At 44.8% G+C, this 71,830-nt stretch overlaps 4 protein-coding genes across 5 annotated transcripts; 3 read left to right on the top strand and 1 right to left on the bottom strand.

Annotated features, from left to right (window-relative positions):
* Window positions 1-17,673: 17,673 nt before the first annotated feature.
* Window positions 17,674-23,947, top strand: LOC140201565 (histone H2A). The gene is made up of 2 exons (XM_072265852.1): window positions 17,674-18,174; window positions 23,901-23,947. The coding sequence occupies exon 1, from the start codon at window positions 17,701-17,703 to the stop codon at window positions 18,088-18,090; it is 390 nt and encodes a 129-aa protein (XP_072121953.1). The 5' UTR covers window positions 17,674-17,700; the 3' UTR covers window positions 18,091-18,174; window positions 23,901-23,947.
* Window positions 23,948-25,526: 1,579 nt separating this feature from the next.
* LOC140201558 (histone H2A-like) lies at window positions 25,527-35,482 on the top strand. Its single transcript, XM_072265844.1, has 2 exons — window positions 25,527-26,429; window positions 33,559-35,482. The coding sequence occupies exon 1, from the start codon at window positions 25,534-25,536 to the stop codon at window positions 25,921-25,923; it is 390 nt and encodes a 129-aa protein (XP_072121945.1). The 5' UTR covers window positions 25,527-25,533; the 3' UTR covers window positions 25,924-26,429; window positions 33,559-35,482.
* A 406-nt stretch (window positions 35,483-35,888) lies between these two features.
* LOC140201563 (histone H2A) lies at window positions 35,889-36,960 on the top strand. Its single transcript, XM_072265850.1, has one exon. The coding sequence runs from the start codon at window positions 35,898-35,900 to the stop codon at window positions 36,285-36,287; it is 390 nt and encodes a 129-aa protein (XP_072121951.1). The 5' UTR covers window positions 35,889-35,897; the 3' UTR covers window positions 36,288-36,960.
* Window positions 36,961-54,069: 17,109 nt separating this feature from the next.
* LOC140201552 (uncharacterized) lies at window positions 54,070-69,616 on the bottom strand. 2 transcript variants are annotated; one of them, XR_011886898.1, is made up of 3 exons: window positions 69,569-69,616; window positions 65,835-68,429; window positions 54,070-54,332 (listed from the first exon to the last, which is right to left on the bottom strand). XR_011886898.1 is itself a non-coding variant. In XM_072265839.1 (2 exons), the coding sequence occupies exon 2, from the start codon at window positions 68,045-68,047 to the stop codon at window positions 66,611-66,613; it is 1,437 nt and encodes a 478-aa protein (XP_072121940.1). In that variant the 5' UTR covers window positions 68,048-68,429; window positions 69,569-69,616; the 3' UTR covers window positions 64,524-66,610. The 2 variants fall into 2 exon arrangements, 1 of the variants encoding a protein (XP_072121940.1); XM_072265839.1 differs by lacking the exon at window positions 54,070-54,332 and having other exon boundaries at window positions 64,524-68,429.
* Between the last annotated feature and the right edge of the window lie 2,214 nt (window positions 69,617-71,830).

Raw genomic sequence — 71,830 nt, 5'->3', positions numbered from 1 at the left:
CCTTCTCCCAATTCCACATTCTGATTAGCTGACTCAACATTCCCAAGTTGTACATCACAGCCCCTTTAACTGAAACCCAAACTCTCTCAGCAGAACACACTGCTTCTACAGAAACTGAAACAAAATACCCTACAGCATTTACAGCATTAAAAATCTTAACCAGGCCTCTACTTTCTCCCCTCACCAAAAATAATCATGTCCTCATGACTTTGAAATTTATCAACCCATCATTAATACACAGTTCTCAAAGGAATTTTGTGCTGCTTGTATCTCCAATCCATTTGTAAATGGTAGTGACATATCTCACTACAGGGAAGACAGAATACTCTCTTCTCTTGCTGCTTTTATGCAAGCCTGTCTGGGGTTTCCTGACCCTTTGAGACCTCCTTATCCCATCTTCAGGCTCAAACACTGAAGATGGTGTTTACTTGGAGATGCATCTCCCTGTCCACGACCGTGTCTTCCGGCAACTTGGGTCCCCAACACCTGACTGAGCTTAGCTTCATCCCCAATTACATTGCAGCCCAGCTTCCCTTCATTTTCTCACTTCAAGTCAACTGCTGTTCCCTGCCCCCCACCCCACTAAATCTGAGTCCGGGTGGGGAGGTTCAGGAATCTTTTCATCAATTCTTGGGTATTTTGCAGAAGTTGACATATATCCCACCCCAAATTCCTCATCCTCTGAGTCTGTACAGCATTCAGTGGTTAAGTTCCTTCCAGGTCTTTCAGTTGATTGTCCTTCTGTTCTCCCCCTTCTGAGCAGAACTCTCCTGCTCTATGTAGGCTCCACGTCAGGCTCATTGATTGGAGTTCTGCGCAGAAGCAATGGAAGCATAAACGCCCAGGTCTGACAAAGATTATCGATGTGAAACCCACTCTCTAGAAAAGAAGGTACCATCTAGCAGAGCGGTCATTGTGGGAGCAGTTGTCATCGGAGTAGTCTGAGGCAGAGTAATAAGGCTCTGGCTCAACAGGGCTTCAGTGAGAACAGGCAGAGGCAACGTAAGTAGGCAAGTTCATTCCTTACTTCTTTAAATCTTGAGAGAATATGGGGTATGTCTACAAAGCCAGTGTTCTCCTCTAGATTAGATTAGATTCAACTTTATTGTCATTGTGCCGAGTACAGATACAAAGCCAATGAAATACATTTAGCATCTGACCAGAAATGCAAAGAATAGTGTTATTTACAAAATAACTGCCAATGAAAAAAGTGCTACAGCACACAAATATAAAAGTACTGAGACAGTACAATACGGATGCAATACTGCTTAGCGCTGTGATGAGAGGTTCAGCAGTGTCACAGCCTCAGGGAAGAAGCTCTTCCTGTGCCTGCTGGTGTGGGAGCAGAGGCTCCTGTAGCGCCTACTGGATGGGAGGAGAGTAAAACGTCCATGGTTAGGGTGAGGTGCATCCCTGATAATGTTTTTCGCCCTGCCCAGGCAGCGCTTATGGTAGATATTCTCAATGGTGGGCAATTGGGTGCCGATAATCCACTGGACAGTTTCCACCACACGCTGGAGTGCTTTGCGGTCAGATATGGGGTCACATCTAGGTGTCAGATGTGGGATTTCCAGGAGACTTCCAGCCTCCCCAGTGACCACATCTGCGCCAGGTGGATCGAGATGCAGCTCATAGAAACATAGAAACATAAAAAACCTACAGCACAATACAAGACCTTCGGCCCACAAGGCTGTGCCGAACATGTCCCTACCTTAGAACTACCTAGGCTTATCCATAGCCCTCTATTTTTCTAAGCTCCATGTAGCCATCAAGGAGTCTCTTAAAAGGCCCTATCATTTCTGCCTCCACTGCTGCCATTGGCAGCCCATTCCACACACTCACCACTCTCTGCATAAAAAATTTACCTCTGACATCTCTGTACCTACTTCCAAGCACCTTAAAACAATGCCCTCTTGTGATAGCCATTTCAGCCCTGGGGAAAAGCCTCTGACTATCCACATGATCAATGCCTCTCATTATCTTGTACACCACTATCAGGTCACCTCTCATCCACCGTCACTCCAAGGAGAAAGGGCAGAGTTCACTCAACCTATTCTCATAAGGCATGCTCCCCAATCCAGGCAACATCCTTGTAAATCTCCTCTTTATCATTTCTATGGTTTCCATGTCCTTCCTGTACTGAGACAACCAGAACTGAGCACAGTTCTCCAAGTTTGGTCTGACCAGGGTCCCATATAGCTGCAACATTTTATCTCTCAGCTCTTAAACTCAATCCCACGATGGATGAAAGCCAAACCACTGTATGCCTTCTTAACCACAGAGTCAACCTGCGTAGCAGCTTTGAGTGTCCTATGGACTCGGACCTCAAGATCACTCTGATCCTCCACTCTGCCAAGAGTCTTACCATTAAAGCTATATTCTGCCATTATATTTGACCTACCAAAATGAACCACCTCACACTTACCTGGGTTGAACTCCATCCGCCACTTCTCAGCCCAGTTTTGCATCCTATCAATGTCCCGTTGTAACCTCTGACAGCCCTCCACACTATCCACAATACCCCCAACTTTTGTGTCATCAGCAAATTTACTAACCTATCCCTCCACTTCCTCATCCAGGTCATTTATAAAAATCTCAAAGAGTAGGCGTCCCAGAACAAATCCCTGAGGCACACCACTGGTCACCGGCCTCCATGCAGAATATGACCCATCTACAACCACTCTTTGCCTTCTGTGAGCAAGCCAGTTCTGGATCCACAAAGCAATGTCCCCTTGGATCCCATGCCCTATTACTTTCTCAATAAGTCTTGCATGGGGTACCTTATCAAATGCCTTGCAAAAATCCATATACACCACATTTACAGCTCTACCTTCATCAGTGTGTTTAGTCACATCCTGAAAAAATTCAATCAGGCTTGTAAGGAACAACCTCCCTTTGACAAAGCCATGTTGACTATTCCTAATCATATTATGCCTCTCCAAATGTTCATAAATCCTGCCTCTCAGGATCTTCTCCATCAACTTACCAACCACTGAAGTAAGACTCATTGGCCTATAATTTCCTGGGCTATCTCTACTCCCTTTCTTGAATAAGGGAACAAGATCCGCAACCTCCAATACTCCAGAACCTCTCCCGTCCCCACTGATGATGCAAAGATCATTGCCAGAGGCTCAGCAATCTCCTCGCTCGCTTCCCACAGTAACCTGGGGTACATCTCATCCAGTCCCAGTGCTTTATACAACTTGATACTTTCCAAAAGCTTCAGCACATCCTCTTTCTTAATGTCTATGTGCTCAAGTTTTTCAGTCCACTGAAAGTCATCCCTACAATCGCAAATATCCTTTTCCGTAGTGAATACTGAAGCAAATTATTCATAAAGTACTTCTGCTATTTCCTCTGGTTCCATAAACACTTTTCCACTGTCACATTTGATTGGTCCTGTTCTCTCACACCTTATCCTCTTGCTCTACACGTACTTGTAGAATGCCTTGCAGCTTTCCTTAATCCTGTTCCCCAAAGGCTTTCTCATGGCCCCTTCTGGCTCTCCTAATTTTATTCTTAAACTCCTTCCTACTGGCCTTATTATCTTCTAGATTCCTATCATTACCTAGTTTTTTCAACCTTTCATAAGGTCTTCTTTTCTTCTTGACTAGATTTACAATAGCCTTTGTACACTGCGGATCTTGTACCCTACCATCCTTTCCCTGTCTCATTGGAACGTACTTACTCAGAACCCCACACGAATATCCCCAAAACATTTGCCACATTTCTTCTGTACGTTTCCCTGAGAACATCTGTTTCCAATTTATGCTTCCAAGTTCCTGCCTGATAGCCTCATAGTTCCCCTTACTCCAATTAAAAGTTTCCCTAACTTGTCTGTTCCTATCCCTCTACAATGCTGTAGTAAAGAGATAGAATTGTGATCACTGTCTCCAAAATGCTCTCCCACTGGGAGACCTGACCATGATCATTTCCCAACACCTAATCAAGTACAGCCTCTTCTCTTGTAGGCATATCTACATATTGTGTCAAGAAACCTTCCCAAACACACCTAACAAACTCCACCCCATCTAAACCCCTCACTCTAGGGAGCTGCCAATCAATATTTGGGAAATTAAAAACTCTCACCACAACAACCCTGTTATTATTACTCCATTCCAGAAGCTGTCTCCATATCTGCTCCTCGATGTCCCTGTTACTATTGGGTGGTCTATAAAAACACCCAGTAGAGTTATTGACCCCTTCCTGTTCCTAACGTCCACCCACAGAGACTCCGTAGACAACACCTCCATGATTTCCTCCTTTTCTGCAGCCGTGACACTATCTCTGATTAACAGTGCATGCCCCCAGCTCTTCTGCCTCCCTCCCTGTCCATTCTGAAACGTCTAAAGCCTGGCATTTGAAGTAGCCATTCCTGCTCCTGACCCATCCAAGTCTCTGTAATGGCCTTCGAGACCGTGTTCGGAAACTGGAGCTGCAGCTCGATGACCTTCTGCTTGTTAGGGAAAGTGAAGCAGTAATAGATGTGAGCTACAGGAGACGGATAAATGGCTGACTGTCAGGAGAAGGAAGGGGGAACATTAGATAGTGGAGAGAACCCCTGTTGTTGTCCCCCTCAACAATTAGTACTCTGTTTTGAGTACTTTTGCTGGGGACGGCCTACCTGGGGGAAGCAACAGTGGCCATGCCTCTGGCACTGAGTGTGGCCCTGTGGCTCAGAAGGGTAGGGAACTGACGAGGATGGCAGCAGTAATAGGGGACTCTATAGTCGGGAACACATAGGCTGTTCTGTGGATGCTAAGTGGAAAGGCAGATGATAGTTTTCCTCCCAGGTGCCAGTGTTCAAGTTGTTTCTGGATGTGTCCACAGTATCCTGAAAAGGGAGGGTGAGCAGCCAGAAGTTGTGGTACATATTGGTAGAAAAAGAGAGAAACTCCTTAATAAAAGGATATAGGGAATTGGGAAGGAAACTGAGAAGCAGGACATCAAGGGTAGAAATCTCAGGATTGCTGCCTATGCCACGCGACAGTGAGTATAGGAATACAATAAGGTGGCAGATAAATGCATAGCTGACGAATTGGAACAAGGTGGACGAACTCATGGCGCAATTAGAGATTGGTTGGTATGATGCTCTGGGCATCACTAAGTCATGGTTGAAAGAAGGCCACAGTTGGGAGCCGAACGTCAAAGGATATACTTTGTATAGAAAGGATAGGCAGGAAGGCAAAGGCGGTGGTGTGGCTCTGTTGGTAACTGATGGAATTACATCTTTAGAAAGGGGTGACAGAGTCAGGGATTGTTGAACTTTGTGGGTGGAGTTAAGAAATTGCAAGGGTAAAGAAACCATGATGGGAATTATATAGTAGCTAATAGTGGGGTTAAGATTGCAAAGTGAGCTGGGAAAGGCATGTAATAAGGGTATTAGCGCAATTGTAATGGGAGAGTTCAATATACAAGGAGATTGGAAAAGTTAGGTTGGTGTCGGATCCCAAGAGAAGGAATTTGTTGAATGCCTACAAGATGGCTTTTTAGAGTAGCTTGTGCTCGAGCCTCCTTGGGGAAGAGCTATCTTAGATTGAGGGTTATTCAATAGCCCAGATCTTTTTGGGGAGCTTAAAGTAAAGGAACCCTTCAGAGGCAGTGATCATAATATGATTGAATTCATACTGCAATTTGAAGTATAACTCACGTGTGTCAGTATCACAATGGAATAAAGGGAATTATAGAGGCATGAGAGAGGAGATTGCCCAGGTGGATTGGAGGAGGATACTGGTGGGGATGGCAGCAGAGCAGAGTTGGTTGAAGTTTCTGAGAACAGTTTACAAGGTGCAGGATAGATATGTCCCACAGAGAATGGCAGGGGTAGGCAACTGTGGCTGACAAAGGAAGTTAAGGACTGCATAAAAGCCAAAAAAAGGGCATATAATATAGCAAAAGTGAGTGGAATGTTGGATGATTGGGAAGCTTTAAAATCCAACAAAAGCTATAAGAAGAGAAAAGATGAAATATGAGGGTAGACTAGCCAATAATATAAAGCAGGATACCAGAACTTTTCTTTCAGTTATATAGTGAGTAAAAGGAAAGTTAGAGTTGATATTGGACCACTGGAAAATTATGCTGGTGAGGTAGTAATCAGGGACAAAGAAATGGCAGATGAATGTAATAGGTACTTTACATCTGTCTTGACTGTAGAAGACCCTAGCAGTGTGCCAGAGGTCTATAGGTGTCAGAGAGCAGGAGTGAGTACCAATGCTATTACAAAGGAAGAAGTGCTAGGCAAACTCAAAGGTCGAAGGGTGGATAAGTCATCTGGACCAGATGGACTACATCCCAGAGTCCTGAGAGAGGTTGCTGAAGAGATAACGGATGCATTGGTCATGATTGTTCAAGAATCACTTGATTCTGGCATGGTCCCAGGGGACTGGAAAATTGCAAATGTCACTCCACTCTTTAAAAAGAGAAGAAGGTAAAAGAAAGGAAATTATAGGCAAATAAGCCTAACCTCATTGGTTGGGAAAGTGTTGGAGTCTATTATTGACAGTGAGATTTTGAGGTACTTGGAGAGTAATGTTAAAATGTCAAAATCAGCATGGTTTCTGTAAAGGGAAATCTTACCTGTCAAATCTGTTAGAGTTCTTTGAGGAAGTAACAAGCAGGGTTGACAAAGGAGATACAGTGGGTGGCATTTACTTGGATTTTCGGAAGGCGTTTGATAAGGTGCCAGACATGAGGTTACTTAACAAGGTGAAATCCTGTGGCATTACAGGAAAGACACTGGCATGGATAGCAGAATAGCTGACAGGCAGGAGGCAGCCAGAAAGTTGTAAATCTGTGAAATGCCCTGCCACAGACTGCGATGGAGGCCAAATCTGTGCATATGTTTATCTAAGGAAAAGTTACCCCCAGGGGTGCCCGAGAGGGGGGGGGAGGATGAGCACCCCAGTCGGATGGACACAACGACATCAGACCCAGGCAATGAACAAATGACGATGAGGAAGCAGTGTGCATGTGGCAAAATCTGCAAGAACGATCGCGGCTTGAAGATCCACCAAGCGAGGATGAAGTGTTTGGCGGGAGCAGGAGCAGCACAACGCGCAGGCGTCCAACCTGGTGAGACGAAGGAGGAGCCAGGCCCGGAGTCACCCCATAGTGCCCGGAACCTCCAAGTGTTGCAAACTAATCCCTCGAACATGAAGTCTAACAGGAGGCAGATCAAATGGCCTGCAGCTAACATGACTTCACTGTGGAAGCAGTTTGATGAAGATGTTAACCAAATTCTGGAGGCAACGGCGAAGGGAGGGGTTGATAGGAAGCTGCAAGTCATGACAACAATTATTGTCACTATCGCAGCTGAACGGTTTGGAGAGGAGGAGAAGGAAGGCTCCAAAACACCTTACTCGAAGAACCAAAGAGCATTGAGGATCCACAACATCAGGCAGGAGATGAAAGCGCTGAAGTCCCAATACAAGGAGGCAGGAGAAGAGGAGCGCATTGGCTTGGCCCAGCTGATGTGCATACTACAAAAGAAGATCAGGGTCCTCCGCCGGGCAGGGTGGCATTGGAGGCGGCGTCGTGAAAGGGCTTGAAAACGTGCTGCCTTTATCGCCAACCCCTTCAAGTTCACCAAGGAGTTGCTGGGGGAGAAGCGCAGTGGGAAACAGGCCTGTTCGCAGGAAGACATAGACCAACATCTGAAGAAGATATATAATGATTCTGAAAGAGAGCAGGAGTTGGGAGAGTGCGACATCCTAATAGACCCACCTGAACCGGATGTGCAGTTCGACATGTCAGAGCTGCAGCTAAAGGAAGTCAGAGAGGTCGTCCGCAAAGCAAGGGCAAGCTCAGCTCCAGGACCAAGCAACACCTCGTACAAAGTGTACAAGAATTACCCCAAACTCCTGCTGCGTCTGTGGAAGATCCTGAGAACCTTCTGGAGAAGGGGGCAGATCCCAGAACAGTGGAGAGTGGCTGAAGGGGTGTGGATCCCGAAGGAGGAAAATGCCACCCAGATAGATCAGTTTCGCATCATCTCCCTGCTGTGTGTCGAGGCGAAGATCTTCTTCAGTGCAGTTTCTAACCGGTTGTGCACCTACCTAGCAAAGAACACCTATATTGATACATCAGTCCAGAAGGGTGGCATTTCAGGGATGCCGGGCTGTCTGGAGCACATCGGTGTGGTGACACAGCTCATCAGGGAGGCCAGAGAGAACAAGGGCAACCTGTCAGTGTTGTGGCTCGACCTGGCAAGTGTATATGGCTCCATTCCGCACAAGCTGGTGCAGCTCACACTGACCAAATATCATGTCCCCAGCAGAATCAGAGGCCTTATTGCTGATTATTACAGCAACTTCAGGATGAGGGTCTCTTCAGGAGCAATTACATCAACCTGGCACAAGGTGGAGGTCGGCATCATCACAGGGTGCACTATCTCAGTGACACTGTTCTCCCTAGCCGTGAACATGCTCACTAAGTCTGCTGAACCAGAGTGCAGAGGGCCCAGAATGAATTCCGCTCAACGGCAACCACCTATCAGGGCATTCATGGATGACCTCACAGTCACCACAGAATCAGTCCCAGGCTGCCGGAGGATTCTGCAAGGGCTCGAAAAGCTGGTGGAGTGGGCCCGGATGCGTTTCAAACCTGCCAAATCAAGATCGATGGTGCTGAGGAAAGGGAAGGTGGAGAACAAGTTCCGGTTCAGCATCGCAGGTACAGCCATCCCAACCATCACAGAAAAGCCAGTCAAGAGCTTAGGCGAAGTCTTTGACAGCTCTTTAAGGGACACAACATCCATTCAGGCAACCTGCACCCAGTCGGATGGCTGGCTGAAATCTGTGGACAAGTCTGGCCTACCTGGGAAGTTTAAAGCCTGGGTGTATCAGCATGGCTTTCTTCCCAGAATCCTGTGGCCCCTCCTCGTCTATGCAGTTCTGATCTCAACAGTCGAAACCTTAGAGAGGAGGGTTAGCAACCACCTCAGGAGATGGCTGGGGCTGCCAAAGAGCCTGAGCAGCATCGCACTCTATGGACACCACAACAAACTGCAACTGCCCTTCAAATCCTTGGAGGAAGAATTCAAGGTAACAAGATCCAGAGAAGTGCTACAGTATAGGGACTCAAGTGACCCGAAGGTGGCTAGAGCAGGGATCCAAGTAAGTACTGGCAGGAAGTGGAGGGCAGAGGAAGCTGTTCAGGAGGCAGAGGCGAGGCTGCATCAGAGGAGGCTGGTGGGAGTGGTCACACAAGGCCGAGCTGGGCTAGGATCCTTTCCAACTCCCCAAATGGACACCAGAGGGAAGGAAAGGCGTCGTCTAGTTCAGGAGGAGGTGAGGGCAGTAGCGGAGGAGATGAGAGCCTGCAAGGCGGTGGGAATGAAGCAACAGGGAGCTTGGACAAGATGGGAGAATGCGGTTGAGAGGAAAGTGACCTGGGCTGATCTTTGGAAAGCCGAATCACACCGTATCCAATTTCTCATCCAGGCAGTGTACGATGTGCTTCCAAGCCCATCAAACCTGCACACATGGGGCAAGGCAGAGTCATCTGCATGTCCACTGTGCTCCAAGCAAGGAACCCTGGAGCACATCCTCAGCAGCTGTGCAAGGGCACTTGGTGAGGGACGGTACAGGTGGAGGCATGATCAGGTCCTGAAGACCATCGCTGAAGCTATCAGCGCAGGAGTTGAGTGGGCGAAGCGGTCCCAACCCTCCAAGTAGACCATTGCCTTTGTCAGAGCTGGGGAGCAGCCAATACCTGCCAAAAGAACATCTGCAGGCATTCTGACCTCTGCAAGGGACTGGCAGCTGTAGGTGGACCTCGAAGGGCAGCTGAAGTTCCCCAACCATATCGCAGCCACCACCCTGCGACCAGACATTGTCCTAGTGTCTGAGTCTACTAAGCAAGTGGTGCTGCTGGAGCTGACAGTCCCATGGGAAGATGGCTTGGAGGAGGCCTTTGAAAGGAAGCTTTCCAAGTACGCAGGACTGGTCAGCAACTGTCAGCAGGCTGGATGGAGAGCGAGGTGTCTCCCAGTGGAGGTTGGTTGTAGGGGATTCGTAGCCCGTTCTTTAGTTAGAGCGTTCAGCATTTTGGGCATTGAGGGAGAGAGGAAGAGGAGAGCCATCCGCAGTACTACCGATGCGGCAGAGAGGGCCTCAAGATGGCTGTGGCTCAAAAGAGGGGAGCCATGGAGTCATAAGTAGCTAGCCATCTGGACACAAGCTGGGGTCTGATCAGCCCCGGCTGGGTCACCTGGAGGAGGTTGTATGATGATGAAAGATCCGAAACACCCGATGATTCCAGGAACATCACTGAAGATGTGTCCAGAAGCATCAATAGATGTATGTGCACAATAAGGCGAAAGTTGATCATTTTCTGATCAGTCAGGGCATCAAAGGATATGGCGAGAAGGCAGGTCTACGGGGTTGAGTGGGATCTGGGATCAGCCATGATGGAATGCAGGAGCAGGCTCGATGAGTTGAATGGCCTAATTCTACTCCTGTGTCTTATGAGTCAACTAGTCCCTCCTGTCCTAGAGGTAAAAGGTGATTCTGATGGAGAATTCTGACAGGACCATTCCCATCTTCTGGCTTCACCCAAAAAACCAGCACATTTGGCATCTGGTTCTCCACCACATAAGGAGTAGACACCCAGCAGTCAGCCAACTTATGCTCCCCTCGTAGCCCCACGTTCCTAATTGAAACTCCGTTTCCAGGCAGCATTTGAGAGGATCTAATTTTTTGATCATATCTCTTTTGTTTTCTTGATTTTACTTGTCAGCAGAGAACATGGCTAGCTCTTTCCTCATATTAGACAAATATTCAAGATACATCTTCTGTGGCAAGTCTTCACTGCTAGTCCCAAAACAGAGATCTACAGGCAATCTCGAATACACGCCTGATCTCCAAGTGGTATGGTGAGTATCCAGTAGCTTCATTCTGTGTACAGTTGTAGCAGTGGACCTAATGCCCAATATGCTGATTCCATTTGTTCTTCTTGCTGATATCCAGGGTTCCCAGCATGCCTAGCAATGTCCAGTTGAACTGGGATCACCCTGAGGATGACAGGGTGTGGTTCTCGACTTCACCACTCCAAGCATGCCCAGTAACTGATGTATCTGCCTACTATCAAAATTCCTTCCCTGATCACTGTGTATCCATCTTGGCAGGTCATAATGAACAAAATACTTTTCTCATAACACTTTGGCTACTGTGGACATCCCCTGGCCCTTTGTGGGAAAGCTGGAGCATATCTGGTGTAGTGATCAGTACTGACTAAGACATTGGCAGTGTTTCTGGAATCAGGCTTGATGGAGAGCAAATCCATTCACACTGAATCAAGTGGCCCTGGACTCAGTAAGTGGGATAATGGAGCAATCTTGTCGGTAGTGTCTTCCCCCAAATACATTGAATACACAACTTACAGTACCCTCAACCTCAGGATTCATTCGGGGCCAATGGAACGGATCTCAAACCAATCCATAGATCTTGTCAAACCTCAAGTGACCTGAATCATCATGAAGTGACTTCAACACAATTCTCCGATGCTTCTCAGGCAAAACCAACAACGAACACCGAGGCCTGTCTAGAGGAGATGTGACCCTGTATAAAAACTGTTTCCTCAACTCCAGTTTATTCCATTCTCTCATCAGTAGGGGTATAGGGTGTGTTTCATCTTTTCAACTTGGGCCATGTCACCTTCTGCAACACATGTCCAAATATCACCTATAGAAGGGTTCAGGTCACTAGGTGTCTGCCAATTCCACTGGGCTCAAGGCAGGCAACTGCTTTGTGCTCGGACAGTCAAATTGCAATAAGCTTGTGGAATGGAGCAACCGGAAGCTTCCAAATGATCCACAGCTCTATCCTACCACAGCCTTGCTGCTGGTTTCTCCGTGGCGGAAAACCGGAAGATTGCTTGAACAACAGAGGCAGGAAGACTCTCCCACTCTCTGTCGATTTTCAGCATCTCGTGAATGCCAAGACAACACATCCGAATCAATGTTCTGGCTCCCCGGCCTCTGTTACAGGCTGAACTTATAAGCTGATAACGCTGCCAATCAATGGTGACCTGCAGCATCCAATTTGCTGAGGTCAAAAAATAAGTGAGTGGATTGTTGTCAGTCCTCACCTCAAACTTGACACCATCAAAATAGTCATTTAACTTGTCCACCACAACCCATTTCAATGCCAGAAACTCCAATTTGTACATAGGGTAGTTATGTTCAGAGGGTGACAGATTCTGACTGATGAAAGAAACTGCTGTTAACCCTTTACCTTGGTCCTGATATAGAACACTGCCTAATCCCTCATGGCTAAGAGGAACATTATCTTCTTCCCCTTTTATTCTCCTTCTTCTCTTCTTCAAGGTGGGTACCCACACAGAAGCTGATTCAAAGGGTGGTTTAATTTGGAGTAGTCCTTCATGAATCTCCAGTAGTACCCACAGAACCCAAGGAATGAGTGTAGAGTGCTCACTTTCTTGGGCCTTGGTCATGTGGTCACCACCTCTACTTTTGACGAATCCTTGATTACCCCATCCCGTGAGACTATGTACCCAATGTGGTTGAGTGACGTCTTGCAGAGCTGCTCTTGTCCAGTGACAGTTTTAACCTTTCAGGTTTCAGGGGGCCAAGCACCTTCAGTAGCCCTCTCTCGTGCTCTTCCAGGGTGGACCCGAACGCTATGAGATCATCCAAGTACACCAGTACCTCAAGTAAATTCATGCCCCAACAGTCTACTCCATGACATGTTGAAAAATTGCCAGGGATCCTGGTATGTCCTGGGGCATTCTTTCAAATTGAAAGAATCCAAGTGGACATATGAATGCAGTCTTCTCTTTGTCAGCTTCACTCATGGGTATCTGATAATACCCATTCCTTAGGTCCAGGACACTGAACCATTTTGCACCATTCAGGCAGGCCAGTGAATCCTTCATCTGTGGAACAGTGCATTGGTCAGGGACCGTACATTGATTCAGTGTCCGTTAGTCAACACACATTCGTCCCTTTCATTTCTTCCTCCCTATGGATGACTCATAGGGACTCCTTGATTCAGTGATAATTCCAGCTTCCTTCTATTTCAGCAGATGCTGCCGAACATCTTCCACCTGCGCTGGTGCTAACCATTGAGACTTTTCTCTGAAAAGGGTGTCCTTGATCACTCGGATGGAGTGGCGGGTACTCTGGAAGCAACCCACCTCAAACTCGTTTCAGAGGTTCAGCTCTCACAGCACCCCAGAAAGTAAGCGTAACTCTTCCTCGCGATCCTCCAGAGTATCCACCAGGACTGCCTCCGCATCAGACATTCCAGGGAACTTGGGGTGTCCTGTCACGCCAGCTACTTCCCCAGGATGTAACATTACGGGCTTGGGCTAAAGATACTACACAGTTCCTCGTTTGTGCTCATCATCCAGATTAGGAGGAACTTGTGCATCCTCTGATATGGCTCTGAACGCTGGGTGAATGGATGAGGTTTTCCAGAAATTCTTTCCATTTTTCTCCTTGCAGTCTCCCACTAGCCGTCTCACTGGGGGAGTATTTGTTCCCACAATAATGGAAGCTTCATCGTTCTCAAATGGGTCCGGACAGACCAACATTAAAGTATCAACCAGTCCACCCAGCTTTCTTGAGAACTCTCTCCCAATGCCACCAACCTGAAAGGCTGAGCCGAAATTCCTAAATTGAACATCACAGCCCCTTATCTTTAACTGCAACCCAAACATTATCAGCAGAACACACCGCTTCTTCAGAACTATTAAACAAATAACCTACAGTATTCCCAGTAAAAATCGTAACCAGTGTGTCACGCAAAAATGCAATAACATTTAGATTAGATTAGATTATGAGAACACTCAGTCCTCTTTTATTGTCATTTAGAAATGCATACATGCATTAAGAAATGATACAATGTTTCTCCGGAGTGATATCACAGAAAACAGGACATACCAAGGACTGACACTGACAGAACCACATAATTATAATAATACTTAAAGAGAAGTTATAAGGGGATTGTCAGGAAAAACACAACTATTATATGAGAGCAAATGTTATAAATTACATATATTACACAATATGGAATGATGGAAGGGCTGCCTGACACAAGCAGAACTTACTTTGAATTCTCAGACACTGTTTTAGCTTTCCTGTAGTGAAACCAGAGGGTGTGGACTGAAATGGATAGTTCTCTGCTGTATTCACTGAAGAGAAAGGCATTGTGGGGTGGACTTAGTCTCCACAGTACCTGTATAAATGAATTCCACAGATTCACCACCCTCGAGCTGCAGAAATTCTTTGTCATCTCTGTTCTAAATGGACGCCCCTCTATTCTGAGACTGGGCCAGTGTATACTTTCTTAGATAAGAAGACCAGAACTGCTCTTATTATTTAAAATATGCTCTGACCAATGCCTTATTACGTCTTAGCACTGCACCTTTGCTTTTATATTCTAGTCCTCTCAAAATGAATGCTAGCAACTCATTTGCCTTCCTCACCAACGACTCAATCTGCAGGTTAACACTTAAGGACTTTAAATGAGAACCACCAAGAGCCTTTGTACCTCTGATTTCTGAATTTCTTTCCCATTTAGAAAATAGTTATGCCTTTGTTTTTCTTTTAATAATGTGTATGACCATACACTTCCCTATACTGTATTCCATCAGACACTTGTTCCAATCTCCCAATCCGTGTAAGGCAGTCCGCAGCCTCCTTGCTTCCTCAACACCATCTGCCCCTCCACCTACCTCTGTATCATCAACATCCTTCTCCACAGAGCCATCAATTCCATCATCCAAATCGTTAACATATAACGTGAAAAGCAGTGTTCCCAACAGCAACCCCTGCAGACACCACTAGTCATGGATAGCCAACCAGAAAAGACCCCCTTTATTCTCATTCTTTGCCTCCTGCCAGTCAGGTAATCCTCTATCCATGCTTGAATCTTTCCCGTAGTACCATGGGCTTTTATCTTGTTAAGCAGCCTCATGTGCAGCACCTTGTCAAAGGCCATCCAAAAATCTGAGTAAACAACATCCATAGATTCTCCTTTGTCTATCCTGCCTGTTAACTCTTAAAAAGTTCCAACAGATTTGTCAGACAAGATTTTCCCTTGAGGAAACCACACTCACTGCAGCCTATTTTATCATGTGCCTCCACGTATCCTGAGACCTCTCCCTTAATAATTGACTCCAACATCTTCCCAACCAGACTAACTGGCCTATAGTTTCCTTTCTTCTGTCTCCATCCTTTCTGAAAGTGTGGAGTGACATTTACAATTTTCCACTCCTACGGAACCATTCCAGAATCTAGTGTTTTTTGAAATATTTATACAAATGCCTCCACAATCTTTTCAGGCTCTTCTTCAGAGCCCTGGGTGTAGTCCATCTGGTTCAGGTGACTTCTCCACATTCAGACTTTTTAGCCTCCCAAGCACCAAGTTTCACAAAGAAGGACACAATCCCAACGGCAGTTATGGGAGAATTAATTCACTTTCTCTGTGGACAGTAACCAGGATTATGTGACTCACTATGTTCACACAGAAATTTCTAATTGCTTTCTGTTGGTCTGTTGTGTAATTTTATATTTCCTTTGGTGGTGCAGGGCCCAAGAGTATACCAAAGCAGCAGACCCCGAGTCCGAGAACCAGGAGTGAGCCAAAGTTTGGCCGATTTAAGCACAAGGCCAGATTGAAAAGGTCAGTCTGTCAGGGCCAGGGTGAGGGAGGTGCTAGGCGAGGTTTACACATCTCTGTGCAGATCTGAGGCTGTGGCCTGACACTAACAGGCTCCTGGACCAGCTATGACTGGCTTCATGAATGTGAACACACTTTCTTGAACTTCAGTTCTGAGTATTATTTGCTTATTTTTTATTGTTTGCACTTTTTGTTCATTTTTGCACATTGGGTCATGGTCCAGTCCATGAAGTCTGCATTCTGGTTCACGGTCCGGTCCATCGATCGTTATTCCAGGTTTTTCCTTGTTCTGTTGGGATGCCTCAATTGAGGCACCTGATTCTTATTTTGGGCTAGCTACATAAATAGCTACTGGGTTCAGCTTCATTTGCTGGACTGTTTCCTTCCCATCTCCATCTGAATCCCTGGCAGTTACTTTGGCACTAACCTTCATCTTTTATCTTCATCTGTGATCTTCATCTGTTCCCTTCGCCTGCTACCTTGCCTGTATTGCCATCTAGTTTAACCGCTGGTGTGAGACCGGAGCCTTGCCACACCAAGATAAGGAACTATCTATCGTTGAGTTTGGAACTGTTTCTTTGTGTCCCCATGTTTAGTGTCTGTGTTCTGTGTACAAGTCCCGGCCCTATGTCATGTTCCTAAGGAGAGATCCTGACTGTGTTCCCTGTTCCTGTGCTCAAGTCCAAGGCTCTGTCTTCCTGTGTTCCAAGACCGAGTCCAGGTGCCCGTGTTCCGGTGCTGGAGATTCCTCGCCTGGCACTGGATCGTTCCCATCCGAATCCTCGGCAGTTTGCCTCAGCAGTCATCCCGGCCCTGCGTCCTAGAAAGGGTCCCGGACCTGCGCTCCAAAGATGAGTCCAGGCTCCGTACTCAAGGCCCTAACCAAGCTGAGTCCAAGAGCTGAGCCTAGCCAAGTCCTGCCCAGGGGTACCTTGCCCAGCCCGGTGCTGGAGATTCCCAATCCTGTGCTGGACTGTTCCCTTCCCTTCCCCTTCCTACTGAAGCCTTGCCCGAAGCCTCGCCTGCATCCCCATCAAGTTCAACTGCCGGAGTGAGACCGGAGCCTTGCCACGGTAAGATAAGGAATCATCTATCGTTGAGTTTGGAACTGTCTCTTTGTGCCCCCGTGTTTAGTGTCGGTGTCTAAGATGAGACCCGGCCCTACATCCTGTTCCCAAGGAGGGGTCCTGGCTCTATGTTCTGTGTTACTGTGTTCAAGTCCAAGGTTCTGTGTTCCTGTGCTCCAAGAACAAGTTATGGAGTTCCAGCCCTGTCCAAGTCTGAACTTTGTGTCCTCACCCAGCCCTGTGTTGGAGTTCCCTTGTCCAGTGCTGCAGTTCCCTTGTCCTGTCCAGCAGTCTCCTGTCGCCAAGCCATGACCTGTAGCCACATCTTGTCCTAGCCTGAACCCGGATTCCGGTTTTCAGTGAAGACCCAGGCTCCTAGTCCCAACCAAGACCCAAGTACCGGGTCCTTGTCCAGGCTTTAGTTCCAGAGTCCCTTGTTCCTAGTTCCTTGTCTGGGTTCCATGTTTCTTGTCCATGTCCCAGCCCTAGCCCTGCATCCTAGTCTCATCCAGGGCCTGTGTCAATGTCCAGTGTCCTTTCGTCCCCACTTCCCTTACTTCCTTGACACACCGAGACCCATTCCTAGTACTTCAGTGTCTGTGTCTTGCATTTGGGTCTGCCAACAGAACCACCCTTATGACTCATTGGGTGGTTTGAGTATTTTTAATGAGTTCTATTGAGTTTCTTTTGTTTTGTGACTGCCTCTGAGGTGATGAGTGTATGTAGTATACATACTTTGATAGTAAATATACTTTGAAGTTTTTCAATTCTCATTTCCTTTTGGGGAGTGACAGTTATTTTTCGCGCTTCTTTTGCTGCCGTCTGATCATTGGAGAATCGGACAGCTCACTGATTGGGTTATTCCCACATCACCAATCGGAGAAAGCATTGCACCACCAATCGTAAGTGTCATTTCGCAATCCTCTAGAAGCTATAAAATTGGTGAATGCGGAAACATTTCCTCATTCTCTGCGAAGGAGTTTGCTGAAATGAGTGGACGAGGGAAAACCGGAAAGGCCAAGAGCAAGCCGAAGTCTCGCTCGTCCCGGGCCGGACTGCAGTTCCCGGTGGGCCGTGTTCACAGGCTCCTGAGAAAGGGTAACTATGCTGAGCGGGTGGGTGCCGGAGCCCCGGTCTATCTGGCTGCTGTGCTCGAGTATCTGACGGCTGAAATCCTCGAGTTGGCTGGTAACGCGGCCCGGGACAACAAGAAGACCCGCATCATCCCCAGACACCTGCAGCTGGCCGTCCGCAACGACGAGGAACTCAACAAGCTGCTGGGAGGGGTGACCATCGCTCAGGGCGGGGTGCTGCCCAATATCCAGGCCGTGTTGTTGCCCAAGAAAACCGGCGGGTCCACCAACCCCAAGGCCAAGTAAAGACATAAAACGACAATTTAAAAAACCAAAGGCTCTTTTCAGAGCCACTCAGATTGTCTGTGGAAGGGCTGAGCACCGGCTGGGGTGAGTCCGGGGGATTTCCGTTCAGAGTGTCTGTCGTAGACAAGCGACTTCGACTCTTGATCTAAATCGCTTTTCCTCCCCTAAAATAATCTACATTTGTCGCTGCAACGAGCGGACTCTCTCTCATTCCCGGATAGTTTCATTTTATCGAAAATTAAGATCTTTTTTCCGCCGTCGTCTCGACTTGACTTAATGCAGAGTGGCGCAGCAAATCGCCTATTCTGATTAGTAAATGTGAAATCCCGATCAGAGAACGGCCTCATTCACCAAAGAACAGGAGTCAAGGGGAAAAGCGCCAGGTGACTTATCCAGCCTTCCACCTTTGAGATTGCCTTGCACTTTCTCCTTTGTAATAGCACTGGCACTCACTCCTGCTCCCTGACACTTACAGAACTATGGCACACTGCTAGCGTCTTCCACAGTCAAGACCTATTACATTCATCTGCCGTTTCTTTGTCCCCCATTACAACCTCACCAGCATCATTTTCCATTGGTCTAATATCAACTCTAACTTTCCTTTTACTCTCTGTATAACTGAAAAAAAATTCTGGTATCCTGCTTTATATTATTGGCTAGTCTACCCTCATAGATCTAGGCTATTAAATAACACCCAGTCTGAGATAGCTCTTCCCCAAGGAGGCTCAGGCACAAGCTGCTCTAAAAAGCCATCTCACTGGCATTCAACAAATTCCCTCTCTTGGGACCCGACATCAACCTGAATTTCCCAATCCCCTTGCATACTGAACTCCCCCATTACAATTGTGTCGATACTCTTATTACCTTCCTTTTCCAGCTCACTTTGCTATCTTAACTCCGCTATTAGTTACTATATAATTCCCATCATGGTTTCTTTACCCTTTCAACTTCTTACTCCACCCACAAAATTCAGCATTCTCTGACTCTGTCACCTCTTTCTAAAGATGTAATTCCATCAGTATATCATTTGAGGTTCATGCCTTCTTTCAACCATGACTCAGTGATGCCCAGAATGTTATACCAACCAGTCTCTAATCGGTGCCATGAGTTCATTCACCTTGTTCTAATTCGACAGCTATGCATTTATCTGCCATCTTATCTATTCCTATACTCAGTGTCGCATGGCACAGGCAGCAATCCTGAGATTTCTACCCTTGATGTCCTGCTTCTCAGTTTCTTTTCTAACTCCCTATATCCTTCTATTGAGGAGTTTCTCCCTTTTTCTATCGGAATGTACCACGACTTCTGGCTGCTCACCCTCCTTTTTCAGCATACTGTGGACACATCCAGAAACAACTTGAACACTGGCTCCTGGGAGGAAAACTGTCCTCTGCATTTCCACTTAGCATCCACAGAACAGCCTATGTGTCCCCGACTCTAGAGTCCCCTATTACTGCTGCCATCCTCGTCAGTTCCCTACCCTTCTGAGCCACAGAGCCACACTTGGTGCCAGAGGCACGGCTACTGTTCTTTCCCCCAGGTAGGCCGTCCCCAACAAAAGTACTCAAAATGGAGTACTAATTCTTGAGTCGGATGACCACAGGTGTACTCTCTACTATCTGACATTCCCCCTTCCCTCTCCTGAGAGTCACCCATTTTCCTGTCTCCTGTAGCTCACATCTATCACTGCTTCAATTTCCTGAACAAGCCGGAGGTCATAGACCTGCAGCTCCAGTTCCCAAACACTGTTTCGAAGGCCATTACAGAGACTTGGATGGCTCAGGGGCAGAAATGGTTACTTCAAGTGCCAGGCTTTAGATGTTTCAGAACAGACGGGGGGAGGCAAAAGAGCTGGGGGCATGCACTGTTGATCAGAGATAGTGTCATGGCTGCAGAAAAGGGGGAAGTCATGGGGGTGTTGTCTATGGAGTCTCTGTGGGTGGAGGTTAGGAATAGGAAGGGGTCAGTAACTCTACTGTCTGTTTTTTTTTTAGACCACCCAATAGTAACAGGGACATCGAGGAGCAGATATGGAGACAGATTCTGGAAAGGAGTAATAATAACAGGGTTGTTGTGGTGGGAGATTTTAATTTCCCAAATATTGATTTGCGTCTCCCTAGAGTGAGGGGTTTAGACAGGGTGGAGTTTGTTAGGTGTGTTCAGAAAGGTTTCTTGACACAATATGTAGATAAGCCTACAAGAGGAGAGGCTGTACTTGATCAGGTTTTGGAAAATGAACCTGGTCAGGTGTCCGGTCTCTCAGTGGGAGAGAATTTTGGAGATAGCGATCACAATTCTATCACTTTACCACAGCATTGGAGAGGGATAGGAACAGACAAGTTAGGGAAACTTTTAGTTGGAGTAAGGGGAAATATCAGGCCATCAGGCAGGAACTTGGAAGCATAAATTGGAAACAGATGTTCTCAGGGAAATGTACGGAAGAAATGTGGCAAATGTTCAGAGGATATTTGCATGGAGTTCTGAAGAGGTACGTTGCAACGAGACATTGAAAGGATGGTAGGGTACAAGATCTGTGGTGTACAAAGGCTGTTGTAAATCTAGTCAAGACAAAAGAAAAGCTTATGAAAGGTTCAAAAAACAAGGTAATGAGAGGAATCTAGAAGATTATAAGGTGAGCAGGAAGGAGCTTAAGAATGAAATCAGGAGAACCAGAAGAGGCCATGAGAAGGCCTTGGCACACACGATTAAGGAAAACCCCAAGGCATTCTACAAGTATGTGAAGAGCAAGAGGATAAGATTTGAGAGAATAGGACCAACCGACTGTGACAGTGGAAGCGTGTGTATGGAACCAGAGGAAATTGCAGAGGTACTTAATGACTTTGCTTCAGTATTCACTACGGAAAAGGATCTTGGCAATTGTAGGGATGACTTACAGCGGACTGAAAAGCTTGAGCATATAGACATTAAGGAAAAGGATGTGCTGGAGCTTTTGGAAAGCATCAAGTTGGTTAAATCACTGGGACCGGATGGGATGTACCACCGATTACTATTGGAAGTGAGGGAGGAGATTGCTGAGCTCTGGTGATGATCTTTGCAGCATCAGTGAAGGAGAGGTTCCGGAGGGTTGGAGGGTTGCGGATGTTGTTTCCTTATTCAACAAAGGGAGTAGAGATAGCCCAGGAAATTATAGACCAGTGAATCTTACTTCTGTGATTGGTAAGTTGAGGGAGAAGATCCTGAGAGACAGGATTTATGAACATTTGGAGAGGCATAATATGATTAGGAATAGTCAGCATGGCTTTGTCAAAGGCAGGTTGTGCCTTACGAGCCTGATTGAATTTTTTCAGGATGTGACTAAACACATTGATGAAGGTAGAGCTGTAGATGTAGTGTATATGGTTCTTAGCAAGGCGTTTGATAAGATACCCAATGCAACGCTTATTGAGAAAGTACAGAGGCATGGGATCCTAGGGAACATTGAGAAAGTACGGAGGCATGGGATCCAAGGAGACATTGCTTTGTGGATCCAGAACTGGCTTGCCTACAGAAGGCAAAGAGTGGTTGTAGTTGGGTCATATTCTGCATGGAGGCTGGTGACCAGTCGTGTGCATCAGGGATCTGTTCTGGGACCCCTACTCTGTGTGATTTTTATAAATAACCTGGATGAGGACATGGACGGATGGGTTGGTAAATTGCTGATGACACAAAGGTTGGGGGTGTTGTGGATAGTGTGGAGGACTGTCAGAGGTTACAATGGGACATTGATAGGATGCAAAACTGGGCTGAGAAGTGGCAGATGGAGTTCAACCCAGATAAGTGTGAGGTGGTTCATTTTGGTAGGTCAAATATGATGGCAGAATATAGCATTAATGGTAAGACTCTTGGCAGTGTGGAGGATCAGAGGGATTTTGAGGTCTGAGTCCATAGGTCACTCAAAGTTGCTACGCAGGTTGACTCTGTGGTTTAGAAGGCATACGGTGTAGTGGCCTTCACAATTGTGGGATTGAGTTGAAGGGTCAAGAGGTAATATTACAGCTATCTAGGACCCTGGTCAGTCCCCACTTGGAGTACATTATCAGCAGAGCACACTGCTCCTTCAGAACTATTAAACAACATACCTACAGCATTCACATCAAAAATCTTAACTAGTGTGTTTCGCAAAATTTCAATAACATTTAACTATTCGTAATTTCAAGACCCTGAATTTAGCTGCCTCTGGCTAATTAACAATGCTTAAAGATAAGTTATAAGGGGATTGTGAGGAAAAATACAACTATTATATGAGAGAAAATGTAATAAATTACATATATTATGCAATATGGAATGATGGAAGGGCTGCCTGACACACAAGCAGAACTTTTGAATTCTCAGACACTGTTTTAACTTTCCTGCAGTGAAACCAGAGGGTGTGGACTGAAATGGATAGTTCTCTGCTGTATTCACTGAAGAGAAAGGCATTGTGGTCTCCACAGTACCTGTATAAATGAATTCCACAGATTCACCACCCTCGAGCTGCAGAAATTCTTTGTCATTCTTTGTCAAATTCTTTGTCTCTGTTGTAAATGGACACCCCTCTATTCTGAGACTGGGCCAGTGTATACTCTCTTAGATAAGAAGACCAAAACTGCTCTATTATTTAAAATATGCTCTGACCAATGCCTTATTACGTCTTAGCACTGCACCTTTGCTTTTATATTCTAGTCCTCTCAAAATGAATGCTAACATCCCATTTGCCTTCCTCACCAATGACTCAATCTGCAGGTTAACATTTAGGGACTTTAAGTGAGAACCACCAAGAGCCTTTGTACCTCTGATTTCTGAATTTCCTTCCCATTTAGAAAATAGTTATGCCTTTGTTTTTCTTCTAATAATGTGTATGACCATACACTTCCCTATACTGTATTCCATCAGGCACTTGTTCCAATCTCCCAATCCATGTAAGGACGTCCGCAGCCTCCTTGCTTCCTCAACACCATCTGCCCCTCCACCTACCTTTGTATCATCAACATCCTTCTCCACAGAGCCATCAATTCCATCATCCAAATCGTTAACATATAACGTGAAAAGCAGTGTTCCCAACAGCAACCCCTGCAGACACCACTAGTCATGGGTAGCCAACCAGAAAAGACCCCCTTTATTCTCATTCTTTGCCTCCTGCCAGTCAGGTAATCCTCTATCCATGCTTGAATCTTTCCCGTAGTACCATGGGCTTTTATGTTGTTAAGCAGCCTCATGTGCAGCACCTTGTCAAAGGCCATCCAAAAATCTGAGTAAACAACATCCATAGATTCTCCTTTGTCTATCCTACCTGTTAACTCTTAAAAAGTTCCAACAGATTTGTCAGACAAGATTTTCCCTTGAGGAAACCACACTCACTGCAGCCTATTTTATCATGTGCTTCCACGTATCCTGAGACCTCTCCCTTAATAATTGACTCCAACATCTTCCCAACCAGACTAACTGGCCTATAGTTTCCTTTCTTCTGTCTCCATCCTTTCTGAAAGTGTGGAGAGACATTTGCAATTTTCCAGTCCTACGGAACCATTCCAGAATCTAGTAGTTTTTGAAATATTTATAAAAATGCCTCCACAATCTTTTCAGGCTCTTCTTTCAGAGCTGTGGCTGTAGTCCATCTGGTTCAGGTGACTTCTCCACATTCAGACTTTTTAGCCTCCCAAGCACCAAGTTTCACAAAGAAGGACACAATCCCAATGGCACTTATGGTAGAATTAATTCACTTTCTCTGTGGACAGTAACCAGGATTACATGACTGACCATGTTCACACAGAAATTTCTAATTGCTTTCTGTTGGTCTGTTGTGTAATTTTATATTTCCTTTGGTGGTGCAGGGCCCAAGAGTATACCAAAGCAGCAGGGCCCAGGTCCGAGAACGAGGAATGGGCTGATGTTTGGCCGATTTAAGCACGAGGCCAGATTGAAAAGGTCAGTCTGTCAGGGCCAGGGTGAGGGAGGTGCTTGGTGAGGTTTACACATCTCTGTGCAGATCTGAGGCTGTGGCCTGACACTAACAGGCTCATGGACCAGCTATGACTGGCTTCATGAATGTGAACACACTTTCTTGAACTTCAGTTCTGAGTATTATTTGCTTACTTTTTACTGTTTACACCTTTTATTCATTTTTGCACATTGGGTCATGGTCGAGTCCATGAAGTCCACATTCCGGTCCATCATCCATATTCCAGGTTTTCCCTTGTTCTGTTGGGATGCCTTAATTGAGGCACCAGATTCTCATTTTGGGCTGACTACATAAGTAACTCCTGGGTTCAGCTTCATTTGCTGGACTGTTTCCTTCCCTTCTCCATCTGATTCCCTGGCAGTTACTTTGGCACTAACCTTCGTCTTTTATCTTCGTCTGTAATCTTCACCTGTTCCCTTCACCTGCTACCTTGCCTGTATCGCCATCTAGTTTAACAGCTGGTGTGAGACCGGAGCCTTGCCACACCAAGATAAGGAAACATCTATCGTTGAGTTTGGAACTGTCCCTTTGTGCCCCCATGTTTAGTGTCGGTGTCTAAGATGAGACCCGGCCCTACATCCTGTTCCCAAGGAGGGGTCCTGGCTCTATGTTCTGTGTTACTGTGTTCAAGTCCAAGGTTCTGTGTTCCTGTGCTCCAAGAACAAGTTATGGAGCCGTGTTCCAGTCCTGTCCACGTCTGAACTTCGTGTCCTCACCCAGCCCAGGAGTGCCTCGCCCAGCCCTGTGTTGGAGTTCCCTTATCCAGTGCTGCAGTTCCCTTGTCCTGTCCAAGAGTCTCACGTCCAGTCCTATCGCCTAGTCATGGCCTGTAGCCACATCTTGTCCTAGCCTAAACCCGGATTCCGGTTTTCAGTCAAGACCCAGGTTCCTAGTCCCAACCAAGAACCAGGTTCTGGGTCCTTGTCCAGGCTTTAGTTCCGGAGTCCCTTGTTCCTAGTTCCTTGTCTGGGTTCCGTGTTTCTTGTCCATATCCCAGCCCTGGCCCTGCATCCTAGTCTCATCCAGGGCCTGTGTCAATGTCCAGTGCCCTTTCGTTCCCACTTCTCTTGCTTTCTTTTGACACATCGAGACCTGTTCCTGGTACTACAGTGTCTGTGTCTTGCATTTGGGTCTGCCAACAGCACCACCCTTATGACTCATTGGGTGGTTTGAGTATTTTTAGTGAGTTCTATTGGGTTTCTTTTGTTTCGTGACTGCCTCTGAGGTGATGAGTGTATGTAGTATACATACTTTGATAGTAAATATATTTTGAAGTTTTTCAAATTTCATTTCCTTCTGGGGAGTGACAGTTATTTTTCGCGCTTCTTTTGCTGCCGTCTGATCATTGGAGAAGCAGACAGCTCTCTGATTGGGTTATTCCCACATCACCAATCGAAGAAAGCATTGCACAACCAATCGTAAGTGTCCTTCCGCAATCCTCCAGAAGCTATAAAATTGGTGAATGCGGAAACATTTCCTCATTCTCTGCGAAGGAGTTTGCTGGAATGAGTGGACGAGGGAAAACCGGAAAGGCCAAGAGCAAGCCGAAGTCTCGCTCGTCCCGGGCCGGACTGCAGTTCCCGGTGGGCCGTGTTCACAGGCTCCTGAGAAGGGGTAACTATGCTGAGCGGGTGGGTGCCGGAGCCCCGGTCTATCTGGCTGCTGTGCTCGAGTATCTGACGGCTGAAATCCTCGAGTTGGCTGGTAACGCAGCCCGGGACAACAAGAAGACCCGCATCATCCCCAGACACCTGCAGCTGGCCGTCCGCAACGACGAGGAGCTCAACAAGCTGCTGGGAGGGGTGACCATCGCTCAGGGCGGGGTGCTGCCCAATATCCAGGCCGTGTTGTTGCCCAAGAAAACCGGCGGGTCCACCAACCCCAAGGCCAAGTAAAGAGATAAAAGCGACAATTAAAAAACCCAAAGGCTCTTTTCAGAGCCACTCAGATTGTCTGTGGAAGGGCTGAGCACCGGCTGGGGGATTTGCTTTCAAAGTGTCTGTCGGAGACAAGCGTCTTCGACTCTTGGTCTAAATCGCTTTTCCTCCCCTAAAATAATCTACATTTATCGCTGCAACGAGCGGACTCTCTCCCATTCCCGGATAGTTTCATTTTATCGAAAATTAAGATTTTTTTCCGCCGTCGTCTCGACTTGACTTAATGCAGAGTGGCGCAGTAAATCGCCTATTCTGATTAGTAAATGTGAAATCCCGATCAGAGAACGGCCTCATTCACCAAAGAACAGGAGTCAAGGGGAAAAGCGCCAGGTGACTTATCCAGCCTTCCACCTTTGAGATTGCCTTGCACTTTTTCCTTTGTAATAGCACTGGCACTCACTCCTGCTCCCTGACACTTACAGAACTATGGCACACTGCTAGCGTCTTCCACAGTCAAGACAGATGTAAAGTACCAATTATATTCATCTACGTTGCTGGTGAACGCAGCAGGCCAGGCATTATCTGTAGGAAGAGGTACAGTCGACGTTTCAGGCCGAGACCCTTCATCAGGACTAACTGAAGGAAGAGTGAGTAAGGGATTTGAAAGTGGGAGGGGGAGGGGGAGATCCAAGATGATAGGAGAAGACAGGAGGGGGAGGGATGGAGCCAAGAGCTGGACAGGTGATAGGCAAAACGGATACGAGAGGATCATGGGACAGGAGGTCCGGGAAGAAAGACAAGGGGGGGAGGAACCCAGAGGATGGGCAAGGGGTATAGTCAGAGGGACAAAAAGGAGAGTGAGATAAAGAATGTGTGTATAAAAATAAGTAACAGATGAGGTGCGAGGGGGAGGTGGGGCATTAGCGGAAGTTAGAGAAGTCAATGTTCATGCCATCAGGTTGGGGGCTACCCAGACGGAATATAAGGTGTTGTTCCTCCAACCTGAGTGTGGCTTCATCTTTACAGTAGAGGAGGCCGTGGATAGACATGTCAGAATGGGAATGGGATGTGGAATTAAAATGTGTGGCCACTGGGAGATCCTGCTTTCCCTGGCGGACAGAGCGTAGATGTTCAGCAAAGCGGTCTCCCAGTCTGCGTCGGGTCTCGCCAATATATAAAAGGCCACATCAGGAGCACCAGACACAGTGTATCACCCCAGCTAACTCACAGGTGAAGTGTCGCCTCACCTGGAAGGACTGTTTGGGGCCCTGAATGGTGGTAAGGGAGGAAGTGTAAGGGCACGTGTAGCACTTGTTCCGCTTACACGGATAAGTGCCAGGAGGGAGATCAGTGGGGAGGGATGGGGAGGACCTCTTCCTAGAGATGCTGCCTGGCCTGCTGCGTTCACCAGCAACTTTGATGTGTGTTACTTGAATTTCCAGCATCTGCAGAATTCCTGCTGTTTGCGTTTATTACATTCATCTGCCATTTCTTTGTCCCCCATTACTACCTCACCAGCATCATTTTCCATTGGTCTAATATCAACTCTAACTTTCCTTTTACTCTCTATATAACTGAAAAAAAATTCTGGTATCCTGCTTTATATTATTGGCTAGTCTACCCTCCTAGATCTAGGCTATTAAATAACACCCAGTCTGAGATAGCTCTTCCCCAAGGAGGCTCAGGCACAAGCTGCTCTAAAAAGCCATCTCACTGGCATTCAACAAATTCCCTCTCTTGGGACCCAACATCAACCTGAATTTCCCAATCCCCTTGCATACTGAACTCCCCCATTACAATTGTGTCGATAATCTTATTACATGCCTTTTCCAGCTCACTTTGCAATCTTAACCCCGCTATTAGTTACTATATAATTCCCATCATGGTTTCTTTACCCTTTCAACTTCTTAACTCCACCCACAAAATTCAGCATTCTCTGACTCTGTCACCTCTTTCTAAAGATGTAATTCCATCAGTATATCCTTTGAGGTTCATGCTTTCTTTCAACCATGACTCAGTGATGCCCAGAATGTTATACCAACCAGTCTCTAATCGGTGCCATGAGTTCATTCACCTTGTTCTAATTCAACAGCTATGCATTTATCTGCCATCTTATTCTATTCCTATACTCAGTGTCGCATGGCACAGGCAGCAATCCTGAGATTTCTACCCTTGATGTCCTGCTTCTCAGTTTCTTTTCTAACTCCCTATATCCTTCTATTGAGGAGTTTCTCCCTTTTTCTATCGGAATGTACCACGACTTCTGGCTGCTCACCCTCCTTTTTCAGCATACTGTGGACACATCCAGAAACAACTTGAACACTGGCTCCTGGGAGGAAAACTATCCTCTGCATTTCCACTTAGTGTCCACAGAACAGCCTATGTGTCCCCGACTATAGAGTCCCCTATTACTGCTGCCATCCTCTTCAGTTCCCTACCCTTCTGAGCCACAGGGCCACACTTGGTGCCAGAAGCACGGCTACTGTTCTTTCCCCCAGGTAGGCCGTCCCCAACAAAAGTACTCAAAATGGAGTACTAATTCTTGAGTCGGATGACCACAGGTGTACTCTCTACTATCTGACATTCCCCCTTCCCTCTCCTGAGAGTCACCCATTTTCCTGTCTCCTGTAGCTCATATCTATCACTGCTTCAATTTCCTGAACAAGCCAGAGGTCATAGACCTGCAGCTCCAGTTCCCAAACACTGTTTCGAAGGCCATTACAGAGACTTGGATGGCTCAGGGGCAGAAATGGTTACTTCAAGTGCCAGGCTTTAGATGTTTCAGAACAGACGGGGGGAGGCAGAAGAGCTGGGGGCATGCACTGTTGATCAGAGATAGTGTCATGGCTGCAGAAAAGGAGGAAGTCATGGAGGTGTTGTCTATGGAGTCTCTGTGGGTGGAAGTTAGGAATAGGAGGGGGTCAATAACTCTACTGGATTTTTTATAGACCACCCTATAGTAACAGGTACATCGAGGAGCAGATATGGAGACAGATTCTGGAAAGGAGTAATAATAACAGGGTTGTTGTGATGAGAGATTTTAATTTCCCAAATATTGATTTGCGTCTCCCTAGAGTGAGGGGTTTAGACAGGGTGGAGTTTGTTAGGTGCGTTCAGAAAGGTTTCTTGACACAATATGTAGATAAGCCTACAAGAGGAGAGGCTGTACTTGATCAGGTTTTAGAAAATGAACCTGGTCAGGTGTCCGGTCTCTCAGTAGGAGAGCATTTTGGAGATAGCGATCACAATTCTATCACTTTACCATAGCATTGGAGAGGGATAGGAACAGACAAGTTAGGGAAACTTTTAATTGGAGTAAGGGGAAATATAAGGCTATCAGGCAGGAACTTGGAAGCATAAATTGGAAACAGATGTTCTCAGGGAAATGTATGGAAGAGATATGGCAAATGTTCAGAGGATATTTGCATGGAGTTCTGAAGAGGTACGTTGCAATGAGACTTGGAAAGGATGGTAGGGTACAAGATCTGTGATGTACAAAGGCTGTTGTAAATCTAGTCAAGAGAAAAGAGCTTATGAAAGGTTCAAAAAACAAGGTAATGAGAGGAATCTAGAAGATTAAAAGGCTAGCAGGAAGGAGCTTAAGAATGAAATTAGGAGCGCCAGAAGAGGCCATGAGAAGGCCTTGGCAGACATGCTTAAGGAAAACCCAAAGGCATTCTACAAGTATGTGAAGAGCAAGAGGATAAGATGTGAGAGAATAGGACCAATCAAGTGTAACAGTGTAAAAGTGTGTATGGAACCAGAGGAAATTGCAGAGGTACTTAATGACTTCTTTGTTTCAGTATTCACTATGGAAGAGGATCTTGGCAATTGTAGGGATGACTTACAGCGGACTGAAAAGCTTGAGCATACAGACATTAAGGAAGAGGATGTGCTGAAGCTTTTGGAAAGCATCAAGTTGGATAAATCACTGGGACCGGATGGGATGTACCCCAGGCTACTATGGGAAGTGAGGGAGGAGATTGCTGAGCCTCTGGCAATGATCTTTGCATCATCAGTGAGGACGGGAGAGGTTCCGGAGTGTTGGAGGGTTGTGGATGTTTCTTTATTCAAGAAAGGGAATAGGGATAGCCCAGGAAATTATAGACCAGTGAATCTTACTTCAGTGATTGGTAAGTGGAGGGAGAAGATCCTGAGAGGCAGGATTTATGAACATTTGGAGAGGCATAATATGATTAGAAATAGTCAGCATGGCTTTGTCAAAGGTAGGTCGTGCCTTACGAGCCTGATTGAATTTTTTCAGGATGTGATTAAACACATTAATGAAGGAAGAGCGGTAGATGTTGTGTATATGGATTTCAGCAGGGCATTTGATAAGGTACCCCATGCAAGGCTTATTGAGAAAGTACGGAGGCATGGGGTCCTAGGGGACATTTCTTTGTGGATCCAGGACTGGCTTGCCCACAGAAGGCAAAGAGTGGTTGTAGATGGGTCATATTCTGCATGGTGTCTGGTGACCAGTGGTGTGCCTCAGGGATCTGTTCTGGGACCCCTGCTCTTCAAGATTTTTATAAATGACCTGGATGAGTAAATGGAAGAATGGGTAAGTAAATTTGGCTGAATACACAAAGGTTGGGGGTCTTGTGGATTGTGTGGAGGGCTGTCAGGGGTTACAGTGGGACATTGATAGGATGCAAAACTGGGCTGAGAAGTGGCAGATGGAGTTCAACCCAGATAAGTGTGAGGTGGTTCATTTTGGTAGGTCAAATATGATGGCAGAAGATAGCATTAATGGTAAGACTCTTGGCAGTGTGGAGGATCAGAGGGATCTTGGGGTCTGAGTCCATAGGACACTCAAAGCTGCTATGCAGGTTGACTCTGTGGTTTAGAAGGCATACGGTGTAGCAGCCTTCACAATTGTGGGATTGAGTTGAAAGGTCAAGAGGTAATATTGCAGCTATCTAGGAACCTGGTCAGACCCCACTTGGAGTACATTATCAGCAGAGCACACTGCTCCTTCAGAACTATTAAACAACATACCTACAGCATTCACATCAAAAATCTTAATAGCATGTTTCACAAAAATGCAATAACATTTAACTATTCATAATTTCAAGACCCTGAATTTAGCTGCCTCTGGCTAATTAACAATGCTTAAAGATAAGCTATAAGGGGATTGTAAGGAAAAATACAACTATTATATGAGAGAAAATGTAATAAATTTCATATATTACGCAATATGGAATGATGGAAGGGCTGCCTGACACACAAGCAGAACTTTGAATTCTCAGACACTGTTTTAACTTTCCTGTAGTGAAACCAGAGGGTGTGGACTGAAATGGATAGTTCTCTGCTGTATTCACTGAAGAGAAAGGCATTGTGGTGTGGACTTAGTCACCACCCTCGAGCTGCAGAAATTCTTTGTCATTCTTTCTCAAATTCTTTACCTCTGTTCTAAATGGACACCCCTCTATTCTGAGACTGTGCCAGCGTATACTCTCTTAAATAATAAGACCAGAACTGCTCTATTATTTAAAGTATGCTCTGACCAATGCCTTATTACGTCTTAGCATTGCATCTTTGCTTTTATATTCTAGTTCTCTCAAAATGAATGCTAACATCCCATTTGCCTTCCTTACCAATGACTCATTCTGCAGGTTAACATTTAGGGACTTTAAGTGAGAACTACCAAGAGCCTTTGTACCTCTGATTTCTGAATTTCCTTCCATTTAGAAAATAGTTATGCCTTTATTCCTTCTAGTAATGTGTATGACCATACACTTCCCTATACTGTATTCCATCAGGCACTTCTTTTCCCAATCTTCCAATCCATGTAAGGCCGTCCGCAGCCTCCCTGCTTCCTCAACACCATCTGCCCCTCCACCTACCTCTGTATCATCAACATCCTTCTCCACAGAGCCATCAATTCCATCATCCAAATCGTTAACATATAACGTGAAAAGCAGTGTTCTCAACAGCAACCCCTGCAGACACCACTAGTCATGGGTAGCCAACCAGAAAAGACCCCCTTTATTCTCATTCTTTGCCTCCTGCCAGTCAGGTAATCCTCTATCCATGCTTGAATCTTTCCCGTAGTACCATGGGCTTTTATGTTGTTAAGCAGCCTCATGTGCAGCACCTTGTCAAAGGCCATCCAAAAATCTGAGTAAACAACATCCATAGATTCTCCTTTGTCTATCCTGCCTGTTAACTCTTAAAAAGTTCCAACAGATTTGTCAGACAAGATTTTCCCTTGAGGAAACCACACTCACTGCAGCCTATTTTATCATGTGCCTCCACGTATCCTGAGACCTCTCCCTTAATAATTGATTCCAACATCTTCCCAACCAGACTAACTGGCCTATAGTTTCCTTTCTTCTGTCTCCATCCTTTCTGAAAGTGTGGAGTGACATTTGCAGTTTTCCAGTCCTACGGAACCATTCCAGAATCTAGTAGTTTTTGAAATATTTATACAAATGCCTCCACAATCTTTTCAGGCTCTTCTTTCAGAGCTGTGGCTGTAGTCCATCTGGTTCAGGTGACTTCTCCACATTCAGACTTTTTAGCCTCCCAAGCACCAAGTTTCACAAAGAAGGACACAATCCCAATGGCACTTATGGTAGAATTAATTCACTTTCTCTGTGGACAGTAACCAGGATTACATGACTGACCATGTTCACACAGAAATTTCTAATTGCTTTCTGTTGGTCTGTTGTGCAATTTTATATTTCCTTTGGTGGTGCAGGGCCGAAGAGTTGTACTGAAGCAGCAGGGCCCAGGTCCGAGAATGAGGAATGGGCCGAATTTGGTTGATTTAAGCACGAGGCCAGATTGAAAAGGTCAGTCTGTCAGGACCAGGGTGAGGGAGGTGCTCGGTGAGGTTTACACATCTCTGTGCAGATCTGAGGCTGTGGCCTGACACTAACAGGCTCCTGGACCAGCTATGACTGGCTTCATGAATGTGAACACACTTTCTTGAACTTTTGTTCTGAGTATTTTTTGCTTACTTTCAATTGTTTGCACTATTTGTTCATTTATACACATTGTGTGTTTAGAGTATTTTTAATGAGTCTGTTGGGTTTCTTTTGTTTTGTGACTGCTTCTGAGGAGATGAATCTTAAGACTGTGTAGGGAGGCTAGACGTCCAGCTTTAGGCCAGGCAGTCCGGCTTTTGAACACTCTGTCCTCCGTCCGGCGCCACCTCGAGCCGGACGTTCACTTGTCCTCCTTTTTTGGGTCTGACTAAAAGACTTATATAAATTACCTCAGATATACTAAAACAGTGGGAACTGAAAGCTGTAACAAGCGTTAACATATTTTTATTAGATGTAGTTGCTGTTGTCAACACTGCTGATGAGCCGCAGCGTACGCGTCACGTGACGTCAACACGTCTGAGGGGTCAGTCCGCCCAAGGCTGCAGTGGAGAGTGGTTGACTTTTTTGTTCTTGTTTCAAGCCCCTAAAGAAAGGCTGAAAAAAAGGACTATATTTAACCATGAATGGGCCAAAGAATTTGGATTTATTGCTAAAAGCAGAAAAGATGTCCTTCATGTTTTTTGTACACTATGCCGTTGTGATGTGGAGATTGACAGTAAGGGAAGAAGTGCAGTTGAACGACATGCTACCACAGATAAACATAAAGTTAACGCTCGTACTGCTGGTACATCATCACTGTTATCATTTTTCTCCCCAGCTCGATCAACTCAGGATGACACAGTCTTGGCTGCAGAACTGTGTGAAGTTTATCATGCTGTGAAGCATCATCAGTCATACAGAAGTGTTGATTGTGGAGTAAAAGTTGACAAAGAAATATACCTGTACAGTGACTCATTGATAGTGAAAGGTGTAACATGTGGTAAAACTAAAGCAAAAGCATTGTGAAAATATTCTAGCACTGTATTCTGTACAAAACCATGTGGAGTATATCAAAGAACATGGCTTGCCTTTTTCAGTAGCAAATGATACTTCAAACAAAGGTGCAACAAAGTGTTTCCCAATACTTCTGAGATACTTTCACCCTGAGAAGGGAGTGCAACATGTGTTACTTGAGTTTTACAGCGATACAGTACCAATGAATCATCAGGGGGACATAACAAATCAGCCACTGGTTAAACCAGAGACGTCAGGTCTGGATCTGAATAAAGTGTCTGCATACACTGCTCACAATGCAAGTGTAAACCATGGAAAACACAACAGTGTTTATCAAAAACTGAAAATGGCTCAAAAGAACATTATTGCTGCAAATTGTCTGGTCCATATTTTATACAATGCAACAAGATTTGCTACAGGAAAACTGGAAATTGATGTTGAAAATATTGTGCTCAAAGTGTATAACCATTTCAGCATCTCAGCTAAAAGAACAGCACAGTTAAAGGAATTCTGTGGATTCGTGGATGTTGATAATTGTAATCTGTTACAGCATGTTGTAACTAGATTGCTTTCTCCTTTGCCATCTATTAACAGAATATTTAAGAGCTGGGAAGTCCTACGAAGTTATTTTCAGAGTCTAGGTGAGGAGGATTGCCTCAAGGTACTGTGGAAGTGCTTTGAAGATGAAGGAAATGCCTGTGAATTGTCAGAGATCTGTTTCTTCCTCAGTCATGCTCTTAAATTGTTCTCAGACACTATTGAAACACTAGAAGCCAAGTCATTCAGCATAATTTCAGTACTTAAGCTAATGGCTGAACTGAAATGCAAACTTGAGAGAAGAGTAAAGGACTGTTTTTTTTTTGGCTTTTCAGTGAACACCAAGCTTAGCCAGCTTATCCTTGATGTGTCTAAGAAATGTGAAGTAGACTTCATTGTTTTCTATGAAGGAGTCATAAAGTACTTAAGTGACAGGTATGACTTCTCTGAAAACAGCTTTCATAACAAAGTGTCAAAATTGAGCCTAACACATGCAATACCTTTTGGAGAATTCTGTGATGCAGTGAAGGCCTGTAACCTTCAAGATATTAATATGGATGAATTATATGAAGAGTATGGGATTGTGGAGGCAATTATCAATACTCCTGAGATGGTAGATAGCCACAGTGAAGAACGTTATCTCAAGCTGTTCAGTAAATCTGAGGTCTCCTTTACAAACCTGAAGAAGGTGAGTGTTTATATCTTCTCTTTTCCATGCAGCAATGCTCACACAGAATGAGTTTTTTCAATGATGACCTCAGCTTGGAGAAACGAGAGAAAACGTTTGCAAGTGGACTCAATCAAAGCAGAGCTCCAAATATAACTTCTCAGAAGAGTGCCCAGGCATGTACAAAAAACTCCTGGCCAACAGAGAACTCCTGGAGATAGCAAGTAAAGGGCAAAAATACAAAAAATAGACATCCATACCTGGCAGTCCAGGGTAGGCCTAAGTAGGCTACTTCCTTTAGTTTGTGAAGTAAGTTAATTTGGTTAGCATATCTGCTTCAGCAGGAGTAAAAATGAATATTCATTTCTTTCAGTTCTTTATTTATACTGTATGTAATATGCAGAATGATGAATCATTGAATAGGAAAAAGGGATCTGGCAGAAAATCACTGATTAATCATGAAATAGCTAAGTTTTGCTGGATTTATATAGGCAAAAAAAGTATCATGTTAGAATTTTTATTTAATAAAATAACTAAAGTTATCTGTTTGCATTTGTTTTTGCAGTATGGTTTAAATTTTTTATAAGAAATAAATGTTTTTTAAATGCACTGTATATATTTGGTAACCTATGACCACGTATGCAATGTCCTCCTTTTTGGAAATTTGGAAGTGGCCACCCCTAAGGCTGTATGTAGTATACATACTTTGATAATAAATATACTTTGAAGTTTGTTCAACTTTCATGTCTTTTTGAGGAGTGACAGTTATTTTTCGCGCTTCTTTTGCTGCGGTCTGATCATTGGAGAAGCAGACAGCTCTCTGATTGGGTTATTCCACATCACCAATCGAAGAAAGCATTGCACCACCAATCGTAAGTGTCCTTCCGCAATCCTCTAGAAGCTATAAAATTGGTGAATGCGGAACCATTTCCTCATTCTCTGCGAAGGAGTTTGCTGAAATGAGTGGACGAGGGAAAACCGGAAAGGCCAAGAGCAAGCCCAAGTCTCGCTCGTCCCGGGCCGGACTGCAGTTCCCGGTGGGCCGTGTTCACAGGCTCCTAAGAAAGGGTAACTATGCTGAGCGGGTGGGTGCCGGAGCCCCGGTCTATCTGGCTGCTGTGCTCGAGTATCTGACGGCTGAAATCCTCGAGTTGGCCGGTAACGCGGCCCGGGACAACAAGAAGACCCGCATCATCCCCAGACACCTGCAGCTGGCCGTCCGCAACGACGAGGAGCTCAACAAGCTGCTGGGAGGGGTGACCATCGCTCAGGGCGGGGTGCTGCCCAATATCCAGGCCGTGTTGTTGCCCAAGAAAACCGGCGGGTCCACCAACCCCAAGGCCAAGTAAAGACATAAAACGACAATTTAAAAACCCAAAGGCTCTTTTCAGAGCCACTCAGATTGTCTGTGAAAGGGCTGAGCACCGACTGGGTGAGTCCGGGGCATTTCCGTTCAAAGTGTCTGTGGTAGACAAGCGACTTCGACTCTTGGTCTAAATCGCATTTCCTCCCCTAAAATAATCTACATTTATCTGTGCACAGAGCGGACTCCCTCCCGTTCCCGGATAGTTTCATTTTACCGAAAATTAATATCCCGCCGACGTCTGTACTTCCTGACCCAATGCCGAGTGGCGCTTGATTGGCAGCAAATCGCCTATTCTGATTGGTAAATGAGAAATCCTGACAGAGACCAGCCTCATTCACCAATGAACAGGTGTCAAGGGGAAAAGCGCCAGACCGCCGAGATCGTGACATTTGAAAAGTCCTCCAGGAGGAAAATAATTTCATAGAACAGAAAGTAAATAATTCAATGTGAGTGAGTAGAAGCCGTCACGTGATCCTGATCCAGTTATCGTACAGACGGTATGAATTAAGTTTAATGGTGAAGGTAAATATCAAAATCTGTACACCAGATATAATCTTAAAGTTCATCTTATCGGCACCCACAAAGTAAACAATAGAATCTATGAAGAACCATACACAACAAAGGCAGACAAACAACCAACATGCAAAAAGAACAGATCGTGCAAATAATTTTAAAAAAATAAAATATGGAGCAGGACCAACAGAATCCCCGAAGTTCTTTGAGCTTTAGAAAAGTGTGGGGTGAGCTTCATGAATCACGCAGGGTCCTTTGGGGTGTTGGGGTTTTGGAATGTTTCCACTGTGTGTCAAGGCCAGGGAGCTCATATAACATGACCCACAGGGTTACTGAAATTTAGTTCTTCGATATTAGAAATACTCATATTGAGTCACCGATCACTATGAACACTGTTTCACTGAACATGACTGTTTCTTTTATTATTTAAAATCCATCAGGTTATGGGTGGTGCATCAGGCTCTACTTTGCCCATTCTCCTAATCTGTCTAAGGCCTTCTGCAGAGTCCCTGCTTCCTGAACACCACCTGCCTCTCCACCTATCTTTAAGTCATCCACAGCCTTGCTCACATAGCTATCAATTCCATCATCCATATCGTAACATGAAAATCTCAACACCAAAACTTGCAGACAGCACTAGTTGCTGATAGTCAACTAGATAAGACCCCCTTTATTCCCACTCTTTGCCTCCTGCCAATCAGCTGATCTTCTCTCCATGTTAAAATCTTTCCTGTAAAACCATGGGGTCTTGTTAAGCTGCCTCATGTACAGCACCTTCTCAAAAGCCTCCCAAAAATCTAAATGAACAACATCCATTGATTCTCCTTTGTCTATCCTGTCTGTTATTTCTTAAAGAATTCCAACAGATTTGTCAGGCGAAGCTTCTCCTTAAGGAAACCATGCTGACTTTGGCCTATTCCTTTCTTCTGTTCTTCTATTCCACCCTTTCCCTTCTGAAAGGGTGGAGTGACATTTACAACCTTCAGAACCTTTGGGTCCATTCCAGAATGTAGTGATTCTTGAAATATCACTACCAATGCCTCCACAATCTCTTCAGTGCCTCTTTCAGCCTTCCAAACATCTTCTCCATAGTAATAGCATCTACACTTTATTCTGATCCCTGACGTCACTCTCAAATTTCCGACATACTGCTAGTATTTTCCTTAGTAAGGATGATGCAAAATACTTACTAAGTTCAATTGCCGTTTCTATACCCCCATTACTACCACTCTAGGGTCATTGTCCAGAGGTCTGATATCCACTTTCTCCTCTCTTTTACTCTTTACAAATCTGAAAAAAATTTTGTATCCTCTTTTATTTGAATGGCTAGACTAACTTTATATTTCATCTCTTCTTTCCTTATGGCTTATTCAGTTACCTTCTGTTGGTTTTTAAAAGCTTTCAAATCCTCTAACTTAGCTCTAATTTTTACTATTTTATATGCTCTTCCTTAGTTCTTTGCTGTCTTTGACTCGCTTGTCACCGACAGTTGTGCCTTCTGAATTGTTCCCAGAAACTCCAGCCATGGCTGTTCTGCCTTCATCCCTGCTAGTGTCCCTTTCTAATCAACTTTGGCCAGCTCCTCTCTCATGCCTCTGTAATTCCATTACTCCACTATAATGCTGAGAGGTTTCAATGAGACCCCCCAGTCTTCTAAATTCCAGTGAGTATGTGCCCAGAGCTATCAAACACTCCTGATACATTAACCTTTCACTCCCCAGATCATTCTCATGAACCCCTCCAATGCCAGCACATCCTTTCTTACATGATTATGTTCCATGTCGTATGATGCAGGTGATTGTGGTCTTTTCATCACCATGATTGTTCATGGCAAATTCTTCTACAGAAGTGGTTTGCCATTGTCTTCATCTGGGCAGTGTCTTTACAAGACAGGTGACCCCAGCCATTATCAATACTCTTCAGAGATTGTCTGCCTGGTGTCAGTGGTCACATAACCAGGACTTGTGATATGCAGCAGCTGCCATAGGACCGTGGTCTATGTGCTCCATGTGGTTTTATGTGACCCTGATTGGTGAGGGTGGGGGATAATTCAGCAGGTACTACACCTTGCTCAAGGGTGACCTGCAGGCTAATAGAGGGAAGGAGCACTTTGCTTTTGGTAGGGGAGTATCTCCACCCATTGTTCTTATATTTTGGACAAGGGCCCCAAAACTGCTCACAATACTTCGTCTCTCTGACCAATGTCTTGTATATCCTCAGCATTACATCCTTGTTTTTATATTCAAATCCTCTCAAAATAAATGCTAGCATTGCATTTGCCTCACAAACATGAGGAATTCTGCAGATGCTGGAAATTCAAGCAACACACATCAAAGTTGTTAGAGATTCAAAGTTCCTAGAGATTGCATTTTCCTACCTTAATATTGACTCAACCTACAAGTTAACATTTTAAAGATACTAACCCTCTTCACCGCATATCTTCCAAAGAGGACTGGCTCAGAGACATCTGGTTTCCTTCTGAATTCTATAGTCAATTCTTTGGTCTTGCTGACATTGAGTGAGAGGTTGTTGTTATGACGCCACTCAGCCGGATTTTCAATCTCCTTCCTATATGCTGATTCATCACCATCTTTGATTTAGCCTCCGACAGTGGTGTCATCAGCAAACTTTAGCGGAGTGGTATGAATGGACAAAGGAACTGCAGAGGGAGAAATCCCTGTGGAATGGGGCAGGGATGAGGTAAAGATATGTTTAGTGGTAGGATTGTTTTGGAAGTGGTGGAAGTATTTTTTCTAAAATACCTTCTAAATAGTTTTGTTATTGTAACCATCTACTGTCTGAATATTGATGTGCAACCAGGTCTGCGAGGTTTTCACAACTATCTAGCTGTGAAAACATCTCACTGCTCTCAGGTTGTGAAAAAAAAACATTTGCTGATTCATTTGAAAGTCACCATGTATATAAATTATAGTGGGATTTAAAGAACCGAGGAGAGCTACTGGGTACAGCGTTCCAAGAAACTATTATACAAACCACCTGGAGCATGCATGCCAGACGTTTGCCACCCCTGAGATAGGGGTTTTTCCCTTGGAGCACAGGAGACTAAGGGGTGACCTTATGGAGGTACAGTATATCAAATCATAGGGAGCACCAGAGAGCTGAATGGTAACAGTCACCTTGCCAGGGCGGAGGAGCAGACAACTAGAATGCATAGGCTTAAGGAGAGAGGATCAATTTTTTTCACAAAGAAGGTGGTGGCTCTGTGGAATAAGTTGCCAGAGGAAGTGGCAGAGGCGGGTTTAAATTTAAAAGTCATCTGGACAGGTCTATGCATAGGAAAGATTCAGAGGGATAAGGGCAAAGTGCAGTTAATTAGGACTAGTTCAGGTAGACCTCCGGAAACATAGAAACATAGAAAATAGGTGCAGGAGTAGGCCATTCGGCCCTTCGAGCCTGCACCACCATTTATTATGATCATGGCTGATCATCCAACTCAGAACCCTGCACCAGCCTTCCCTCCATACCTCCTGTTCCCCGTAGCCACAAGGGCCATATCTAACTCCCTCTTAAATATAGCCAATGTACTGGCCTCAACTGTTTCCTGTGGCAGAGAATTCCACAGATTCACCACTCTCTGTGTGAAGAAGTTTTTCCTAATCTCAGTCCTAAAAGGCTTCCCCTTTATCCTCAAACTGTGACCCCTCGTTCTGGACTTCCTCAACATCGGGAACAATCTTCCTGCATCTAGCCTGTCCAATCCCTTTAGGATTTTATACGTTTCAATAAGATCGCCCCTCAATCTTCTAAATTTCAGCGAGTATAAGCCTAGTCGATCCAGTCTTTCATCATATGAAAGGCCTGCCATCCCAGGAATCAATCTGGTGAACCTTCTTTGTAGGCAAAGGGTCTGTTTCCATGTTGTATAACTCCATGGCTCTAGGCAAAGGTATCTAACAACAGGGCAGCACAGGTTTACAGAGAGGAGTCATGGGATCTGAGGAAGAATTTCTTCATTCACCCGGAGGGAGGTTACAGTCAGGAACACTCTGCCCGAGGGAAGGTGCAGGTAGGTATTTAAAGACCATCTGGATGAGCATCTTGAATCACCGAGGACAGAAATTGATAAATGAAGTGCTAATATCGGTGGAGACAGATCCTCAGTGGTCAGTATAGACATGAAGGGCCGAAGACCCTGTTACTCTGCTGCAGAAACCTCTGACTGTGAAAGTGCAGTGGGAACCTGAGACACAGCACTTCAGGCCGGACTCACCTGAAGCATTCAGAACCCAAGGGGATGGATTTCTGTTGGACTAAGATCAAATAATGAACCCCGCCCCCACTGTGTGGCAGCAAAATCTCCCCATGCCCCATCAGCGAGTGGGTTATATCCAGATGCATCAATAACGTTCCTTCTATGCAGAAAATTGGTGAGCTACTGGGGGTGTGAACTTGAAATGACAGTGGGATCAGTGAGACAAGCTCAGAGCTGAGGGCCTAGACAGGCCGTGGTGGAGTATCAGAGTCACAGAGTGGTGACAGTACAGAAACAGGCTCGTCAGCAGGGGATGGTCCACAGGAAAGGAGAAAGGAAAATCTTAGTGATTTTCTTCCAGACTTCATGTTTCTCCTCTGATAATATCCTGGTGTTTTTGCTGACACCCAGCCTCTTCTGCTTTCCTGTGGACTATCTACTGAAAAGGCAGCACAGCAACTCAGCAGATGGAGCTGCTGTCTCACACCTCCAACCACCTGCGCTTAATCCTGAACTCTTGTGCTGTGTGCAGTTTGCATGGTCACCCTGTGACAGCAGAAGTTTCATTTCACGTTTTCAAAATATAAGCCATAAGACAAAGGAGCAGAACTTGGCCCATCAACTCTGCTCAACTATTCAATCTTGACTGATCGTTTCTCCCCTCCTTCGCCCCACACCCTGGTCTTCTTCCCGTAACCTTTGATGCTGCATCCAATCAAGAACCTATCAAGTTCTGCCTCAGATGCACCCAATGACCTGGCCTCCGGTAACAAATTCCACAAATTCTGCTAAAGAAATTTCTCCATATCTCCATTTTAAATAGATGCCCCTCTATCCTGAGGCTGTGCCCTCTTGTTCTAGACTCTCCCACCATGGGAAGCATCCTTTCCACATCTACTCTGTCTAGGACTTTCAACCTTCGAAAGGTTTTAATGAGATCCCCCCTCATTCTTCTAAATTCTGGCGAGTACAGACGCACAACCATCACGTGTTCCTTGTATGATAACCCTTTCATTCCTGGAATCATCCTTGTGAACCTCCTCTGAATCCTCTCCAATGCCAGCACATCTTTTCTAAGATGAGGAGCCCAAACTGCTCACAATACTCAAGGTGAGGCCTCGCCAGTTCCTTATAAACCTCAGCATCACATCCTTGCTCTTGTATTCTGGACCTCTTGAAATGAATGCTAACATGGCATTTGCCTTCCTCACCAAAGCTACAGAGATCAGGACAATGAAGAGGTGGTCGCTGGAAGCAGAAGGGCATCTACAGAATTGTTCTGAATGGGTGGACTGGGTCATGTTCAAGTACTCATCTGTGAATCCGAATGAATATACCAGAGTTGTTCCAGACTTTATTAAAATAGTTGTCGATGAATGTGTTCCCACAAAATCATTCAGAGACTTCCAACAATTAGAAGCCCTGAATGAACCATAAAATCTGTAATCTGACAGGATACACAGTCTGAAGAGTCTGTGTATAATCTGACAAGACACAGAGTCTGAAGATTCCATGTATAATCTGATAGAATACACAGTCTGAAGGGTCAGTGTGTAATCCCACAGGATACGCAGTCTGAAGAGTCCATGTATAATCTAACAGGACACAGAGTCTGAAGAGTCCATGTATAATCCGACAGGATACACAATCTGAAGGGTCCATGTATAATCTGACAAGATACATAGCCTGAAGTGTATGTTTGTGTGTTTGTGGGGGGGGGGGGGGGGAGCGGTGAGGGGCGCCTGCAAGACAGGGTTAGGTCAAGGCTACTGGCCTGAATCATACTGGGAGAGTTTGATAAATAGTTTATTATTGTCAGATACATTGAAAAAGCTTTTGTTTGTATATTAACAAAACATGTGGCGGCGGAAACAATATGGTTTTTTAAGAGACTCCTGGATGGCTACATGGAGCTTAGAAAAATAGAGGGCTATGGGTAAGCCTAGGTAGTTCAAAGGTAGGGACATGTTCGGCACAGCTTTGTGGGCCGAAAAGCCTGTATTGTGCTGTATGTTTTCTATGTTTTCTGTGTATCAGTATCTTCAATCTGTCAGATAAAGATCTATCTGATGCATTTTCAAGAAACAAACCATTTGAACCTATGTGCTTTGACGTGATACTAGGTTTTTGAAAATAAAATGGCATGAGGCATTTTATGTTTAAGAAAAACTATTAACAAATCATTTACTGCACTCCAGACACTGAACACAAAGCACGGTAACTGATCTTCACGTAATTAATCAACATGTCAGACCAGCCTCTTAAAGTGAACCCCCAACTCAATATTTCCACTAATTACCTTACCCTACACAGACCACCCTCCCCCCCCCCCCCCCCCCCCCCCCAGAATTCACTAAAACCTTAAGCGTGAGCCTGTCCAGAGATCAGAACAGCTGCCCTGCTTGGGTCCTTTGTTCTATGGGTGGAAAAACAGCAGGTGTATTTGGCTCATCCAGAGATGTGTTGACGTGCTCATGGCCGGGGTACGGTAGCGGCATCCTCCAAATCTTGGTCGGACAGTTTTAGGCGGTATAACAAAATATATTCAGGTTCACTCCATCTATGATAAAAGTCTTTTCTCTCCTTTCCAAAACGCAGAACGACCACTATAAGGGGCCTAAGGGGATGCTGGTGTGTGTCATGTCAGCCAAAAACAAATAAGATGGAATGTAGGTTAACAGGAAACCAACAGTGTTGTACAAAATGATGGGAAGTAGGAATATGTACAAAGGAATTGAATTTACTGAGGAGGGTGGAATGCTGTTGAGGTCGACCAGGCGGCTGTGGCATCAGGAATAAAATCACCTGGCATTCGTCATGGCTGCCCATATACCAACTCAGTCGTGGACAACTGTAAGTCCTCTTTTGGAGCTGTTCTGAACCCCAACGTTCATCTTTAAGGGAAGCCCTCAGAGTTGCCTTTAAGGAGCAGTGAAACCACTCACATTGGCATTGGACTGTAGGAGAAATAACCCGCAGTGTGATTTAGCCTAACGCCAAGTTTCTGGCCCATCGCAGCCCAGAGGTCTGATGTGAGTTGGGGACCACAGTCAGAGGAAATATCAGATGGGGTGCCAAACCAAGCAATCAAGATGTTGTTGAACAACCAAGCTGCATCTGTGGCCATCATGGATGCTAGAGGGACAACCTCTGGCCACCTGGTGGTACGATCCACCGTGGCAAGGAGGTGCATGAAGCCATGGGAGGGAGGAAGAGGACCAACAAGGTCCACACTGACAAGAACAAACCATCTCACAGGGACCTCAAAAGATGCCAATGGTGCCTGAATATGATGATTAATTTTTGCCAGCTGGCACTCCATACAAGCTGCAGTCCAATCACCCATGTGCTTTCAAAGGACATGCCACACAAACTTTAGTGCAACCAGTTTCTCTGAAGCCTTCTGGCCCGGATATGACAGGTCACATTTGGAGTCCAAAACTCTCTGCCTCCAGTTTGTGAACACTAGGGGGTGAGGGAAACTAGTTGAAACACCGCACAGGAGAGAAACTCCAAATTCTCAGAGCTTAATGTGAGCCAACTACAGGCCCATGACTGATGTTTGGGAAGCCTGGACTTCTGGGTCAGTAACTTGGTTGGCCGCCACATTGGCATAGTCACCAGTATGGAGTTAGATGCACTGGCGACAAGTATATCATTCAGGTAAACAAAAGTTTTTTAATACAGAGCCCATCAGCTATTGGGAAGTCTGTGCAGCATTTTTCAGCCCAAATGGCATGTGCAGAAACTCAAAGAGGCCAAATGGGTTTATCACAGCCATTTTGGGAATGTCCTGATAGTAGCACCTAACTAGGTCAACTTTTTGGAAAAAAATAACTTCGCGGCTAAGCATCCTGAAACATCTTGGAAATGTGGGACCCAGTAACAACCAGGGTTGGTGACCTCATTAATTTGCTGGTAATTGCCACATGGGCAGAAAACTGCCACCGGACTTAGGAACCATATGGAAGGGTGGAGCCCAGGGGTGATTTGACCAGCATATAATGCCAAGTCTTTCCATGTTGGCAAACTCCGCCTTTTCGGATGCTAGTCTATGCATGGTCCAGACCGTGCATTGGTATGGACAGGTGGGCCAGTTGTGGAAATGTGGTGTTTGAGCCCATGTTCTGTGATTGTAGTGGTGAATGTGGGCTTGGCGGGGTTTGGGAATTTGCCCAGCAGTTGAATGAACTCACATGCGGTGGTGCATGGGCTTGACAGAGCTGTTGTGGGGAACTTACTGGGTAAGTTCCCCCAAAGGGTAACAACCAAAAGTCCTTGACATCCACAAGCCTACAGTTCTTAAGATCAACTGACAGTCCTTGGGCACACCAGAAATCGGCACCAAGCAGAGGTCTAGCCACTTTAGCCAGAATGAAGTCCCATTTGTAACATCGCCCACTGAAGTAAGCGTCACTCGGTTTGTCCCATAACTCTGGATCCTGCTGCCATTGGTGGCCTCCTGCAAGGTTTCATCGCTCTTTGCCTTCTCATCAAAATGCTGGAAGTACACTCATTTGAGCACCCATGTAACACCAGAAGCATTGCCCTGAAAGGGTGTCCATAATGAACAGTAGACACCCCGGCAGCTGGAACCCACAGTGATCATAGATCTCTGATGTCCTGACGTGCTGGCACTGTCAAAGCTGCAAGGTCGTTGGAACTGCCTAACATTTGTTCCAAAGTGAGCAGGATAAACACACATTGTCATGGTCAGCGTTGCCTGTTTCACAGCTGCTGGCATACTTATGTTGGAGGCCTTGCTAACTGGGCTTATTAAGGCAGGGAAAGGGGGAGGAATGATGCACCTCTGCCTGACTGAGTGTAGGCTCTCAGCTATTCTAGCAAGTTACCTATATTCCTTCATAGGTTCATTAACAAGTGTAAACTTGATTAGGCATTTGCTGCATGAAGAATAGTTTAAAAATAAAACAAGGATGGAGATTTTCCAGGAGAGACAGCATGTGATCCATTAGCTCTGACAGCCTAGCATGCCCTAGGCCAGGCAAGGACAGCAACTGTTTGGCACACTCAGATTTCGATAGTCCAAAAGTCCATAAAAGGTGACTTTCCAGTAATTGGTATTTATTGTGTTCAGGCAGGTGTTCTCATAGACTCAACATTTTCACACCCACGGAGTTGCTCAGCGACACTACCACGTAGTAATAATTGGTGTCAGCAGCAGAGATCTCTCGCAGCGCAAATTAGGCCTTGGCTTGTACAAACTAAGCAAATCCCAAATCTCTGGAAGTTTCAAAGTGACTGCATTGGCCGACATGTTCAATAACTCCGGAATTGTCCTAGAGCATTGGGTCACCAATGTAAGTTTTTGTAAATATAGCGTGAGCCATTTTGTGTTTAAGCTGCAACAAATCCTCTGTTGTACTCCATAGACTGAACAACAAGCATGGTAACTGAACCACATAAATATATCAACACATCAGACCAGCCTCTTTTTAAATCCCAACTCAATGATGGTGGTTGGAAAATATGTACCTTTGCACCAATTACATTACCCTACAAATATAACAACATAAAAGATTTCTGCTTTTCCCCCTCATTATTATTATTCCATTCCTCTTACTTGTGACATTCTGCTTTGTGATTATAGGTGTGGGGAATGATGATATTTGCTGAAACCGCCTTCATTGCATCGCAATTCACCCCTTAAATGAAGGCTCGACTGGGAGTTGAACACTAGATGTCGCTTTAACCAGTTAAGCCACAGAGCCCTCGCACCTTTCAGCATCAGTAATAATAAGATTTTATTTGTATTAACTTCCCTTGTTCAACTGCTAGTGAGAGAAATGCTTTGCGGCAGACTGTGTGGAAGAAGTAAAACAAAATAGACTGTATTGAGAGACTTATTCCTGTATCGCCTGCATGCCTCACTGTTCATCATTACACAGAACCGTGGTATGCCTTATATCATCTCTGAAGGTTGAACTGAGAAGCTTAGGGGAATGTTTATCAGAAGATCAGGATGAGCGTTATTCTTAGAACCGCAGCCGCAGTTTTTGATGCAATATTTTATTTTCAACTTCTGGCAACAAATTGTGATGAACCCATCAAAGGTGAAAGTGACGGTAAACCAGACAAAACAGTCTATGCCCTTAAAACTCAGAATCCCCATAATCTTGAACACAGACGTGATGTACAGGAAATTCATTGGAAAATAATGATTATTGATCTGAGAAAGAAATTATTTCGGTGGCAATGGTAATAGATCTGCTGCTGCCATGGCTGCCGGGTAGCAAGTGCTGCAGGTGGAGAGGCCATTCTTTCCTTGGAACAGAATCACTATGACCAGTAATTTCACTAAAAAATAGAAAAAAAACTGAAAAAAGAAGAGAACAGTCACTAGGTATTTCCAAACATGTTCACCGAGTCTGACACAGACAGCTAAAGATTAAGCACGGCGGTGTGGTTGGGAAGCTGCAAGAACATGGACACAAGTCCACCTGTGGCCAACCATGATTACTTTGGGGTGAAGAAATAGGCTCTGACAGACTCCACAGTGAGACGTGTCCACAGGACCAGGTATTCACTCTATGAATAATTCAGAAACAGTAAACTTCACAATGTGAAACTCTGCCAATCACTCCTTCTCGGAGAGTCTTTTGTCCCAAGAAATGATGATACTCTGGGCAGGCTGCCACTGAAGGCAATATCTACTTTCGAGTAGATCCCGTAAGGTAGAGGGAAAAAGATCTCAGCTGTGAGAAAATCAGATAAACCTGAATATTGAATTGAGAGGATTGACAGTGCTGAGATAATTTTGCACAGGGATATCAATAACATGATCATAAACAGGTTCACACTGGTTAACTCATGGAGTTACAAAACATTAACTGTTCTGCTCACTTTCCAGGAAGTTGGATGATGCCACTGATCACGTATAATGTTTTATCCACACTGAAATAACTTTCTAGCATTTACTCTGCTCAGTGTTTATCCTTGTGTCCTACAGATAATTTCTCGGAATGAAATGTTGAGGCAAATCATTCCAGGTTTCTTATACCATTTACCAATGTCCATGAGGACAGATTTCGGCAGATTAAAACATGGATATATATTTTACTTTCAAACTGATTATGTCAGACAAGTGAATTTCCTGTGGTGACAAATTGTGATTAATTCAATGAATTCATTGAGAAAATGTAAAGCAGGGAAATTATGACGGTACTGAGAGATGTAAATTAGAAGTGAAATTTTTCAAGCAACTAGTACGTTGTTTCATATAACACCCAAACTGTCTAAATTAAAAATAGTAATGAATACAGGACTGAATATGTTACATTTCAATGAATGCAACATACTCAATAAGGTAGATGATCTCTGAATGTAATTGAAGACTGGCATGTATAATGTTGTGGGTATCACTGAGTCATGGCTGAAGGAAGATCATATTTGTAAGCTTAATATCCAAGGATACACATTGTATCAAAGGGCTAGGCAGATAGGCAGAGAGGATGGGGTCTCTCTTTGTTAAAAAAAAAATCAAATCCTTTGTTACATACCCTGTAACTGGGTTGCCAAACCAGCAGAAATGGACCACTCCTTGGAGTCTGGATTACTAGGAACTAATGAAGTTTTATTAAAGAAATAAGTAACACAGTACTCTAATCATAAGGATATAAATGCAATGGGTTAGCAATGATAATACACACATGTACACAGGACTAGGGTAATAGGAATCAATCCAAGCTCTATCGCAGTCTAGGGGTAAAATGATCAGTCTTAAGTGACGCAGAGTTCAGTTCAGCTTAGTACAGCTCGCAGTAATCGCTGTTGTGCCGTTGGAGAGAGAGAGAGAGAGAGAGAGGAGGGGGGATACAAATTTGATTCAGGCAGACCTTTGAGGTTCTTCGCAGTTGGTTTCGGGCGGACCCTTTTATGTCTTCTATCCCACTGTGGTCACTGACTGTGACCCCTCCATTCCGGATATGATCGTTCTTCCACGGTGAACCCGGCACCCAGGCAAGGTTCCCACCAATCGTACCTTTACACCCTCTGAGTCTATGGTCGGTTCCCACGAACCAGACCTCCAAACTCCCACCAACTTGTGGGGGTACACCGCTCTTCCAGGGTCTCGTTATCTCGTGGTGTCCGTGCCTTAACAAACCTGTTCTTTTTATCCCCCTGCTGGGGTATCATCTGTCCATCAAACTTCAAACAGTTCAGATTCAAAGCAACCGGTTTGTCAATATTCTGAATTCTGTTTCTTTTCCGTTATCTCTCTCTCCTCTCTCATTAACATTTTGAACGTTTCTCCATTGTCTCCCTTATCTCTCTCATTAGCATCAATCATCTGATAACTTGGTTTGGCATCACACCCCTACCCTTCAAAGGATTTTTACTGGGGTAAAAATTATGGGCATGAATACGTTATTAGATACACACTAATATACAGGGTCATCAGCTATTCGGCTAATACAGAGAACTTTAAGTTTTCAGCACCTTGACAGACAGTCAGCAATCACATTGTCCATTCCTTTCATATGTTTTATTTTAATATCAAATTCCTGTAAGACCAGGCTCCAACTTAGCAACCTTTTGTTTTTATCCTTCATAGTGGCCAAAATGGGTTGTGGTCAGTGTAAATTATCAGTGGTTTCCATGCCGGACAAATATAACAAAGGTCGTCCCACACAAACTTCGCATTCTTTGGCAAGAGCTTAGTAAGAGGGAGGGTAATATCCGCAAAGTTTTTGCAAAACTTCCGATAGTACCCCACCATCACTAAGAACTTTTTCAGGGCTCTCTTGTCTGTCGGGGTGGGGACTTCAGAGATAGCCCGCTCTTTAGCCTGCATCAGTGCCAGCTGCCCCTGTCCTACTATAAATCCCATATAAGTGACCTTCGCGTGGCCGAATTCACTTTTTGCGAGGTTCACTGTCAGGTTGGCTTCTGACAGCCGCTTAAACAGCTCCTCTACTGCCATAATGTGCTCCTCCCACATCACTCCAGACCACTAAATCGTCAATATACGCTTCTGCGTTCTTTAGCCCTTTTGTCACTGAATTAATCATCCTATAGGGATGTTGCTTACTAGGCTGACGGGATGTGACAACACCGCCATGACCCGGCTCTTTGCATTGCCTTGGGACATCCTGACATACGTCTGCATGCCAGTTAATTAGCTTTCTCAGCAGCTCGCTCTGTTCGGGGGTGAAGGGAGAGACTTTATCAGCAAAGTTGGCCAAAACAATAGAGTTCTCCCATCTGGTCAGCACCATACTTATCTTTTCAAAATGGGTTTTCCCCTTATCAGGTGGCACCCTAGCCTCATTAGTTTTCGTGATAACACCGACTAGGTCTGCTCGCTTATCATGGCAAGCTGTTAACATATCAATAGACTCTAACTGTGTTAGCTCACATCTACAATAGTCAATAGCATCCTTCCTCATGTGCGGCCAGTAAAACTCTTTCATGATTCTATCGACTGTTTTCCTCACTCCAAAATGTCCACCCAGGGGTATCTTGTGGGCCAGGTTAAAAATCACACACCTATAAATTTTCCGCACTACCACCTGGTGCACCACCCCCCATACCTCATCTGCGGGCACAGTACTTGGTCTCCATTTCCTTATTAGTACTCCCTCCTTCACATAATAGCCCACTGGCTCCCTTTTTAATTCTGCTTCGGAGAGAGCTGTCTCCGTCAAAACCATTAGCTCCTCGTCTCGTTCCTGTGCCTGTATAAATTCCTTCTTTGCTAATGATAAGTCGACCTCAACTCCCTCACTTCCTTCCGCTCCACTATGCTCCTTCTTCTCACTTTCTAACCCCTCTTGATACAAGGCTGGTAAAAACGTCTCAGCTAAATCTACATTCATTTCGGCAGCCTTTCTGGACATGCGCCGAGTCACTGCACAAATGGGATAAACCTGTGTCTGTGGGCGGGGCTTCAATCCTGGCAGGTTTGCTTGTTAGTCTTACTGCTGGGTACACCTCTCCGCCGGCGAGGTCATTACCGAGTAAGACCTCCACGTCTTTCATTGGTAGTTCGGGCCTCACCCCTATCGTGACCAGTCCAGAGACCAAGTCGCTTTTTTAGGTGCATCTGGTGCAAAGGTACTGCTTCGGTCCCTTTCCCAATGCCTTTTATCACACTGACCTCTCCAGTCTCAGTCTCTGAACTAAAGTCTAAAACACTCCTTAAGATCAGTGACTGACAAGCTCCAGTGTCTCTTCAGATCTGTACTGGAACTGGGTTTGACCCCTCCTTCACCGACACCAATCCGGCCGAAATAAACTTCTCGCGCCCTTCCTGAACTCTATCAGACCTCTTCTCCCCTAGCGGTTTGTTTGCCAGCTCAGTACAGCCAGTCAGAGTCATCGTTTTTCCTTTCCTCATCTCCTTCTTTGGGGCAAAGCACCTGGACGCAAAGTGACCGGCTTTCCCACAATTATAACATACGACCCCAGGAGACTTCCTACCAAGCTGCTGCCGGTCTTCCTTATCCTTCTCACTAGTCCCCGGCTTACTTTCTGGCTTTTCCGGCAGACTCTCTCCGCCCTCTCGACTACCCTTGTGGTAGCTTTTACTTGGGGTAAACTTCGCTTTGTGTGTTAACGCGTACTCATCCGCTAACTTAGCAGTTGCGGCTAAAATTTCTGCCTCTTTCTCATCTAGATAGGGCCTCATACCTTCAGGGACACAACCTTTAAACTACTCAATCAGTATTCGCTGTAGCAGTCTGTCATAATCCCCATTGACCCCTTTCGAGGCACACCAACGCTCACAATACATCTGCATCCCACGGGCAAACTCTAAATACGTGCAGCCCCACTGCTTCCTCACATTCCGGAACCTCTGCCGGTATGCCTCCGGGACCAACTCATAAATCCTGAGTATCGCCTCCTTCACCACATCATACCTCTGGGCAACTTCTGCGGACAATGCCGAGTAAGCTTGCTGAGCTTTCCCTTTAAGTACGCTCTGAAGCAAAACAGCCCACTTATCCCTCGGCCAGTCCTGACTTGCAGTGACTTTTTCAAAATTTAGAAAGTACCGATCAACATCGGCCTCCTCAAATGGAGGAACCAGCCTAACCTCCTGGGTCACCCTGAACCCTCCACCTTGGTTCGGCATGGGGCCCTGCGCTAGCGTCATCCTTAACTTCTCCAGCTCAAATTCCCTTTCCTTCTGCTTCTCTCTCTCTTGTCGTTCTAACTGCTTCTCTTCTTGTTTTAGCTGCCTTACCCGGAACTCGTGCTCGAGTCTCAATTTTTCCATCTGCAGCTGCACCGCCTCTCCACCAGATTTGCTCATAGATACCACCTCCAGCTCCGATTGGGGAAACACACCTTTAGATACATAATGCTCAATGATAGCTCTGTGCATCTCCACTCTCCTCATTGTCAGCTTCCCCTTAAACAGATTCAATCGTTTGGCAACAGTCGCCAATTCTGACTTCCTGGCATCCTCTAATGCCTCCAAGGTTGGCGCCTTTAGAAATTCCTCAATCTCCATTTCTGCTGTTTGCCCTTTCTTTCTTTCAGGAATTTTAACCCAATCAATTTACCCAGTCCCAAATTTGGCGTTCAAAATCCCGGATGAGATCCCCACTTATGTTACTGTTATGTACCCCGTAACTGGGTTGCCAAACCAGCAGAAATGGACCACTCAGTTGGAGTCTGGATTACTGGAACTAAGAAAGTTTTATTAAAGAAATAAGCAACACAGTACTCTAATAGTAAGGGTATAAATGCAACAGGTTAGCAATGAATAAACACACATGTACACAGAACTAGGATAATAGGGTCAATCAGCTCTATCGCAGTCTAGGGGTAAAATGTTCAATCACAAGTGACAGTGTTCAGTTTAGTTCAGTTCGCAGTAATCGCCGTCGTGCCGTTGGGGAGAGAGAGAGCGAATGCTGATATTCAAATCGGATTCAACAGACCTTTGATATTCCTCGCAGTTAGCTTTCGGGCGAGCCCTTTGTAATGTCTTCTGAGGTCACCGACTGTGACCCCTCCATTTCAGATACGATCGTTCCTCTGCGGTGAACCCGGCACCCAGGCAAGGGTGGACACACACACCAGGTTCCCGCCAACTGTATCTTTCCACCCTGTGCGTCTATGGCTGGTCCCGCGACCAGACCTCCAAAACTTCCACCAACTTGTGGGGGCGCACCGCTTCCAGGGTCTCGTTACCTCGTGGTGTCGTGTGTGGTGTCTTAGCGAACCTGCCCCTTTTTATCCCCCTGCTGGGGTATCGCCTGTCCATCACACTTCAAACAGTTCAGGGTTCAAAAGGAGCCGGTCTTGACAATACTCAGACCGGTGTCTCCTTCCGTTAAACTCTCTCGTCTCTTCATTAACATTTCCAAATGCTGCTCCATTGTCTTACTTATCTCTCTCTCCTGAAGACAGGTGGCAGATCAACTGTTGATCCCACTGGTGCTAGCACAGGGCAGTTAACATCTTAGTCTATGTGTACTTTTGTAACCCTCTTTCGTCACATCACGTACCCCGTAACTGGGTTGCCAAACCAGCAGAAATGGACCACTCGTTGGAGTCTGGATTACTAGGAACTAATGAAGTTTTATTAAAGAAATAAGTAACACAGTACTCTAATTGTAAGGATATAAATGCAACAGGTTAGCAATGATAATACACACATGTACACAGGACTAGGGTAATAGGAATCAAACCAGGCTCTATCGCAGTCTAGGGGTAAAATGATCAGTCTTAAGTGATGCAGAGTTCAGTTCAGTTTAGTACAGTTCACGGTAATCACTTTTGTGCCGTTGGGGCGGGGGGATGCAAATTTGATTCAGGCAGACCTTTGATGTTCTTCCCAGTTGGTTTCGGGTGGAACCTTTTATGTCTTCTGTCCCACTGTGGTCACTGACTGTGACCCCTCCGTTCCGGATATGACCGGTCTTCCGCGGTGAACCCGGTACCCAGGTAAGGGCAGACACACACACCAGGTTCCCACCGATCGTACCTTTACACCCTGTGAGTCTATGGTCGGTTCTGCGAACCAAACCTCCAAACTCCCACCAACTTGTGGGGGCACACTGCTCTTCCAGGGTCTCATTATCTCGTGATCTCGTGGTGTCCATGCTTTAGCGAACCTGTTCTTTTTATCCCCCTGCTGGGGTATTGCCTGTCCATCAAACTTCAAACAGTGCAGGTTCAAAGCAACCAGTCTGTCAATATTCTGAATTGTGTTTCTTTTCCGTTATCTCTCTCTCCTCTCTCATTAACATTTTGAACATTTCTCCATTGCCTCCTTTATCTCTCTCATTAGCATCAATCGTCTGATAACGTGGTTTGGCATCACACCTTATAAAGAGATAACATAGGATCAAAAGACTTAGAATCCTTGTGGGTTGAGCTAAGAAAATGCAAGGGTAAAAGAGTCTGATGGAAATTAATACAGGCCTTCTAATAGTATCCAGGTGGTGGGCAACAAATTACAATGGAGATTAAAAAGGCATGTAAAGGCAATGTTGCAACAGCCATTGAGGGATTTCAATATGGAAACAGAGTGGGAAAATCATGATGCTATTTAGAAGGAGTTTCTACAATTCCTACGGAATGGCTTTGTAAAGCAGCTTGTGATTGAACCCACTTGAGGAAAGGCAATTCTGGATTGGCTGTTGTGTAATGAACCAGATTTGATTATGGAATTTAAGGTAAAGGAGCCCTTAGGGACAGTGATCATAATATGACAGAATTCACTCCGCACTTTGAGAAGGAGAAGATAAAGTCAGATGCTTCAGTATTACAGAGGAGTAAATCGATTTACAGAGGCAAGAGAGAGGAGCTGCCCTAAGTTGCTTGGAAGGGCACAGTAGCAGGGATGATGGTAGAATAACAATGCCTGAGATTTTCGCAAGCAATTTGTAAAGAGCAAGATAGACGCATTCCAAAAAAGATAAAGTATTCTAAAGGAAGAATGAAGTAACCTTGGCTGACAAGGGAAATTAAAACCAATGTAAAAGCAATTGTGAAGGCTTATAGTATAGCAAAAAGTAGTGTGAAGTTATAGAGGATTGGGAAACTTTTAAAAAACAACAGGCCACAACTAAAAATGCAATAGCAATAAGATGAAATATAAGGTGAAGCTGGCCAATAATATTATAGAGGTTATCAAACAATTTTTCAGATATACTATAAAAAATAAAAGCGAGAGAATGGATATCAGACGGTTGGAAAATGACACTGGAGCAGAAGTAATGGGGGACAAGGAAATGGCGGGTGAACTCAATAAGTATCTTAGATTAGATTAGATTAGATTATGATTATGAGGACACGCAGTCCTCTTTTATTATTTAGTAATGCATGCATTAAGAAATGATACAATGTTCCTCCAGAATGGTATCACAGAAACACAAGACAGACCAAGACTAAAACTGACAAAAACCACATAATTATAACATATAGTTACAACAGTGCAAAGCAATACCGTAATTTGACGAAGAACAGACCATGGGCATGGTAAAAAAAAGTCTCAAAGTCTCTCGAAAGTCCCATCATCTCACGCAGACAGTAGAAGGAAGAAAAAAAACTCTTCCTGCCATGAGCTTCCAGCGCTGCAAACTTGCCGATGCAGCATCCTGGAAGCACCCGACCACAGCCAACTCTTGAGTCCATCCGAAAACTTCCAGCCTCCAACCAGCCCTCCAACACCAAGCCCCATCTCTGCTGAGTGCTTCGACCTCGGCCCCGGCAACAGGTAATAGGTAAAGCCAAGGATTTGGGGCCTTCCCCTCCGGAGATTCTCAATCGCACAGTAGCAGCGGCAGCTAAGCAGGCATTTCAGAAGTTTCTCCAGGTGTTCCTCCGTGCTTCTCACATCTGTCTCCATCAAATCAGGATTGTGCACGGCCCCTAGTTAACACATACAATATAATTTCGGAGCAGCTGCCCACGCTGCGTCGCACCACCATCTTCTCCTCCCCCCTTGCATCAATGTTCACTGTGGAAAACACCAGCAGTATGCCAGAAGTTAGAGAGTGTCAGGGGGTAGAAATGAGTATGGTTACTATTACTATGGAGTTGGTGCTGGGGATGTTGAAAAGGTCTGAACGTTGATGTCTCTTGGACTAGATGGATTATGCTCCAGGGTTCTGAAGGAGATAGCTGCAGAGATTGTGGAGGCATTAGTAGTGATCTTTCAAGAATCACTAGATTCTTTAGTACTTCTGGAGGGCTGGCAAATTGCATTATACACTCCACTCTTTAAGAAGGGAAGGAATAGGAAGAAAGGAAATTACTTGCCAGTTAGCCTGACTTCAGTGGTTGGGATGATCATAGAGCCCTATATTAAAGATGTGTTTTCCGGGCACTTGGAGGCACCAGCTAAAACACGCCGAAATCAGCATGGTTTGCTTAAGGGAAAATCTTGCCTGACAAATGTGTTGGAATTCTTTGAGGAAGTAATAGGCTCAGATCTCAACTGTCTTGTCACATTGTTGTTCCCCACCACCATGGAATACCTGATAGTTAAGTGCCAACCAATCTATATACCAGTAGAGTTCTCCATGCTCTTGAGCATACCAGCAAAGGCTCACGTTAAAGTAGACGCTCAGATATTGAATGCTGCATCAGCAAACAAGAAACAGCCGACCAAACCCCTTTCAAATAATAATCAGAAACTTTGATCAGACTTGTTTGAAGAAGGCTCTGCCCAATTATCATCAACATATAACCTGCAGCACCAGGTCCCAACATACTCGACCACTGCTATACTATGATTAGGAATGTCTATTGTTTCATGCCCAGACTGCATTTTGGGAAATTTAATCACTTGGCTGTCTCCTCCTACCTGCATACAGGCAGAGGTTAAAGAACAAGGCTCTAGAGATAAGGACAACAAAGAGAAGGTTACCAGAGGTAGAGGAAAGGCCATGGGAGTCGCTGGACAAGAGCCGTGTTGAAGAAATCATCAGACGATATGAATGAAAACATCATGGTTGTCATGGACATTATAAAAATAGTCATGATGAGTGTGTCCTTGGAAAATCATTCAGAGTCTTCCCCAACCAGAAACCCTGGATGAATATGAGACCTGCAATCTGCTGAGAGCCAGATCAGTGGCATTCAAGTCTGGCGATCAAGTAAGATACAAAGAGTTCCAGGTACGACATCTGTAAAGCCATCTCAGATGCAAAGTGGCTTTCCGGACCAAACTTGAATCAGTGAAGGATGTTGGACAGTTGTGGCAGGGCTACAATGTTATTTCCCATTACAATGCAAAACGAAGTGACATCGGTGACAGCACAACTTCACTCCCAGATCAGCTCAAATCTTTCTATACTCGCTTTGACCATCGAAACATGGAACCTTCTCAATATCAGACTCACTCTGATGACCCTATCATATCAGTCTCTGAGGACAACTTGAGAGCACCCTGCAGGAGGGAGGATAGGTGGAAAGCAACGACCCAGGTGGGGTACCTGACCAAGAACTAAAGATCTGTGTGATCAACTGGCTGGCGTGTCACCAATATCTTTAATCTCTTACTTCAGCAGGCTGAGGTACATTTCTGCTTCAATCAGGTTTCAATTATACCTAAGAAGATTGTGGTAAACTGCCTCAATAGCTATCATCTAGTAGCACTTTCATCCACTTGGATCTGCTCCAATTTGCCTACCATCACAACAGACCCACAGCATAAGATCATAAGACCATAAGATATAGCAGCAGAAGTAGGCCATTCGGCCCATCGAGACTGCTCTACCATTCAATTATGGGCTGATCCAATTCTTCCAGTCATACCCTTGCCTTCTCCCCGTACACTTTGATGCCCTGGCTAATCGAGAACCGAACTCTGCTTTAAATGCAGACAATGACTTGGCCTCCACAGCCGCTCGTGGCAACAAATTCCACAGATTTACCACCCTTTGACTAAAGTAATTTCTCCGCATCTCTGTTCTAAATGGAAGTTCTCAATCCTGAAGTCGTGCCCCTTGTCCTGGACTCCCCTATCATGAGAAATAACTTTGCCATATCAAATCTGTTCAGGCCTTTTAACATTTGGAATGTTTCTATGAGATCCCCCCCTCATTCTCCTGAACTCCAGGAAATACAGCCCAAGAGCTGCCAGACGTTCTTCATACAGTAACCCTTTCATTCCTGGAGTCATTCTCATGAATCTTCTCTGAACCCTCTCCAATGTCAGTATATTATTTCTAAAATAAGGAGCCCAAAACTGCACCCATTACTCTAAGTGTAGTCTCACAAGTGCCTTATAGAGTCTCAACATCAAATCTCTGCTCCTACATTCTGTGCGTCTAGAAATTAATGCCAATATTGCATTTGCCTTCTTCACCACCGACTCAACCTGGAGGTTAAACTTTAGGGTACCCTGCACAAGGTCTCCCAAGTCCCTTTGCATCTCAGCATTTTGAACTCTCTCCCCCATCTAAATAGTCTGCCCGTTTACTTCTTCCTCCAAAGCACATGACCATACACTTCCCAACATAGTATTTAATTTGCCACTTCTTTGTCCATTCCCCTAAATGATCCAAGTCTCACTGCAGGCAGTCTGTTTCCTTAAAACTACCCACTCCTTGACCTATCTTTATATCATCGGCAAACTTAGCCACAAATCCATTAATCCCATAGTCCAAATCATTGACATACATGGTAGAAAGCAGCGGTCCCAACACCAACCCCAGTGGAATTCCACTGGTAACCGGCAGCCAGCCAGAATAGGATTCCTTTATTCCCACTCTGTTTTCTGCCGATCAGCCAATGCTCCACTCATGCTAGTAACTCCCCTGTAATTCTGTGGGCTCTTATCTTGCTAAGCAGCCTCACACACAGCACCTTGTCAAAAGCCTTCTGAAAATCCAAGTACACCACATCTACTGCATCTCCTTTGTCTACCCTGCTTGTACTTACCTCAAAAAATTGCAGTCAGGCAGAATTTTCCTTTCAGGAAACCATGCTGGCTTTGGCCTTTCTTGTCATGTATTCCATAATTTCATCCCTGACAATCGATTCCAACAACTTCCCAACCACTGGTGTCAGGCTAACAGGTCTGCAGTTTCCTTTTTGCTGCTTCCCACCCTTCTTAAATAGCGGAGTAACATTTGCAATTTTCCAAGCATCTGGTACAATGCCAGAATCTAATCGATTCTTGAAAGATCATTGTTAATGCCTCCACAATCTCTCCAGCTACTTCCTTCAGAACCCAAGGATGCATTCCATCAGGTCCTGGAGATTTATCCGCCCTCAGATCATTGAGCTTTCTGAGCACCTTCTCAGTCGTAATTTTCGCTGCACATACTTCATTTCCCTGATACTCTTGAATGTCTGGTATACTGCAGATGTCTTCCACAGTGGAGAATGATGCAAAATACATATTCAGTTCCTCTGCCATCTCTGTGTCTCTCATTATGATATCTCCAGCGTCATTTTCTACTGGTCCTATATCTACTCTCAACTCTCTTTTACCCTTTATATACTTAAAAAAGCTTTTATTATCTTATTTGATATTAGTCACCAGCTTCCTTTCATAATTCATCTTTTCCTTCCTAATGACCTTCTTAGCATATGTCATTTCATTGGCACTTCACTCAATCCTGGAACATCTGGTCAATGAAGATGCATACAGTACATCAGGATGCTCTTTGATGATTTCAGCTCAGCATTCAATTATATCATTCCCTCAAAACTAATCCATGTGCTTCAAGACCTTGACCTCAATACCTCCTTATGCAATTGGATACTCAATTTCCTAACTTGCAGACCCCAGTCAGTTTGGAGTCTACAGAAGTGAGGCAATACAGTAGTGAGGTCATAGACCCTGTACAGATTTCAAAGGAGGAGGAGTTTGCAGCCTTGAGGCAAGTTAAGGCGGATAAATCCCCAGGGCCTGACAATGCACCCAGAAGTTGAGGGACACTACAAGAGAGGTTCTGAAAGAGGTGGCTGAAGAGATTGTGCAGGCTTTAGTAATGATCTGGCATGGTCTTGGGGGACTGGGAAATTGCAAATGTCACTCCACTCTTCAAGAAAGGAGAGGGGCAGAAGAAAGGAAATTATAGGACAGTTAATCTGACCTCAAAGGTTGGGAAGATGGTGGAGTCGATTGTTAAGGATGTGGTTTCGAGGTACTTAGGGGCACATGATAAAATTAACCAAAGTCAGCATGGTTTCGTTAAGGAAAGATCTTGCCTGACAAATCCATTGGAATTATTTGATGAAATAACAAGCAGGATAGACAAAGGGCAATTGTGGATGTTGTGTATTTGGATTTTCAGAAGGCCTTTGACAGGGTGCCACACATAAGCCTGCTTAACAAGAGCTCATGGTATTACAGGAAAGATATTAACACGGATTGAGAATTGGCTGATTAGTAGGAGAAAAAGAGTGTGAATAAAGGGAGCCTTCTCTTGTTGATGCCGGTGACAAATGATGTTCTACAGTGGTCTGTGTTGGGCCCACTTCCTTTGACAATATACATCAATGGTTTGGATGAAGGAATTGATGGCATTGTGGCCAACTTTGTAAATGTTATGAAGATAGTTAGAGGAACAGGTGGTGTTGAGAAAGCAGATAGGCTACAGAAGAACTGAAACAGATTAGGAGAATGGGCAAAGACATGGCAGATTAAATACATCAGGAGGTTTATGGTCATGCACTTCGGGAAAAGAAATAGAAGATAAGACTATTTTCTAACTGGAAAGAAAACTCAAAAATCTAACATCAAAGAGACTTGGGAGTCCTCATGCAGGATACCATAAAAGTTAATTTATAGATTATGTGGTGAGGAAGGCAAATGCAAGTTAGCATTCATTTCAAGAAGAATAGAATATTAAAGCAAAAATGTAACGTTAAAGCTTAATAAGGTGTTGGACAGGCCTCGCCTGGAGTATTGTGAGCAGTTATCTAAGAAAAGATGTGATGATATTGGATAGGGTTCAAAGGAGGTTTACAAAAACAATTCCACAATTGAAAGACTTATCATTTGAGGAGTGCTTGATGATGCTGGGCCAGTACTTACTGAATTCAGAAGAATGGGGGGTGGGGAGGAATTCACTGATGCCTATCAAATGTTGAATGGCCTCGATATAGATGTGGAGAGGATGTTTCCTGTGATGGGGAGGGGGTGGTGAGGTCTAAGACCAGAGTACACAGATTCAGAATAGAGGAATGACCATTTAGAACTGAGATGAAGAGGCATTTCTTTAACCAGAGAATGATAGATCAGTGGAATTCATTGCCACAGGCGGCTATGGAGGCCAACTCATGGGGTATATTTAAGGCAGAGGTTAACAGACTTTTGATTAAGTCATGGCATGAAGTGATACTGGGAGTAGGCAGGAGATTAGGACTGAGAGAGAAATAGATCAGCTATGATGAAACTGAGGAGCAGAGCTGATAGGCCAAATGATGTAATTCTGCTCCTATATCTTATGAACAGGAATGTAAAGTTATGATAGTAAATGATACCAATGAACCATTTATACTAAAAGATAAAGGAGGAGGGTAGAAGCAAATCAGATACAGTAATGCCAAAGATCAAATACACAAAGGAAAAGGAAAAATCCTACTTAAATTTTTGCAGATGGCTCCTCATCAGAACAGGATGGTGAGAGAACTGGGTGTGGGATCTATGTAGAGGATAAACATGGCCAGAAAATGTATAGTATAGCTTTCAAGTTACCCAGCACCATGAAGGCACAGGTAGAACTGGCAGCTGTAGCATATGTGGTTAACCACCCAGATTGTTTTCCGCTCTGGTCAGTCATACACTCTGACAGTATGTACACTTGGAACAGCCTTACAGCACATTTGCCTCTGTGGGAAGCAAGAGGGTTGTTTTATTCAGCTGACAGGAAGCCCCTCCATCTGCTGCTCTATTGCAGTATAAAGACACAAATAGTAAAGAATATGGAGTCAAAATGGTGAAAGCCCACTCTAAGTAATCCTGAGGGGAACAGAAAGGCTGATGAATTAGTGAAGCAAATTACTTCAAGTGAGCAGGAATAGCAGCTCCAGACTGGGGAGTTGGGAATGGCAGAAGGAGCAATAGGTCAAGGTTATGAATTTAATAGAGGAGCAGAAGAAATAGAAAGAATATTTAAAAATGAAAAAAGGAGCAGAGTCAGAAATATACTAAGAGAACAAGGAAGTGTATGATAAGGATGGAGTATCCCTTTGTGAAGGAAAGTTTGTGGTTCCAGAGGGAGGACAAAACCAGATGATCAACTGGTACTATAATCTATGGAGACATCAGGAAGCTGAAAGTACCATGGAAAAAATAAAGGAGGTGCGCTGGTGGCTTCAAATGAAGGATGACGTGGAGCGCTGTGTCATGAATTGCTTGATTTGTGCACAATATAATCCTGATAGAAATGAGCCCTCTGTCACACCAGACCAGTGTAATTTGCAGATAGGTTATGTTGGATCCTTACCACCCGCTCCAGGAGGGTACACATATACTCTTGTACTGATAGATACTTTCACTAGGTGGGGTAAAGGTTTGCTGACTAAGACAAACACGGCCAAAGCCACTGCAAAACTCTTATTGGAAAGGGTGTTTATTCTCTGGGAATTACCTCAGAGTATAGAATTCAAGCAAGGCACACAGTTTACAGCCCAGACAATGCAAGATGTCTTGCCACTTTCTGAGATCAAGCAGAATTCATATGCCCTATACAGCACAATCTAATGGAATTGTGGAAAGGATAAATCAAACACAAAGAAAATCGCCAAAGTGGAGCAATAACATGTAACAATGTGGCAGGTAGTTTTGCCTTAAGGAATACAGTGCATCACCAACAGGTTACACACCTAATAAACTCATGACTGAAAGAGATATAAGTGGAGGAGGTGTTAGGATCAGATTTGTCAGAACCCATAATAGATGGGATTGTGTCAGAAAACTAAGTACAACAGTTGGTAAAGACAGTGAAGGACAACTACGTAGCAGTCTATCAAAGAAAGAAAAAGCAATAGAATAAAGCCTACTTGGCTTTATGTTTGGGGTCATTGTCTTGCTGGAAAACAAATCTCCCAAGTCACAGTTCTCTTGCAGACTGCATCAGGTTTTCCTCCGGGATTTCCCTGTTCTTTGCTGAATTCATTTTACCATCTACCTTCACAAGCCTTCCAGGGCCTGTTGCAGTGAAGCACCCTCACAGCATGATGAAGCTACCACCAAGCTTCACAGTAGAAATGATGTGTTTTTGATTATGATGTGCAGTGTTTGGCTTACAACAAACATAGCATTTAGTCTAATGGCCAGAAAACTCAATTTTAGTTTCAGACCATAGAACCTTCTTCCAGCTGACCTCAGTCTCCCACATGCCTTCTGGCAAACTCTAGCTGAGATTTCATGTGAGTTTTTTTTTTATCAGAAGTGGCTTTCTCTTTGCCACTGTCTCATGAAGCCACAACAGGTGAAGCAAATGGGTAACAGTTGTTGTATGTGCAGTCTCTCCCATCTCAGCTACTCAAGCTTGTAACTCCTCTAGAGTTGTCATAGGTCTCTTGGTAGCCTCCCTCACAAGACCCCTTCTTGCATGGTCACTCAGTTTTTGAGGATGGCCTGCTCTAGGCAGATTTACAGCTGTGCCATATTCTTTCCATTCCTTGATGACTGCCTTTATTGTACTCCAAGGGATATTCCATGGCTTAAAAATGTTATTTATCCATCTCCCAACATGTGTTTTTCAATAACCGTGGAGTTGTTTGGGGTGTTCTTTTGTCTTCATGGTGTAGTTTTTGCCAGGATACTGACTCACCAGCAGTTAGACCTGTCAGATACAGGTGTATTTTTACTACAATCAATTGAAACACCCTGACTGCACACAGGTCTCCAAGAACAGATCTCCATTTAACTAATTATGTGACTTCTAAAACCAATTGGCTGCACCAGTGATGAATAGGTGTGTCATATTAAAGAGGGTGAATACTCATGCAATCAACTATTTTGTGTTTTATACAGTATTTGTAATTGATTTAGATCACTTTGCAGAGATCTGTTTTCACTTTGAGTCAAGAGAGTCTTTTTCTGTTGATCAGTGTCAAAAAAAATTGGGTTGACCACACTGCACATTTCTCAAAGGTTGTTTCCATGATTATAAACTGTGCACAGGAGGATCTAGTACATCGGGAGAGGAGAATGGAAAGGGAACTAAGAGACAAGGGGAAGAGTTTCTGTCAGAGCCTTGGCCCTTTCAGAGTTTCCAAAACTACTAGAAAACTGACCACAACCTCAAGTAGCTGAAACTACACCAGAGCTCAAATGTAGTGAGACCCAGCATAACACAAAGGGGGTAGGATTAGTGTTATGTAATCCTCTCACTGGGGCTCACGTACAGATCTGGCTCGTTAGCTGACTGCTAACTGCCACGCGACTCAGCATTGAGAAAGCCACCTTTCATAAACACACATCTGGGGTCTGTATGATTTGGGGTTCAACCAAACAGAAACATCAGGATGTTCCAATTAAAGGGGCCTCAATTTAAACAGCAAATGCTGCGTAAATACTGCCCATACACAGTTATCAGTAGCCCAGAAATGACTGATCGTACACCAGCATAAAATTATAAATAAAGTATATTTACCAAATTTTCAACTTTAACAAACAGCTACAGGAAAATAAAAATAAAAGGGCCCAGTCCGATGTGCACATAACATTGGAGCTCATACCGTAGTAGTCAGGAATGTATCTCTTTACTCATGCAATGGACCCATGGTCTGCATGAAAGCACCCGCCACACTCCGAATGCCCCTCAAAGAACACCTCGAACAAACTGGCTCTCAGGAGTATGAATGGGGGGAGAGGTCTGTGTCAGTACTGAGTGATTCAAGCTGGTTACTAGTTTGGTAACTGTATGAGGGCAAAGAGACAAAAGTTACCACTTTTCACTTGCAGAAGTGGGCAAAAGCTGCATGCTGGCTTGGATCGGAGCCAATAAGAAGATGACACAAGCCAGTAAGATTCTCTAAAGCCAACAAGATTGGAATTGCAAAATTAGAACTGGTAAGGTAAGTGCATAAAAATGAGCGGCTTTGAATGCGAGACAGCAATAACTCTGGTTAATAACCATCATAGGTATGTTTATGAGCAACCCCAAGTAGGACATGTGAAGACTGGATTGGGACAAAGAGGAAAGCTTGGCCAAAGAGGAAAGCCTTTCCCGGGTATTACCTTTTCTATTTGACGATTCACATGTTAGCTGAGCCAATAAACCTACTTATCAGTAAATAGATTCTCTCCACGCACAAATGGTTATTGTTTCTATGAGGTGACCCGTGTTAACAGAACTTTGAACTTTGAATAAATTATCACTATAGAAGAAAAAGTTAATCAATGGAAGGCCATGATCCTCTGTGGAAGACATCCCCACGATCTGAGCAGACCAGAGGTTAACAAGGAAGTGTCGAATGTCTGGCTCAAAGTGGAAGACCTCTTCCCAGAACCAGAGGAGTTCCTTGTGGAGATACAGGAACAGGTAGTTAACATAAAAATATTATCAGAAATACATAATTAAAGACCAACAAAGAGAAACCAGAAAAAAATCTAACACATTACAGGATCCTGCAGCAATTTCACTCAATCTGATTTCTGACACAAGCACAATCAAGTGGCAAATATCATTCACCAAAATACAAAACTCATAAAAGACTTCATACCTTACTATAAATACAAACCTGATCCAGTTTTAGAGTCAGAAGTCTACAAATTATGTTATGACTGATCCATTATTACAGATAGGACAATCCATAATAACCAGCCATTTATAGAAACAGTGAAAATTACACAAAATGTTCAAATGGGCAGGGAATACGGAGGTTAAATATCAATGTCATTCTTACTTGGCCCGGAGATTTTATGTACGAGAACATGTCAGACATAACTGCAGTCAGCTCATCTTTTTCTTCAGTCTGCAGTCATAAAGGTAATTCAAGGGAGAACTCTTCACCACAGAATAGTGCCTGTTTTGAACCCATCATCATAGGGAGAGTGAGAGGTGAACAGCAGGGATGGATTTTAAAAGTCTGTCATAGTTTAGAAACACCAGCAAGGGCCAGCTGGGCTGAGTTGACTCCCTTCTGTACAGTGGATGTGTTGTAGATTCACTCAATACCCAAGAGAGTTTAAAATAGAACTGATTTATTTGTCACAAATCCAGAATATTAAGCTCCGGTCCCATTAATATGAATATCAGCAGCAGAAACTCCTCCCATGCCCAATGACCAGGGTGTGATGAACAGCAGCGATAATTGCAGAATTCAGCATGGTAGCATAGTGGTTAGCACAACACTTTACAGTGCAGGCGACCTGGGTTCAATTCCCACCACTGACAGTAAGGAGTTTTGTACATTCTCGCTGTCAGCCACCTGGATTTCCTACAGGTGCTCTGGTTTCCTCCCACAGTTCAAAGATGTAACGGTTGGTAGGTTAATGGGTCGTTGTAAATTGTCCCATGATTAGGCTAGAGTTAAATCAGGGGATTGCTCAACAGTGTGGCTCGAAGGGCCGGAAAGGCATGTTCCTCACTGTATCTCAAAAAAATAAATGAGTAAGTCACTTTAGAACTTGCATCTGGATTCAGCAACTGTGACAGTTAAATATCGAGCATGCAGCTCAACTAAACTTTATCGCCAGTGTGAACTCGCTGATGTACCTTCAGTTGAGATAACTGAGTGAATCCCTTCCCGCAATCGAAGCAGGTGAATGGCTTCTCCCCAGTGTGAACTCGCTGATGGACCTTCAGTTGAGATGACTGAGCGAATTCCTTCCCACAGTCTGAACACATGAATGGCCTCTCCCCAGTGTGAACTCGCTGATGTACCTTCAGGTCAGATGACTGAGCGAATCCCTTCCCACAGTCTAAGCAGCTGAATGGCCTCTCCCTCGAGTGAACTCGCTGATGTGTGTCCAGTTGAGATGACCGAGCAAATCCTTTCCCACACACAGAACAGGTAAAAGGCCTCTCCCCAGTGTGGATTGACTGGTGTGTCTTGAGACTGGATGACCGAGTGAATCCCTTCCCACAGTTTGGGCAAGTGAATGGCCTCTCTCCAGTGTGAACTGACTGGTGCGCCAGTAGATGTGATGATTGAGTGAATCCCTTCCCACAGACTGAGCAGGTGAATGGCCTCTCCCCAGTGTGAACTGACTGGTGTGCCAGCAGGTGTGATGACTGAGTGAATCCCTTCCCACAGTCTAAGCAGATGAACGGCCTCTCCCCAGTGTGAACTGACTGGTGTATCTGCAGGTGGGATAACCGACTGAATCCCTTCCCACAGTCTGAGCAGGTGAATGGCCTCTCCCCAGTGTGAACTGACTGGTGTGCCAATAGGTGTGATGATTGAGTGAATCCCTTCCCACAGTCTGAACAGGTGAATGGCCTCTCCCCAGTGTGAACAGACTGGTGTATCTGCAGGTGGGATGACCGACTGAATCTCTTCCCACAGTCTGAACAAGTGAATGGCTTCTCCCCAGTGTGAACTCGCTGATGTACCTTCAGGTCAGATGACTGAGAGAATCCTTTCCCACAGTATGAGCAGGTGAACGGCCTCTCCCTAGTGTGACCTGACTGATGTATCTGTAGGTGGGACGAACGAGTAAATCCCTTCCCACACACAGAACAGGTGAATGGCCTCTCACCAGTGTGAACTCGCTGATGTACCTTCAGGTCAGATGACTGAGAGAATCCCTTCCCACAGTCTGAGCAGGTGAATGGCCTCTCCCCAGTGTGAACTCGCTGGTGTGTCTGTAGGCTGGATGACTGAGTGAATCCCTTCCCACACACAGAGCAGGTGAACGGCCTCTCCCCTGTGTGAATTCGCTGATGTCTCTTGAGATTGGATGAGTGAGTGAATCCCTTCCCACAGTTTAAGCAGGTGAATGGTCTCTCCCCTGTGTGAACTGACCGATGTGCCAGCAGGTCAGCAGACTGAGTGAATCCCTTCCCACAGTCTGAGCAGGAGAATGGCTTCTCTCCTGTGTGAACTTGCTGATGTACCTTCAGTTGAGATGACTGAGAGAATCCCTTCCCGCAATCTGAACAGGTGTGCAGCATCTCCCAAGTGTGAACTCATTGATGTGACTACAATATCACAAGGTCATACTGAGTGAATCCCTCCCCACAGTCTGAGCAGGTGAATGGCCTCTCCCCAGTGTGAACTCACTGATATCTCTGCAGGTGGGATGAGTGTGTGAATTCTTTCCCGCAGTTCTCTTTGAATTCTCTGGCAATGTATCAAGTCCGAAGTCAGACAGAGAGAATCCCTTGCACAATCAATGCAGCTGAAGTCATCTCAGACACAAAGGACATTACCAGCTGGGATGAGATACTTCTTATACTTATTGGTGTTACCAAGGAAATATCTAGACAGAGACAGCAACAGTGACGTGTTGTTATTTTTGGGATTCCTGTTCACAAATTCTTTGCTGGTTCCAACCTGTAAAAAGATTTACGAAAGACATCAAAGGGTGAAGGACAACATTTCAATTGAGATAATTTTAGTCTTTGTGCTGAGCTCTGACATCACAACAGCAAAGCTCAACCTAAATTGGGAAAAAAAGTCATCTTCTAACTGGGCATTGGGACTGACCATTAAGTTCTCTGACAGCCTTCCTGTCTGTATAAGAATGGGACATTTCTACCCATTTTCAATCTGTGACTTGGCTCAGTTTGATTTTCTCTATTAGTATTATTCACAGCTCCCTCTAAGCTGTGGGACCAGACAGTAACTGACATGCTCTCACACAGAAAGGCTTTGCTGCTATATAATATTAATTTTAAGTGATGCACAGTTTTCAGGCTGTGTACAAATTTTCCGTGCAGACTATACAACAGTTTTTTAAAAAGGATTAATTATTATTTCATGTTCTGGGCACGTCCCAAAGTGCTACAAAGAGTTGTGACCTCTCCCCACACCTCCCCACCCACACAGAGTGATTGATAATGGTGAATTCAGCAATGCAATACCAATGAATATGAAAGAGAGGGCAGTAGTCTTTCTCATTGGAGTGTGGCACTTCAGTGATGGGAAAGTGCTAGATAAGCACACACAAAATGCTAGAAGAACTCAGCAGCCAGGCTGTATCTTTGGAAGAGTATGGTCGACTTTTCAGGCCGAAACCTTTCATCATGAAGAGTGCTGATGAAAGGTCTCGGCCCGAAACGTCGACTGTACTCTTTACCATTGATGCTGCCTGGGTTGCTGAATTCCCCCAGCATTTTCTGTGTGCTGCTTGGATTCCCAGCATCTGCAGATGTTCTCTTGTTCGTGGACGGTAAAACAAAGGCGATTTTCTCAAGAACTAAAGCGTATAGAAGGATTCTGTGTTTTTTTTCCCCCACAGAGTTCCTAATCCCTGGATTTGGATGGCTGGAGCTCGGCAGTGTCTGAGAGACCCGTCCGCTCTCAGTCCCTCAGCAGAGATCTCCCCGGGCCCGGGTCTGAGAGAGATGGGAAAGATCGGGACTATCCCGGAGTGCGGGACCACGGTGTATTCGGAGCTCAGAGCAATTGTCCCTCAGTCGGGGCGCGGACGCCGGTGACGGTGAAACTCCCGCCCGGAACCCCGATCCTACCTGCGGCCGAGTCCCCAGAGCCCTTTGTCCGCTGAGCGCATGCGCGATATCCGGGGATCATCTGGTACCATTGCGCCTGCGCATTTGATCACCTGGGCACTGCAGGCGAATTCCTAAGTGCGGGGATCTCTCGCTAAAAGTCACACATTCTGTAAGGGTAGCGGAATCAGCAGCTGCTTTAACACAGCACACTCCTACAAACAATATATTCAATAGCAACAGGTATTCCGTGTGTCAAAGTGCAATCCAATTCCAAATGCAGATATACACTAAAGCCCAACAGATACTGGAAATATGGAACAATACACCAAGTGCAGCAGGACTTAGCTGCGCAGGCAGTATCTAAGCAGAAGAATAAACTCTCTCGGCATGGGGAGATGTCTTGGCCCAAAACGTCGACAGTTTATTCTTATCCATTGTTACTCCCTGACTCACTGAGTTCCTCGAGAATTTTACAGATATCACAAGATCACAAGACAAAGGAGCAGAAGTAGGCCATTCGGCCCATCGAGTCTGCTCCGCAGCTCCCCCATGAGCTAAACTATTCACCCATCTAGTTCCAATTTCCGGCTTTTTCCCCATATCCCTTGATACCGGTCAATCTCCTCCTTAAACACCCTCAATGATTGGGCCTCCACAGCCACATGTGGCAACGAATTCCACAAATCCACGACCATCTGGCTAAAAAATTTTCTCCTCATCTCTGTTTTAACTGGGTACCCTCTAATTCTAAGACTATGGCCTCTTGTCCTGGACTCACCCACCAAGGGAAACAACCTTTCCACATCTACTCTGTCCAACCCTTTCAACATTTGAAACGTTTCTATGAGATCCCCTCTCATTCTTCTAGACTCTAATGAATACAATCCAAGAGCCGACAGACACTCCTCATATGTTCGCCCCTGCATTCCAGGAATCATCCTCGTAAATCTTCTCTGAACTCTCTCCAACATCAGTATATCCTTTCTAAGATAGGGGGCCCAAAACTGCACACAGTATTCCAAATGAGGTCTCACTAATGCCCCATAGAGCCTCATCAACACCTCCTTACTCTTATACACTATTCCTCTTGAAATGAATGCCAACATAGCATTCGCTTTCCTTACCACCAATCCAACTTGGTGGTTAACCTTTAGGGTATCCTGCACGAGGACCCCCAAGTCCCTTTGCACTTCCGATTTTTGAATTTTCTCACCATCTAAATAATAATCTGCCTGATTATTTCTTCTTTGGAAATGTTCAACCGTACATTTGTCAACGTTGTATCTCATCTGCCATTTCTTTGCCCACTCTCCTAAACTCTCTGCAACCTTTCCGTTTCTTTAACATTTCCTGCTCCTCTACCTATCTTGGTGTCATCCGAAAACTTGGCCACAAAACCATTTAATCCATAATCCAAATCATCTATATACATCGTAAAAAGAAGCGGCCCCAACACCGACCCCTGCGGAACACCACTGGTAACCGGCAACCAATCAGAATAGGATCCCTTTATTCCCACCCTTTGCTTTCTGCCTATCAGCCAATGCTCCACCCATTTCAATATCTTTCCTGTAATTCCATGGGCTCTCATCTTATTAAGCAGCCTCATATGCGGCACCTTATCGAAGGCCTTTTGAAAGTCCAAATACACAACATCCACAGCCTCTCCCTTGTCAATCTTATTCGAGATTACCTTAAAAAATTCCAATAAGTTGGTAAGGCAGGATCTTCCCTTCATGAAACCATGCTGGCTTCGGCCTATCTTGTCATGCACCTCGAGGTATTTCATAACCTCGTCCTTGAGGATTGACTCCAATATCTTTCCAACCACCGATGTCAGACTAATAGGTCTGTAATTTTCTTTTTGCTGCCTCCTTCCTTTCTTAAATAGCGGAACTACATTTGCGACCTTCCAGTCCTCTGGAACCATGCCGGAGTCTATTGATTCCTGGAAGATCATTTCCGATGCTTCCTCAATCTCCAAAGCCACCTCCTTCAGAACCCTTGGGTGCATCTCATCTGGACCAGGAGACTTATCTATTCTTAGTCCACTTAGCTTCCCAAGCACTTTCTCTCTAGTTATCTTGACTGTACCTAATTCTATTCCCTGATACCTCTGGCTATCAGGTATATTGCTCATGTCTTCCACTATGAAGACTGATGCAAAATACTCATTCAGTTCCTCTGCCATCTCTTTGTTATCCATTATAATTAATCCAGCATCATTTTCAATCGGTCCCATATCTACCCTTGTCACTCTTTTACTCTTCATATATTTAA

The sequence above is a fragment of the Mobula birostris genome, chromosome 8, assembly GCF_030028105.1.
Source record: "Mobula birostris isolate sMobBir1 chromosome 8, sMobBir1.hap1, whole genome shotgun sequence".
NCBI lineage: Eukaryota > Metazoa > Chordata > Chondrichthyes > Myliobatiformes > Myliobatidae > Mobula > Mobula birostris.
The sequence above is the reverse complement of the archived record's forward strand: the minus strand, read 5'-3'. Positions and strand labels throughout refer to the sequence as shown.

Bases quoted from the DNA above. Each gene is read 5' to 3' on its own strand.
- LOC140201565 (XM_072265852.1), top strand. From the start codon at position 17,701: ATGAGTGGACGAGGGAAAACCGGAAAGGCCAAGAGCAAGCCGAAGTCT.
- LOC140201552 (XM_072265839.1), bottom strand. From the start codon at position 68,047: ATGCTGCACACCTGTTCAGATTGCGGGAAGGGATTCTCTCAGTCATCT.
- LOC140201558 (XM_072265844.1), top strand. From the start codon at position 25,534: ATGAGTGGACGAGGGAAAACCGGAAAGGCCAAGAGCAAGCCGAAGTCT.
- LOC140201563 (XM_072265850.1), top strand. From the start codon at position 35,898: ATGAGTGGACGAGGGAAAACCGGAAAGGCCAAGAGCAAGCCCAAGTCT.